This window comes from Lutra lutra, chromosome 8, assembly GCF_902655055.1.
Source record: "Lutra lutra chromosome 8, mLutLut1.2, whole genome shotgun sequence".
Lineage (NCBI taxonomy): Eukaryota > Metazoa > Chordata > Mammalia > Carnivora > Mustelidae > Lutra > Lutra lutra.
In genome coordinates, this window is record NC_062285.1 from 59,008,000 (window position 1) to 59,080,088 (window position 72,089).

The 72,089-nt window shown below is 40.9% G+C and overlaps 1 protein-coding gene and 1 long non-coding RNA gene across 2 annotated transcripts; one reads left to right on the forward strand and one right to left on the reverse strand.

The window, feature by feature from the left end:
* Window positions 1–12,147: 12,147 nt before the first annotated feature.
* On the reverse strand, window positions 12,148–55,265 carry LOC125106194 (uncharacterized). Its single transcript, XR_007129264.1, has 5 exons — window positions 55,153–55,265; window positions 26,754–26,847; window positions 22,008–22,180; window positions 13,771–13,842; window positions 12,148–12,202 (listed from the first exon to the last, which is right to left on the reverse strand). It is a non-coding gene; the product is annotated as an uncharacterized LOC125106194 (long non-coding RNA).
* LOC125106192 (tubulin alpha-1A chain) lies at window positions 55,261–59,511 on the forward strand. The gene is made up of 4 exons (XM_047739912.1): window positions 55,261–55,402; window positions 57,478–57,700; window positions 57,843–57,991; window positions 58,319–59,511. Exons 1-4 carry the CDS (start codon window positions 55,400–55,402, stop codon window positions 59,297–59,299), a joined length of 1,356 nt encoding a protein of 451 aa, XP_047595868.1. The 5' UTR covers window positions 55,261–55,399; the 3' UTR covers window positions 59,300–59,511.
* Window positions 59,512–72,089: the final 12,578 nt, after the last annotated feature.

Here is a 72,089-nt window from a genome sequence, read left to right on the forward strand (position 1 = left end):
CTATTGCTTATTTTCTCTTCTAGAAATTACATTAAAAAATTCTTAATAGTGTCCTTATTATGCATCTTTATTGATTCATTATTGTCCTACTTCTTTTTTTAAGATTTTATTTATTTGACAGTGAGAGAGGGAACACAAACAGGGGGAGTGGAGTAGGAGAGGGAGAAGCAGGTTTCCCACTGAGCAGGGAGCCTGATGTGGGCCTCAATCCCAGGACGCAGGATCATGACCTGAGCCAAAGGCAGGTGCTTACTGACTGAGCCACCCAGGCGCTCCTATTGTTCTACTTCTTTTGATTCTTTAAACATGATTTCTTTTAGTTCTTTGAACATACTTATAATAACTGCTGTGACGTCTTTGCCTGTTAAATCTAACTTCTGGGGACACTTAGAAATAGATTCTATTAACTTCTGCCTTTCCTGAGAATGAGTCATACTTTCCTATCTCTTTGCATATTTTACTGAAAACTGGATTTTTAAAATAATATATTGCAGCAATTCGATCCTGATTTTCTCTCTTAAGGCTGTCTTTTGTGTCATGCATTTAGTAATTTGCCTAGGTTAAACCTATAAAATATGTCTCTTGGAAATGTGTAGCTGCTCCTATCTCTGCTTTTTTCTTGTTTTCATTTTTGTCTGGCTTCATAGGGGGTCACCTCTGTGTCTAATTAACCCCATGGTCAGCCAATCATGGGATGGAAATTATGCTCAAACACCTCAAACCAAAAGGCTTCCGTCCTCTGATAATGAATTTGTGTGGGGGTAGGGGAGCACATTCAAAGTTCAGGTTTTTACTTTTTACTTTCCATTGGGCCCTTTCACAGTTCCTCTATGCATTAATCTTCAAGGTCAGCTAGGAGCATGTGGTGATCTTGGTCCCTCTGTTCTCAGCTGTAAATGTGTACAATATCATCCAAGAACACGCTCACTCCACCACAACTATAACCTCAGGATAGTAGAACCATTGGCCTGCTCCTGCTCCAAGTCAAGCGAGTCCTCTTTGGCTGTGGCAGCAAAGCTGCCAGTCCTATGGCATCTCCCCACCTCGGGAAAATCTCCAGGTAACTGGGCTGACTGCAGGGCTGGAAAATGGGAGCATCCCCAGGCAAGGGTGCCACAGATTCCCACTGTTAGTACTGAGTTTTAGCAGTTCTTCAAGCAAAAACACTCCTCATATTGTTACATACCTTTGATCTACCTCTACAGTGCTAAAAATGGTTGTTTTCATCCATTTTTTCCAGCTTTGTAATGGCTTTTTAAGGGAGAGGATTTGCCAGAGCCAGAAGCCCCACCTTCCTCAACAAATATTTGATGAGTAATAAGTGACTAAATACTGTGTAATCTGTCTGCTACCTCTACCACCCTACTGCAACTGTCCCAGCAAAAACCATCAGTTGCCTCCCAGGCACTGAAACAGGTTCTGAGTAAGGCAAACCTGGGTTGAATTCCAGTTCTGCCACTTAGTAATTGTGCACTTGGCAAGTGTACTTATATTCTCCAAGTTTTGTTTTTTCTTTTGCTCAGTGGCTAAAATCATGCCTAAGGTGTTATTGTGAGGACAGTGGGATCTGAGTAAGCATTGAGGTGGACACTCCAGGGTTCTTTCCAACAGTGTTTGTCAGGAGGCCTGAGGTCCTGTGCAGCCTGAGTCTGGGAATGCCTCTTGAACTTTATTATAGCCCTTACACTCAATGGACATATAGCTGGTGGGAATGCAAGGATAAGATCACGAAAATCCTTTGAGATGGAATCTGTTGTACACAGCTGAAAGGTATTATTATGCCTTATTATGCTGTTCTTTGGGAACTTTTTAAAATCCCTCCCTCTGGGAATTTTGGGGTATAGTAGAAATAGGGAAGCTATGGAAATTACTTCTCTGACTTCTTTTATCCTGGACATTTTAACCATGATACTGTTGATAGTTTCCGAAAGATCAGGACTATAGATGTAAATCCTTCTTAATAAGAAACTCTTACATTTTTAGGTATTTGTTCTTCTACGAAATGAAGGATGTGGCCCCCCAAATCAGAAAAAAAACATAAACTTGGTGGTTAAGGATGGAGAAGAGGGAACATGACCAAACAGAATGCTTGGAATTTGAAATAAAAATAGTGTGGGGAGGCCATCACCATTTAGGGCCTTGCTGAAAGTTCAGTTCTTTCTGCAGGAAATGCATGTTTAAAAACAGAATAAAAACAATTGTTCGGGGGCGCCTGGGTGGTTCAGTCGGTTAAAGCCTCTGCCTTCGGCTGGGGTCATGGTCCCAGGGTCCTGGGATCAAGCCCCGCATTGGGCTCTCTGCTCAGCGGGGAGCCTGCTTCCTCCCTCTCCCTCTGCCTGCCTCTCTGCCTACTTGTGATCTCTGTCAAATAAATAAAATCTTAAAAAAAAATTGCTCTCTCCATATTCTTTAAAATTTCTTCCTTATTGGCCTTCCTTTAATTAGTGATACACTATTTACTGCTATTATTCACTACTGTGATTTGATTTTCCTGTCTGCCAGCTCTCCAACGGCAGGGGTGGTACTTTTGTGGATCCACCTCTATGCTTGGTATGGTCCCTTCCTATGACCTACAGTCAATGACTATGCTCACTTTCACCCCCTTACTCAAAAACCTTCAGTGCTTCTCCACGGAACTTAAAAGTGGTCCTCAGATTTTTTTTTGATTGAATGCACTTATCAGTAAACTAATGCTTACATATCCTCTTATAGACACACATATAATTTATTTTAAAACTATATTTCTACCTTAGAGCATAAGCATCTACCAATATAGAAAGTTTAAGAGGAAGGCATAAAAAAAAGTATAAACAGAATCTGTAATATTTTCTCTCTGTACCTTGCATACTCCACTCTTGAGACCACAGGTCTGTAGGATAAAATCCAGGTTCTTTAAAACCAGAGCTTTCAACCTAGGGTTTGTTGATCCTTGAATAACATGGGTTTGAACTGCACAGGTCCACTGATCTGTGAATTTTGTCTCAGTACAGTACTGTAAATGTATTTGCCCTTTCTTATGTTTTCTTTTTTTTTTTTAAAGATTTTATTTATTTATTTGACAGAGAGAGATCACAAGCAGGCAGAGAGGCAGGTAGAGAGAGAGGAGGAAGCAGGCTCCCTGCTGAGCAGAGAGCCCGATGCGGGGCTCGATCCCAGGACCCCGAGATCATGACCTGAGCCGAAGGCAGCGGCTTAACCCACTGAGCCATCCAGGCGCCCCTCTTATGTTTTCTTAATAATACTTTTTTCTCTAGCTACCTATACCATAAGAATACAGTACCTAGTACATATAGCATACAAAATGTATATGTTATCATATATCAAATATAGTCAATGCCCTATGTTATCAGTGAGGCTTCTGGTCAACAGCAGGCTATTAGTTCAGTTTTGGGGGAGTTTAAAAATTATAAAGGGATTTTCAATAGCATGGGGGAGTTGGTGCTCCTAACCCTGCCTTGTTCAAGAGCCAACTGTATGTACTGTAGATAGTATAGTATTAAGGTCGATTTCCAGATTCTGAACTACAAAATGTACCCTCTCCTGAGAGTGATCTGCCTGGGAATGGCTGGCATTGAGCTGATTTCTTTTTTCTACCTCCCCTTTCCCAATTGCTCGGGCCCTTCTCAACAGAAAGCCACCCCTGAGCCATCTGAATTGTGCTTTGTCCCCTAAAGAAGGCACCATCTGAGAATGCACTATACTTGAGGGAGAATTTCTTGAGAGCCACATAAGAAACACTGATAGGGCAGCACACCCTGGACAAATACTGGCAAACCTCTGGGCTGCGAACAATGGCTACTTTTGAATTAGAAGTCACAAATGAGGTGGTGGAAGACCTTGTAGGAATATAGTGTTTAAAATTTTTTTGTACGATTTATTTATGTATTTTAGAGTTGCGCAGGGGGAGGAATAGAGGGAGAGAAATCTCAAGCAGACTCTGTGCTGAGCATAGAGCCTGATGCAGGGCTCGATCCCACAACCCTGAGATCATAACCTGAGCCAAAACCAATAGTTGGCTGCTCAACTAACTATACCACCCAGGCGCCCTGGAATATAGTGTTTTAAATTAGAAAATGAAGCTAAACTTTTTCTGACAGAAAATGAGTGTTTAACTGAGTGGTTTAGCCACGGAGGTTAGTTTTGCCAGTTAAGTGATATTTCACAAGTGGACTGGGCTAGATCCAAGTCTCCATGTTTTTGATGAAAATATGCAAAGCACTCACCTGATACACAATACACCAGAAATTTCAACATCTGCAGCTATTTCATCTTCCCATGACCACTGCCTTAAATTAAAATTCACAATATTCACAACCATGCTTTCTGTCTCTCCTGTCAGTCCCTCTTAAGCTTCAGCCGAACCACAGTTATGCTCCTGGCACTCTTCCAGGTCTATATCTATGTATGTGTTCATGTCAGTTCTTCCCTCAGAAATACCCTTCCCGGGGCACCTGGGTGGCTCAGTGGGTTAAGCCGCTGCCTTCGGCTCAGGTCATGATCTCAGAGTCCTGGGATCGAGCCCCGCATCGGGCTCTCTGCTCAGCAGGGAGCCTGCTTCCTCCTCTCTCTCTGCCTGCCTCTCTGCCTGCTTGTGATCTCTCTGTCAAATAAATAAATAAAATCTTTAAAAAAAAAAAAATACCCTTCCCTCCCACCTCCGTGTGTTGAGTTCCTACCTAACAGCTGCTTGATCTGAGCACTAATTAGGTACTGAGGATGGAAAATGAACAGAATGATAACCGTGGCCCTGTTTTTATAGGATGTCAGAGTCTAGTATGGGAGACAGACAGATAAGCAGTGACAATATAATATTTCAGAGCTATGATGGGGGAACCGTGAGGTTCTGGGAACTCATCAGGGCCACCCTCTCTTCCCCTGGGGGTCAAGGAAGTCTCAGAGGAAGTGACCAGAAAGCCAAGACCCACTTATAAGGTGTTAGCCTGACATTTTGCAGGATGGGCAAAGAAGAGGACTGATCTATTCTTTTTTTTTTTTTTAAAGATTTTATTTATTTATTTGACAGAGAGAGATCACAAGTAGACGGAGAGGCAGGCAGAGAGAGAGAGGGAAGCAGGCTTCCTGCTGAGCAGAGAGCCCGATGTGGGACTTTATCCCAGGACCCTGAGATCATGACCTGAGCCGAAGGCAGCGGCTTAACCCACTGAGCCACCCAGGCGCCCCAGGACTGATCTATTCTGAGAGAACAAAAAATGAGCTTAATTGACAGTGTCAAGGCAGTTCCTCTGTGAAGTTAGGATTCTGAACAGGAGAGACACACTTACCTAAATGTAGGGTCCAGACAGAAATTTCTACCAAGTTCAATCTGTTTCATATTCTTGAGAGATTGGTCACATTCTCTCAAAAGCCCAATTTAGAATAGACTGAAAGTCAAGGGAGAGGTCATCTCTGTAAAAATTTTCCCTTGCTTTTTTTCCAAAAACAAAATATTTGAACCCCGGGCCCAACTGCTCAGGGAATGGGCAGGCTTTTTATATTAGGTTCACCAGAAATAGTGCTAAATGAGTACTCTTGGGAGGATCTGGTAAGAAAGTGACAGGTGGTTTATATATGTGACTCTAAGTGTGAGGCACCCTCCAAACAAAATGGAAATAAGGAGAAACACAGAAGAGAAAACATTCAGTTTTCAGGGACTGCCTTGTGCCACAACAGAGGAGAGACTGTGAGGGCTTAAGGTATCTGGTTCCTCACTGCTCCACCTCTGATCCTCTCCCTCACTGTCCTGAGCTGGAGGCCATGACAGCAGCTTCACTAAGGGACATTCAACTCTCTGCTTCATACCCCCACTCACAGTGCTGATGTGTCAGCAAGCAATTTAAGTCTATGAAAGACTCTCCTCTACAAATACATTAGTAGAGGAAAGGTATGATGGATGTAGCCATTAGCCATCAGATCCTTTCCATACTGGTCACAGTCTGGTACCCAGTAACTATTCGTTCATTCAAAACAGAAAATATACTCAGTTTGCTAGTTCTCTGATATAGTCCACCCACGCATCGTTGCAATGGATTTTTATTTTCTTTCTAGTTTTCTTAATTGTGTATCTTCTTCAAGTACCCATGTGAAGGGTAAACATTTTCTCCATGTAACTATTCACTGTGGCAGTAGAATCAGGTAAGTTTCAGCCACTAGGGCTTAGTTATCGAAGCACCAAAGGATATCATTAAAAAACAGACTGTCTGTGGAAGTTACATTACATTCACCCCAAGGACTACATAACCAGTGACGTTCCTATAGATGATATTGTTGGTAAAGCTACTTCATCTTTCAGGAAAACCATTATAAACTTATCCCAGAACACAAAAATTCCATTTTTGCTACAAAGTTATTATCCATCTCAGGAGGGTCACAAGTATATGTGCTAACATTTTTCTATTAGAACTATGTTTCCTATCAGTGATACCATATTTTTCCAGATGAGTGGGTCAACAGTAATTCTGCTCTAAAACTGCTTTCTATCAGACTTCCAAGCAGTTTCTGATTATGGCCTTTAACAAAGTTCGCAAAATGGTGAATGCGGGTTTGTGCAGAAGTGGGTATACAAATGCATTTGCAAATGGGTTTAGACTTTTGGGTGAAAGGGGCCTGAAGTCTTCTAAATAGGAAAATCTTCAAGTAAATCAGAACTGACTCAAGAGTTTGGAAAATGGTATGGGGCTCAGTGACCTTATATGAAACCACAGCCAGGACACATTTTAACACGTCCCCACTCCCAGATTAATTTTATGTCTGTCACCCTCTTCACCTTTGAAATTTTTTCCATTCAGCAAAATTCAGGAGAACAAATACATTTTGACTTCTGTTCCTGATACTTCCCTGTGTGCCTTGATGAAAAATACAGTTTTAGTTTTCAGCCCTGCTCCTGAAAGAGATGGGGGTGTAATGAAATGAATTATGCCTCCTCTTTTCCCCGAAGCCCCAGGTTTTCCTAAGAGAACGCCCAAATACCCCACGCCAATACATTGAGGCCCGAGGGCTCCTCAAAACGGATGTAGTTGTCTGGCTTCTTGCAGAGGATCAGTTTAGTCTCTTTTTAGATAAGCAGATCTGCATGTGAACGCTACCTTGGTGCGGGAGCCTGTACTGGCCTTCTTCGCCGGCGACGCCTCTCCTCCCCGGGCAGGGCCTTGCAGTGGCGCGGCGCGTCCAGCAGATGGAGCCGCAGCTGAATTTTCGTGAGCCGCTCTCTACACGGAAGAAGAGTCTGGAATAAACAGGAAGGGGATTTTTTTTTTTAAGCATTCTAATTTTTAACATATATTGCCTTCTTCGTCAGGTCAGAGGCTCTTTTTATTTGACTAAGTTGACATGCATTTGAAGTTTAAAAAAATCAGTGATTTTTTAATACAGGTTTCTTTTCCTTTCTTTCTTTTTTTTTTTTTTTTAGGATTTCCATTCTTTCGAGGGACCCCAAAAGCACATTTTTAGTAGTATCAACTATCACAAGGTCATGGTGGTTCAGAAACGTCAGCAGGCAGCGGTGGGTAGAGAAACGCTACCGCAAGAAGGCATGACAAAGGAGAGGGCCCGGACGGCTGCGGCGGAAGTGAGCTCCGCGAGGGGCGGGGCGGGGCGGTGGCCGCGGGCGCCGCGAAAGACAGCGCCGCCTGCCGGTGAAAAGTGGGAGAGCGCGGATCTCGCCAGAGGCTGTGGCGTCGCTACCCAGTCGGCTTAGACCGAGCCTACATTCCGAAGTCCGTTGCACTCAGGATGCCGCGCATATACCCCCTACCCAGCGAGACCGAAAGTGATGGGCAAAACCCGAGCAGCCTTTCTGTCGAGAAGAGAAACGTGCAGGCCTGTTATGGTTTGGGGAAACAATGTTTCGAAGGGCTTGGCTGTTTTTAACGCTTCCTAAAGCCAGAAAGGATAATTGTTATTTAAGATAATCCCAAAGAAGAGGGAAAATAGAAACCCTATTGGAGCTCACTTTGATTTTTTCCCATCCTGCTTTCAGTTATTTACAAAATATTATAAGTGGTTATCAGAATCAAATTGGAAAAAAAACAGGCAAGACCCTGGGTTTCAAGGTGAATGCACTTATCATTTCCCATAACGGTCCCTCATTTTTATTCCAGGATTGTTGCAGTGGTGTTTCTTGAGTCCCTCCTCCTCTCCCCACTTCCCTTTTCTCTTCACTCATTTGACAGGAGCCTCCGCAATCATCTGCTTAGAACACGTCAGCATCATCCACTGGGAGAGAGTCGTGGCACCACCTTTCTCCCCCTATGGCTGAAGCCCAGAGAAAGATGACAAGGCTGCGCTTCTGTTCTCAAGCCAGCGCGATTGCTGGGAACTGTAACCTGCAAGATGATGCCAAAGGGCAGCTTCCCCTTTTTTTATGCTTCAAGGAACTTTATGTTGCTCTTCATTAGCTGATGCTTTCTCCCCTAGAGCCCTGTCCTTCAATTGCCCAAATGATGCGCTAAGTCCCTTCCACTCGCAAAAATTCCATGCATTAAGTGTAAAAATCACCCATTTCTGTTTTTCTTCCAGTAAGGGAGTAAAGACCCATAGGTGGATGGTGTCCTTTGGATTAGCCATGCTGTTTATCGGGTCCCTGTTCTCTGACATGAAAATTCACACCTCTCATCCGGGTATAGCTGTACGCATAAATTACAGGCTCTGGTTCAAAACAGGACACTCTCCTTCTCCCAGTAGCATCAGAAACATACTAATTAGGGACCTAATTAGAACACAAGGCTTCTTGAGGGTCCTGGAGAAGGAAGGTTGGGCCCCCAAGTCCTGTACTGATGACTTGGGCTGCAGTCACAACCGGCTAGGTTCGCAGCTTGGATCCAACCAGGTGAGCACTGAGAGCTCAGTGTTTGGAACACAAAGGAGAGCAATGAATATATAGTAACTTTGTGAATCAGGGACAAAATCCAAGAGGAAGCCCGGCATTTTGTTTATCAGCAGAGAAAGGGAAGTAAAGGAGGGAATGTCTCCTTAAATGTTACTGTGTTATGAAAGTGTCCTCCGGGGAGAGGATCCATGAACAGGGCAGCTGATAACACTAATACTGTGCAGGTAGGTCTCCCCACATCTCCAGGACTGCTGAACCAAGTGTAATGGGGAGGGATATAGCCCTGAGCCTTTCCGGCTGCAGTAGAGGGAGTTGGCTCAGACAAAGCAAAGCAGCTTCTCCCTCGGTTCTCTTTGTTCTTCCATGGGCTCTCTCTCAAGTCTCATACACCAGCTGCTTTCGCCTCTGGTACAAGGGCAAAATAAAGTAATTGCTACTAATTATTTGGACAGCATATTTCTGGAGCCCTGAACTCTGTGGAAATGCAGGACCAAATTATTTTTAGAATTCTAATGTGCTATAAATTGCTGTAAATTTTTATTCTGCATTTCTAGGCAAAAATTTCAGAGAGGGGCCCCTCTTCATCAAATAAAAATAAAAATACCACCTTCAAAAGGGGTAATGGAGGCAGAGTGCATTTAACCTAATAACTACATGTCCTGCACCTTATGCTTCAGAATCTCTTTCTCACAGGGCTTATGATTTAACGTGCAAATTCTTTGTCTGCTAAGAAATCGCTTCAGCAGGAAAAGGGCTCTCTGACAAACCACACCTTTTTATACCATAAATGACTTCTTTCTAGTAAGAATGATTTAACATAGCTCTTTTCAAAGTAAAAACATTCAGAATTTTCTATCCCAGATATAAGTGTGGAATTAAGACAAAGAGTGCTTGTCTTAGAAACAGGCAGGCCACTCCCCAAGCCCTCAGAGCCCTCAGAGCATCTGCTGCCTGGACTGATTCTTAAATCAAAAGCCACACATGGCTTCTGTGCTTGACAGCTGAGGCGGCCTTCGATGTCCAGTGTGGGCTGGCTGGAATGGGTTCACATGCACAACAGAAAATGGGCTCTGTGCGTCGAGAGAAAGCTTACTGGGCTGAGAAGGGCTAGGGTGATGTTTGGAAATACTGTCAGTTTACTTCTTGGGAATCCCCCCACCCCAAAGTAAGTCCTTTCAGCCCTTTTATGTGGCATCCTCAGGCTCTTTACTACAGTTCCTGCTTTGGGGGGGACTTTATCTGCTCACTAAATATTGGCTATTTGGTCCAGACTAACAGAAAATCTGCATGTTTTTACTCAGTCAAGACCGGCTGAGGAGAGAGCAGCTCCTCTCTGCCAGTTCCTGGTGATTTCCTTCTTTCTAGCACTCTCAAGAGCAAGTGAGAGCAACCCCCAGGCAGGAAACCGCCCTGCATTAGCTGCTAATTTAAGGGGTTCGGGTTCTATAGGTGAGGTCCAGATGAGCTTCTAAAATAATTCTGAAGCTAGATAAGGAACAAATAAGCAGGTGTTATAGAGTATATATACCTTTGTAATTAACAGAAAATTTTGATAAAGTAGTCACTGGGCATGTATATTCATACTACTATCCTGTATTTATATTATTATCTGTTACCGAGAGAGCATATTACAGAATGCCTTTCATCTGACAGGTCCCTTCCTGTGTTAAGCTGGCATATTAAGGTACTCCAACTTTATAGCCAGAAGCATCTGGAGGTCAAGAGCCCTGTCATGCCCGCGCCCCTTCTTTACGTTTCACACAGTACCCAGCAGAGTATCTGACACGCACTAGGTGCTCAGGAAAGAGCTGCTTTAAGGAAAAAACAGCAGGGTGGCCTGGGTGGCTCAGTCGTTAAATGTCTGCCTTCCACTCAGGTCATGATCTCAGGGCCTGGTATCGAGCCCTGCATTGGGGTCCCTGCTCATCAGGAAGTCTGCTTCTCCCTCTCCCACTCCCCCTTGCCTGTGTTACCTCTCTCTCTGTGTCTCTCTCTGTCAAATAAATAAAGTCTTTAAAAAAAAAAAAAGAAAAGAAAAAAACAGACTATGGACTAAAGGAACGATGAATGGCTGTGCTTTAATCCTGAGATTAGTCCTGCCTTTGTTGTCAGGACTGGAGAGACTGGAGAGTGCTACTGCATCCAAAGAAAACAGAAGTGGAGACAGATATCTGCAGCTTCTCTAGCTGATATGCCGTAGATGTACTTTACATACATTATCTCATTTACACTTCACCATGGGCTAAGTTTACTATTACTACTGCCCTTATTTTACATATCACAAAACATTACCTGAGACACACAACTAGCAAACAGCCTCCTGGGGACTTGAGTCCAGAGAGAAGTCAGCATTCAGAAGCCACACCTTTAGGCGCAGTCATGCTTCAGAATATCTAATCACACCATTTATAGCTCCATTCTCTAACTAACTACCCTTCTTGGGAGAATTGCCTCGCGACATAATATCTGAGGTGGGAGGGAAAGAGGAAGAGGGTAATAAACACAATTCATAACTGACATGTCTCCATCTTCATGGTTTTAATGTTCTTTTCTGTGTGTTAACTCATTTAATCCTCACAGCTCTCTGTCAAGTATGTTACTATTCTCTCTTCTAGATAAGGAAAGTATCTCTGGAGAACAGTTGGGTTTAAAACAACAACAGGGGCACCTGGGTGGCTCAGTCATTAAGCGTCTGCCTTCGGCTAGGGCCATGATCCCAGAGCCCTGGGATCCAGCCCCACATTGGGCTTCCTGCTTGTTGGGGAGTCTGCTTCTCCCTCTCGCATTCCCCTTGCTTGTGTTCCCTCTCTCGCTGTGACTCTGTCAAATAAATAAAATCTTCAAACAACAACAACAACATGCTTAAATTCCAAGGCTGAGAAGTAGCAAATGTACTGATAGGTAGTACCGGGCCTGCCTTGGCCTCTCACCTCAGCCCAGAGTGAGAGTATAGGTGCTTCCTATGCTCCCTTCCTTTCTTCCTTATTAATGCTCCGTGAGCCATAAAGCTTATGTCTGTCTCTACCTGCGCCGTAAATCCAAATATGGTTGACATGATGTGCCACTAAGTCATTTCAAAAGCAGAAGCAAGGTAGAGAGGAAACAGAGTGACAATGCATGGAATGCTACATAACAAAAAGAATGAATTACATTGAAACATACCGCCATGAAGTGATCTCCATAGGCATAGTAAGCTGACAAAAATAGTAAGAGCAGGGGCGTCTGGGTGGCTCAGTTGTTAAGAGTCTGCCTTCGGCTCAGGTCATGATCCCGGGGTACTGGGATTGAGTCCCGCATCGGGATTACTGCTGGGTGGGAAGGCTGCTTCTCCCTCTCCCACTCCCCCTGTTCATGTTCCCTTTCTCTCAGTGTCTCTGTCTGTCAAATAAATAAACAAAATCTTAAAAAAAAAAAAAAGCCTGCTTTAAAATAATAAGAGCAAACTGCAGAATAAAAAAATACAGCATGGTACTGTGTATATTTTTAAAAAGACACAAAACAATATGTTACACACACTCACACACACACATCTACGCAAACACACACCGCAAACAGTTGGTTATACCCCAAACTGATAGCTGATTTCCCTGGGGAAAGGACAAGGCCTGGGGTGAGGTGGGTAGCCCCGGCAGACTTTATCTTTTTACCAGATTATTTATTCAAATAATGTGTATATAAAGGTGAAAGAGGAAAAAAAAAAAAAGGAAAGCAGAAAAGAAACAAGTGTCACTGCTGGAAAAGAAAGGATAGCAACACACAGTAAAGTACTGTAAGCGGTAGGAAACCTTCCAGACAAAAATCCACTGCCTTGCTCATGTGCATAAGAAACCAGAAGACGAGCAGAGATTTCTCATGTTGGCATTATTATTATGAATTCGGTGAGTTTTAAGATGCAATATCTCCGGGGTGCCTGGGTGGCTCAGTGGGTTAAAGCCTCTGCCTTCGGCTCAGGTCATGATCTCAGGGTCCTGGGATCGAGCCCCGAGTCGGGCTCTGCTCAGCGGGGAGCCTGCTTTCTCCTCTCTCTCTCTGCCTGCCTCTCTGCCTACTTGTGATCTCTGTCTGTCAAATAAATCAATAAAATCTAAAAAAAAAAAAAAAAAAAAGATGCAATATCTCCTAACTCTACCAGAAACACAGTGTTGAGAAGTACATTAGACCTGGAGCCAGACAGCCGAAAGTCAAGGCCTAACTCTGCGTTTCTCTGTAAACTTGGGCTAATTTCTCAAGGCCTTAGTGTCCTTATCTGCAGAGTGAAGACAACAGTAATATACTTCACAGGATGCTTGGAGGATTGAGATAATACCCAGGAAAGAATAGTAAAATCATGCAGACTGAGACTTAGAACTTATAAATTACGTTTGTGTGGACTGTCTTCCCATCCTTTCCCTCCCACTTCAGAGAATTATGTTTTCTCACACCTTTAAGTATGCCCCATGCTGAGACAAAATTAAATGAACAAGCCATCAGTCTTCAATATAATATTTGCTGATCACAGGCTTCCATTATTTGAGGCTTTAGATTATGAACATGCCTAGCTTTTAAACTTCAATAGCCTGCATTCATGTACTTATTTGAAGGAATATATTCATTTGATTCGTGTATACAATATACCCTTCTCCTGTGAAACCTACTTTTGATGCAAGAACTAAAATACCCAAATCAGACCATTTAAAGTACAAGCCAAAAATATAAAAAAATTTTTTTTGCACCTTAAATGTGCTTATCTATGGTCCTACTAAAATTCCAAGCTGTTCCGAAATTTCCAGAATCCCAACTACAAGCCTTATAAGAAAAGGGGTTTCAAAAACAATCAAAGAAACACTGGTACCACCAATATAATCAGACACAAAAGAGAAACATGAGCAGATGAGTAAATATCAGTCGCACACACACAGCACCATGCCGACCACGCAGGATGGAACTAGGTTCAATCACAGCCTCACCTTGGAAACAGACCAGGTTCTCGACTTTTGCCGGATGTGCCTGTGTTAAACAGTGCAGGGACCTGCAGATTTCTGGTGAAGCAAAGAAGAATCCAGATTAAGTTGTTTCGCAGTTTGAGTTCGGAAAGGATCCATTTGAAGGAACCAATTCCACACAAAGCACACATCCCTCCCGGGCTCCTCCACCCCATTCAACCGGGCTGTCAGTTTCGAGCTGGGCGCCCTTTGTTCACTCTGTTCTACTCTAATTAGACTTGACAGATTGCTCTTTCTGGCTAGACTGGCTATTGCCAAGATCGGAGAGAAGAGGTGAGGCTGACCTTGTCACTGTTCCCTTGGGATCAGGGCCCCACCCCCCACTCTACTCTACCAACACTGAAATGTATGAAATGTACCACCCCCCACCCCAACTCCCCCCACCGCCAAGCTCGGATCTGGTCCCCTTCTCCTCCAACCGCCTAGCAGTCCCGTCGCCACGGACTTGTGAGATTAAAACCCTCATTGTCTGCAGAAGGGGAATACGTGTGCTCTAATATTTTTCATATTAATACTCTGACCCTTAGTTGTTGTTTTCTTTTTTTTCTTCAGATCTGGTGGGGAAAAACCAGACCAACTTTTCTGAAGGGAAAGATACTGCATTTCTGCCCTGGAGCCCAGAAATATTGGTTGCTTAATGAAACAGAGCTCTGGAAGGATTCAGGCCCTGACACGACCTGCATGTGTCTGAAGCAAATCCCTGGCCTGGCGGCCCTCAGTGTCCATATCTGTAAAATGCCATCAATACTTCTTGAACCTCTGTTGTATCAAAAACAGGTTAGGCTGGTGTTAAATAAAAATTAGACCATAAAATGGTAGAGCTGGAAATGATCTTAGACATCATCTAGTCCAGTATCTTCATCTGGAAGATTATTATAAAAAACAGAGGACAAAGAGGGAGGGGCTGTGCACAGGGTCATGAAATTAGTTCTTAAATTTTAAACACCTGGCACTGAACAACAGCTTGCTAATTAGCTTTGTCTCTAACCTGCCATTTCCTGGTTTATCCTATGCTTGATAACAAATCATATTGGCCAGGAAGGCAACTTGCTTTCTCTGAGGAAGGAATTCTCCTCACCCAAGGACTATGTTTTCAGAAAGCCTTCCTTTACTGAGAATCCAACGGTCCTGTAATAAATAGATCTTGACTCACCACATAGCTCTTACTGGGGTGTAGGATGGAACTCGACAGAATTGGGGTCGGGGCTCTACTCTCAAATAGGAGTGACCCCCTCCTTGACCTAAGTCTGGCTGTGCCTGTTGCCTCAAGGGCTGTGAGCAGGAGAGACTGTTAGAAATTCCTCCTTGGGGGCACCTGGGTGGCTCAGTGGGTTGGGGCCTCTGCCTTTGGTCGTGGTCCCGGGGTCCCGAAATCGAGCCCCACGTCGGGCTCTCTGCTCGGCAGGAAGCCTGCTTCCTCCACTCTCTCTGCCTGCTTCTCTGCCTACTTGTGGTCTCTGTCTGTCAAATAAATAAATAAAATCTTAAAAAAAAAACCCAAAACTTCTCCTTGGAACAAATCTAGTATTTCCTAGTTGGCAATGTAAACCCACTCTTTATGGTTCACTCACCTATCCCCAAGTATTTATTAAAACCCATTTTTGTGTTAAGCCCCTGAAAGCCAGCAAGACTGGTACAATGACTAGGATCCAGCCTCTAGGAGTCTCAGAAGGAGCCAGCAGTGTAAACGCTGATGTGTGTGGGAGCCCTGAGGGACGAGGGTGGAAGGAGGAGACAGTCAATTCTCCTTGACCGGGGTTTAAGGAATTCAAACACTTAATAGAGAAAAAAATGAATTAAAAAAATTTTTAAAAAGTCATAAAGGAGATGATAACTAGAGCTAAAACTTTAGGAAATGAAGGCTATTTTCCAGGTGGAAGCAAGCAAAGTACGTGGCATTCAGACAGAGTGAGCCCATTGTTTGGAGGGCGGGGGGATGTTATTGGTCTGCATAGTATGAGAAAGCATCAACCAAAGATGAGACTGGGCACTTAGGTAGAGATCAGTGAAAACACTATATCACAGAGGAAGAAGTTTGGATTTTATTGTAGCAGTTCAGGAGAACCACTGAAAAGTTCCAAGCAGAGAAATAACACCGTTCTGATTGCATTTTATAAAGATGGTGTTGATGGCAGTGGGGGAGACAGATTGGGGGAGGACTGGGAAGGAGCAAGACCCAAGGCAAAGAGACTTAACACAACTGCAACAGTTTAGGTGACATGAGACAGTTGACTCAGTCAGCGGGAAGAATCAAGGGAGGGCAATGTTTTAGTTTTTGTTTCCAAGAGACTTCAATCACTTTGGATCCTGACTTGACTAGATCAACTGTAAAGAGAAAATGTGGAAGACAAATAGAGTATTAAATAATATTAAGGTATTCTTGTGCATTTTATTAGGTGTGATAATGTTACCTCGAACAAAGCAGCATACTGAAGGGTTTAATGGGTGAGATAGCACGATGTCTGGATTTGCACTAAAACACTGTAGAAATAATAGATGAAGTAACTCTGAAGAAAAATTAATAATTATTAAATCCACACGATGGATATGTTGGGGTCCATTATGCTCTATGTATATTTGAAAATTGTCAAAATGAAGGGCGCCTGCGTGGCTCAATCATGAGGCATCTGCCTTTGGCTCAGGTCATGATCCCAGAGTCCTGGGATAGAGTCCTGCATTGGGCTCCCTTTTCGGTGAGAGAGGCCAGCTTCTCCCTCTCCTACTCTCCCTGCTTGTGTTCCTTTTCTCACTGTCACTCTCTCTGCCAAATAAATAAATAAAATCTTTTTTAAAAATTATCAAAATGAAAACCTAATATATTAGGCAAAGGAAAATGAGATCCCAAATTAAAGAAATTAGAGTAAAAATGGAGAGGAGATAGCTTAAAGATAGAATTAACAATGCTCAGTGACTGGTTAAAAGTGGTTACTGAGGGTTTTTGTTGTTGTCGTTGTTTTGAGAGAGAGCGAACACTGAGCTGGGAGGAGAGAGAGAAGCAGGCTCCCCACGAGCAAGAAGCCCAATGATGGGCTCAATCCCGTGATCCTGGGAACATGACCTGAGCCGAAGGCAGAGAATCAACTCACTGAGCCACCCAGGCACCCCCAAAAGTGGTTATTGAAACTGAAGAGTTGGCATGACTTCCAGGCTTTTGCTTGGGAGCCTGGGGAGACAGTAAAGAACCTACTCTTTCAGGCATGAGGAATTGGATTTTCAGAGAAACACTGAGTTAGTGCTGTCCAGTAGGCAGTTGGACACATAGATCTAAATATCAGGAGAGAAGCTACGGCTGGGGGTGTGAATTTGTGAGCTGTCACTTCACCAACACTTGGGTAGTGATTCAAACAACTGGGAGAGCATGGCGGACAAGAAGGTAAGATGGCTGAGGAAAAAGCCCAAGGCACACTTACATTTAAGAAGTGGGGAGAGGAAGAACTTTGAGAAAAGTAGAATGGCCAGAGGATAAGTATGAGAAGAAACAGGAAAAACATAATTTCTGGAGAATCTGTCAAGAAATAAGGGGTCAACAGAATCAAATACCCCAAGTTAAAATGTGAAACCTATTGGATTTAGCATCAAGGTGACAACGGCCAAAGAACTTTCAAGAGAAAGTAACGTGTTGAAAAGTGAATCGGGAGAGTAAATGAAGTCTGAAGGATGGGGGAGGGCTGGATTGCATGGTCCTCACAGGAGGAGAGGGTTGCCTAGAAATGGTTTGCAAATAGGCAAGCTCTAGGCCCAATCAAACCTTTGCTCAATGGGGTTCAGTAGAAGTGGATTCCTGAGAGGAGAATAAGAACAAGTCTTAATTAAAGGGAGGAGGAGGAGGGCACATTCTATAAAGAGATTAAACATTAAAAAAAGAAAAAAGAATATAGGGGACAGTTCAATGAAACAAAGATCCCGGAGGGCACGTGGAGAGAGTTTACGAGGTCGGCAGTGTCTGAGAGTCATGAGGGCAGAAGGGGATTCTTTTGACCTCTGGCTGGCGAGTCTTAGCAACCTCTTCAGTGATTCCCCAAATTCAATGCTCTCCACTCCACACCATCTTGCTGGTAGCAAATCTGGAAAATGCTTATAGAGCATGACCTTGATCATGTCAAACCCTTGCCACAGAACTTTTATTAGCCCCAATACCTATTGCATTAGGTATTAGGTATAATATAGCTCTTCCATAATCTGACCCCAACCTGCTTTCTTCAGCCTGATCTTTTTGGGTTTGTTTGTTTTTATTTGTTTTGTCTTCCTTTTCATGAACCTTCCTTCCAAAATGCCAGGCTACTCACTATTCTCTGAATATATTAATTACTTAAAATATTATAGAAAAAGGGCTGAGAAGGGTCTAACATGTGACAGCATTCAACAGATGTTCGTTTTTGGATACTAACCGATTTATCATTCTCCAGTTCTCTTTTCCCCAAAGTGTATTTCCACCTTCCTTTATGTTACAAGGCAAGATTCAGATCAGCTGTCATCTCTTCTGGGAAGCCTTTCCTGGGTCTGCAGCACACCACCTCTCCACCTCTCTTGACACTCAGCCTATTTGGATCTGCTTAAATGTGTTTCTCTCATTAGAATATAAGTTTCCAGAAGGCCGAAGCCATATATGTATATTTTACATATTTAGAGCATCAATACATCGCACAGTGCATGGCATTCTACATACAAAAAAAAGTGTTGAAAGAACTTTGCTCCCTTTCCTCTGTTTCCTCTGTTTTTCTTTTCTTTTTTTTCCTTTTCTCTTTTTTAAAACCGCCTTTTTACATGCCGTATGGTATGGTTTCTTATATGATAGCCTCACTCTGTTTTTGCATGGCAGTGGACATGTTTTTGTCACTCCAGGGTCCCTTCCTGTTCTTCTTGCAACAGGATGGGAATTCTCTGCTCTTAGTCTTTGTGACTCAGATGCCCACCCCCCAACTCTGGGATCAGGGTGGAGGACAAGTCACAGGTGTCTAAATTAGCCAGTTATTGTCCCGTTCCTATGGCCTTCCTGACTGGTTTGAGTGAGCATATGCTCTAAGACTTCCAATTAAAGTAGATCTCAGGACTTGAATCTTCAGAGTTAGTGGAAGAAGGGTGTGCTCTCTCTCTCTCCCTCTCTCTGTTGGACATGGAGTCAATAGGGTGCAAGACTGCTGTTTGAGAATGAACATAATATTTGGAAAGAAGACAACCAAGAGAAAGAGAGAAACAATCTTGGTGAAGGAAGCAGAACTGAATTCAGCTATGCTTTGAAAGGAAACTATTGCTTGTCCATTTGTGTTGGGTTTTCTGTTATTTGCAACAAAACCATCTATTTTTTTTTAAATATTTTATTTATTTACTTGTGAGAAAATGAGCACAAACAGGGGGAGGGGCAGAGGGTGAAGCAGGCCCCTGCTGAGCAGGGAGCCCAACACTGGTCTCCATCCCAGGACCCTGGGATCATGACTCGGGCCCAAGGCAGACACTTAACCTACTGAGCCACCCAGATGCCCCATCAATAAAACCATCTTAACTGATACAATATTTACATATAACTGATTTATGTAACTGATATAATAATTATTTATATTCTGAATCTAGTACATTGTTTGACACATGAGACTCTTAACAAATGTGTGTTTAGTTGATAAGTAAGTCATTGTGAGGTACAGCAGTTACTGATTTCAATAGGGCAACTTGGCAATATGTATTTACAACCTTAAAAAAGATCATTCTTCTGGGTGCGCCTGGGTGGCTCAGTGGGTTAAAGCCTCTGCCTTCGGCTCAGATCATGATCCCGGGGTCCTGGGATTGAACCCCACATCAGGCTCTCTGCTTGGCGGGGAGCCTGCTTCCTCCTCTCTCTCTCTGCCTACTTGTGATCTCTGTCAAATAAATAAATAAAATCTTGGGGAAAAAAAGGTCATTCTTCTGGAGATGGATGGTGGTGGCAGCGACACACGTGAATATACTTAATGGCACTGAAAGATGGTAAACTTTATGTTACATATTTTACCACAATAAAAAAGAATAAAAGACAAAAAAAACCATTAGACTAGAAATAAAGCCTAACAGACCAGTTAACAAATGAAAACATAGGGACAGGAAGGCTTGTTGTACTGTACCAGTAAAGTGAGTAATCATTCTCTACTTCTGGAAAATGCATCATAGGGAGATAGATAAATATATAAAGTTGGTTTATCTGAGCATTATTGGTAACCTCAGTAGAAACTGGGTGCTAAAATCATGATATATTCAAAGAATGGGATATTATACAGTCATTAAATTGATAAAGTTAGATTCACATACTACTTTGGAACATATATATCAGAATGCTAGAAATATTAGAATTATATTAATGTCAAATAGTTTCACAAAAATAAGGCAAGACTTCTTATAAGATTTATGAATTGGAGCCAAATGATTGGATGGAAGAACATTATTCAGTAAGTGGTGGGAAGTAAACTGCTCACTCAGAAAGAAGTCACTGTACATCACTGAATATCAGATACCACTGGTTGTAAGACACTTGCTGAGTTCAGAGATGTTAAAATGTGAAAAAGTATATATCTAGAATTGACCAAATATAATATGTTTAGGGGCAGAAATTTATACATGTTGGTGACTGGAATGAAGGAAAGGGGACATGAAAATCATTAGATAAAGTGAACCTAAGAAGGGAAGTGTTGGGGCACCTGGGTGGCTCAGTTGGTTAAGCATCTGCCTCAGGCACGGATCATGATCCTGGGGTCCTGGGATCGAGCCCTGCATCGTCTCCCTCTCACTCTACTGTTCCCCCTGCTTGTGCTCTCTCACTCTCTCTGTCAAAAAAATAAATAAAATCTTAAAAAAAAGAGAGAGAGGGGAACTGTTTTCAGGTCAATAGAATAAAATTATTTTATACTAAGTTAAAAAGAAGTGAATTGAAAGGCTTTGAGGAGAGGTATAAGATGGCCACAAAAGCATGCACTGAAGGTTAATTTTGTAACTAAACTAAAGGAAACAAGCAACTATCCCTGCTAATTTGGACGCTGTACAATAGGTTATAATAAGTATTAGCTCATTTACATTTGTGAGGTTTCTTTCTCTACTTTGTTTCAGGTAGAAGCCAGGCTTTGATTTTTTTTTTTTTTTTTTTTTTTTGTAGATTTTATTTTTGAGGTGCCTAGTTGAGGTGGTTCAGTCTGTTAAAGTTCCGACCCTTGGTTTTGCCTCAGGTCATGATCTCCTGGGATTGAGCCCTGAGACAGGCTCCATGCTCAGTGGGGAGTCTGCCGGAACTTTCTCTCCCTCTTCCCCTCCCCCAGCTCACTGGGGTGCCTGTGCGATCTCGCACTCTCTCTCTGTCTCTCTCCGTCCAAAATAAATGAATCAATCTTAAAAAATATATATTTTATTTTTAAGTAGTCCCTACACCCAACATGGGGCTTGAACTTACAACCCCAAGATCAAGTCACATGTTCCACCTACTGAGCCAGCCACGCACCCCTGCCAAGCTTGTAATTTTAGCTTCCCCTTCCCCTGTTTTAAGAAGGGGTTTGGCAGCTGAAGAGAGATAAAAAGGCACGGAAGTAACAAATTGCTAGTACTTGAGAAGAAGGCTCAAAAGTCTACATTTTTCATTAACAGAATACAGGGAAACCAAGACTTCCCCTAGAGTGTTCTGTATCTCCTCCCATGTTGTTAAAAACTTTCACTAAGCATTACTCTGTCGTTAAACTCAACTACTTCTATCCAAGCAGTCTTGCAAGTTCGGAATTTGACCAGCTGTCCATGGGGAAGTGGACTAAAAAAATGTCAAGCATCTTCTCTATCTCTCTCTCTCACATACACACCCTACACATTCACAGATTTCAGTGCTTAGCAATACACCACATATATGCTATTTATTCACATGGCTTGTTCCTTATTTTCGGTTATTTCTGTCCTCCGTAAAGTGGGAAGCATTGGGGAAGGCCAATTACTCTTAGTTATTGCTGACTCACAGTAAGTTCAAGTCAGGCACCCAGGATCACAGCCATCAGCAGCTGCTGCATGCATAGCCTCATCGGAGTTGCCCCATTTGAAGTAATGACTGATCACAGACAAAAGACCTTGACCAAGAGCCACAGGTATGGCTCTAGGCAAAAATGCCTTGGTAAACAATTTTACCTCATAGAATGTCAGATTTACTAGGAAAACTAAAATACACGTCAGCCCTGTAGTTCCTAACCTTTGAGAAACAATACACTTACCTTAGGAGTTTTGAAATATCACAGGGTAAGGTCCCAGGGTTGTATATTTTTCAAAAAAGCTTCAAAGGCAATTGTGGGGCATTCAAAGCTGAGAATCACTGCTCAAATCCCATTCCTTTCATTTTACAGGCCTGGGGCCCAGGGAGGTTGCTGGCTTGCCACAGATCACACACCTGGTTAAAAACAGAATCGAGACTAGAACTCAAACTTCCTGATTTCTGGCCTAGGGTCTTTCTTCTTACACCAGCATCCTGCCCCATTGATCATTTCTAAATTTTTCCTATTATTCCTTCCTAATACATTTGAAAATGTATAATCCAACTACTGCCATTTTAATAACAAAATCATGCAGTTGCAAAATCTAGCATTTAGGAAAGAAGCCAGTCACAAAAGACTATATATGATATGATTTCACTTACATGAAATGTCCAGAACAGGCAACCCCACAGAGATGGCAGTAGGTTAATAGATCACCAGGAGCTGTGGGGATAGGGTGCAAATAGGGGCAGGATTTCTTTCTGCGGTGATGAAAATGTTCTACACTTAATTGTGGTGATGGTTGCCCAACTCTGTGAATATACTAAAAGCTACTGAATCATACTACTTTCAAAAGGGGAGTTGTATGGTATGTGAATTATATCTCAATAAAGCTGTTAAAAACCTAGCACTAACTTCTCACTGGATTCTGAAAGATAATTACATTTTTTTTACTTATTTCATTCACCAACATTTCTCTAAAATTATAAGCAGTCTCCAGATGGGTTTTTTCCTTAAATTTATGTTATCCCTATTTAGGTCCATTTCCCAGTGTGCTGTACCCCCAACAGCAGATTAATCTTCCTAGAGCTTGTATGGTATTCGGGATCCTTGTCCTTCAAAGTGTCAGACTCCGTGCCTTTGCCAAGATCATTTCCTCCACTGAGAAGGCTGATCTGTGTGTTCAAGGCCTACCTAGGTCAGATGCCCCCTCCTCAAGGGTCTTCCTTCCACCACAGTGGGGCTGTTCTGCCTTCCAGGATATAAAATTCTGACCCAATGTTTTGATAACATGTAACAAAACTCAACAGCCTTCTAGCCTGGGCTCTGGGCCGTTACCACCCGTGAGTGGTCCTTCACTAATTTCATTTTCCTTCCTTTAGCACCCTTGTCTAGCACAAAATTCCGTGTCATTTGTTTTGTTTGTTGCTTTCTTCTGCCCATTATGCTATCCTTCCCCTGCTCTTTTTCCCACCTCCTCACTCCTACTTACCCCCCTCCCCGACCTTTTTATAAAGGGCCTTGGTCCCAGGACCCTGGGATCATGACCTGAGCCAAAGGCAGAGGCTCAATAGGCTGAGCCACCCAGGTGCCCCTCCCACAACCCTTTCTACCTCTGCCCTTCATTCCTGCCTAACTCTTGTTAAATATTCAGGACTCTGGAAACATACCATCTCTTCCAGAAAGGCCTCTGACACCTCCCCTCATCATTAGGATGATGGCCAAACTAAAGTAATGGCAAGGAAGTGTAGAAAAACAGACAAATTTGAAAAGTCTTAAGGAGGCAGAATTGGTAGAACTTGCCAATGTGAAATAAATGCAAACATAAATCTTAAGGAACAAATAGAATTAACACTGAATGGGAGAATAAGAACTGGTAATAATTTAGAGCAATTTCATATGTTTTTCCAAGCTTTATATCATCTGCAGTTTTAATAAGATGATTCTCTCTGTCCTGCTGAGCACGTCTTCCTTTTAAATGTCTCTTTTCTAATATTGCTTTATTGATCCAGAGTCTTTAATGACTCTCTCCTCGCTAATGCACCAAGACTAAACTCTGCTTGCTTTAAAGGCTCTTACAGCTGGATCAGCCCTTCCCATCAGCTCCATCTGGCTGTGGTCCAGCCCGCTGCCTCATCCTCCCCACACAGATCTTGCTCACTCCTCCTTCTAGCACTCTGGCCACCTTCTTGCCCCAGGCAGTCCTATCCCCATGCACATCTCAGGGACCATTCAATGCTCAGCTTCATGAAATCCTGCCTCCCTGGTCCATGCCTCCCTGTGCCCTCTGATCTCCTGAAGCATTCATAGTTAACAGCATCCAATTTAGCATTTAATTATATATGCGTATCTAACATAATTTACTATTGTTTTAATGTGTGTTGGTCATGTTTCCCCCAACTAGATTATAAATTTATTGGGGGGTAGGAACCATCATTTATCCTTCTTTATAAGTTCTGGAAGCAGATTGTGCTCAAATCCTGGCTCTCCTGCTTGCCAGCTATGGGACACCAGGCAGATGGCTTACCTTCTCTATACCTTAGTTACTAACATTTAAAATGGAGCTAATAAAAATACCTATCTCATAGGAGTGGCTATACAGCTAGATGCAACAATTCATACACAGTGCTCAGCAGATACCTGGCACGTTATAAGAACTCAGTAAACATTAGCTAATACTGTTACCCCCACATTGCTTAGCATATCATTGAACACTGAATACATGCCCCCAAATTAAGTTTTGCTGATTTAGTGGGTTAGACACAAATCTCTTTAATATGTCTAGGAGATTCAGAATCTCTTGAGACTAGAATGTGTGTATTTGTATGGACAATAATTATTTTTAAACATTTATCAACATAATGTTACCTCCCAAATTTGGGAAAGCATCTTATCATTGTCCTGCGTGTATTCCCTTGCCTGGGTCCTGGTGTCCAGATGAAGAAATCAAGAGGCTAATCTCCCTCATCTCCCAAGGAAACAGGGAATGAACATTCGATGTCAAGATTGACCTCAGATGCCTGGAGTATTCTGGGGACCAAATACCCATCACCTCAAGGAAACAAGCATATAAATGTCTGTATTGGCCTGTTGGTAGTTGAGGCGACAGCATGTCTAGTGGAGGGCAAGACAATGATAAAGGTGAGAAGGTAATTAAAGACCTGAGGCTGAGCTCTAGACACACACTGTTATTATATTTTATATTATACCAATTACGAGGCATGGCCCTCCCCCCAAATATTCCACAAACTAAACAGCTTCAACCAGCTTATTTGGAAGACCCAAAGGCCCATGGGCTGCACCCTGGTGAAATCCTTGGGTCTCATGGTACTGGGGAGAAAAAAGCACTGCTGGAGGGGAGGAATGGGAGAATACAGCAGCTGATACTACGGGATGGTTGTGGGCCACGTGTAGGATCCATACCATAAAAGATCATAGAACGTGAATTGCATTATAAAGCAATTCTTTGGGGTTTTCTGCCTCTTTTACATGTAAGTTTCATATTTTCCAAATGAAAGATCTGAGACCTTTCGAATGGAAGATCTTTCAAATGAAAAATGAACTGGTTGAAAAACATAGTTGATTTGCTTTACATTGTAAAGATACAAGACACAGAGGCTAGAAGGAAGTTGCACTGAATCACAATCCCAACAGCTAACTATTCCCTTTGTCCAAAGCTCTTAAAGTGATGAATGAGAGGTCAAAGCTATCCGGTGGGAATCAGATGCAGACATGGTGGGAAGCCAAAGGTGTCGTGAGAACAGTGAGTACACCTAGTTTCCAGCCTGTTTCTGCCATCACCTGGCTCTGCCTCTTTGGATAAGTCACTTTTCTGGTCCAAGGTTTCTCATCAGTAAGATGACCAGTGAGAGATAGGAAGATCATCTCTAAAGCTCCTTCCAGCCCTGACAGTCTATGGTTTGGCTGAATCTAAGAAAATCTATGAATTATTCTCCATTTTGGATTACTATTTCCCTACAAGATCCATCTTTTCCTCTCCCCTGATCTTTCCCTCTTCCTTCCATCCCAGTCATCCCAGCATGCACACCCTGTCCCTTTCTCCTTCGGACCTTAATTTTGGAATCTGAAAAACACTCCCAAACTTAAAACTATTGGTTACAATGATGTGTTCCTTAGAATTCCCATCCCCCACCCCCGCCGGAGGTGTTTAGGAGGCATTTGCTGAAAACTTGAATTTGAATTTGTAGTTGCAAAGGAAGAGGAAGGAGGCTGATACTGAACCCCTGGCCATGTAAAGCCATCTCGAGGCAGTTTTCCTATACGAGCTGAACACTAGTTCCATGTAAAGCTAATGAATATATGGCTTCTTCATGTCCCTTCAAATGGTTCTTAGAATTAGGATGGCTCTAAAGTCTCCAAGATTGTTCCAGATCACACTGGGTCTTTCACTACGGTCCTCTGATATAATTTCTGAGCAAGCAGTCAGCATAAAAAAGGACTAGGTCAGCTCTCTTTGTGTCAGTCCTTGGCAGCACAGCTCCTCCGGGATGTGTCTCCTGGCATCCACCCAGCCTAGCTATCAACAATAAAAGCTTTTCTTTGTGCTTCCAGTAAGTCATAAATAAATCTCCTCAATCCCACCTGTTTTCTGAGAAGAGCTTCAAAAGCATCCTTTATCTGAGGTTAAAAAAGAGAGAGAGAGAGAAAGAGAGGCACGATTGCTGCTTTGGGCAAATAGTTTTTACATGTCCACTGAAGCCATTGCCCATTTTCATAGTACCTTACTCCCAAACATTTAGATGTGTCATTTGGGTTCCAGTCCCTTTAGCTGCCAGGTTCTGAGACTGGGCTGCTCTCCCAACTTAGGCTAACTGCCTTTTCTGAAGCAGCTCAGCCCTAAGCCATCCTCCTGCTACCCTCCTGAGGATGGCACGTGTGAGTTGCGGAGGGCTGGCTACCTGAGCAGCAGGGAAGGCATGTCCTCCGAGATGGCAACAGCACCCAACAAGCAGCAGGGCAATGGCTTACCTAGCTGTGGCTTCAGACATCCTAATAACTTTCCCCGAAAGTTGAGAGGCTAGGTCTGTCGGCTTCTGAGGGAGTACCAGGCACCAGGCCGATGCTAAAGGAAGAAGAAAATAGAATTTCTGTTTAGTGAAACAAGAAAACAGCCAATCTCACTTACAGCCCAAACAGGTTGGATTCCTTGAACACCTCTCGTCCAAAAACCTCCTCCGAAACATTAAGCCTCATACTGCTGTTCTGAGGTAAACATTAATCCTATTTTCCGGCAAGATGTAGAATGAGGTCAAGTACATTATTTCCTACCGCAGTCAATGTTGGAATTAAAGAAATCTGCTGACTCCATTCTCAAAACTACAGAAATTAGTCACTTCAGCTGATCCATTGTTGAGTTCAAATGAACAACATGTTTCCTGGGCATGAAAAATGGAACTATGGATTTCTTTTTCCCTTCTGTCACATTTCACTGACCATATCTAATAAATTAACAACAATTCCTTGGTCCATATTCAGATTTCCCTGATTATCTCAAAAATTTTATTTTATTTTATTTTTTCAAAAATTTTATTTTTATAATTGGTTTGTTTTAATTAGGATCCAGACAAAGGGAACACATTATTTTGGTTATGTCTCTTATCTTTTTTAATCCAAAACCGTTCCCTTTCTCTTTTATCCCCAGACCACTGTCTTGCTAAATAATTAAAAGAAAAATAAATTAAGAGAATGAGCCATTCTTTTTTTTGTTCTTTTTTTTTTTTTTTTTTAGCTAGAGAGTGAGCCCTCACAAGTGGGCAGGGAGGAGCAGAGAGAAAGAAAAAAAATTTTTTAAATTTTGTTTATTTATTTGACAGACAAAGATCACAAGTAGGCAGAGAGGCAGGCAGAAAGAGAGAGGAAGAAGCAGGTTCCCTGCTAAGCAGAGAGCCCAATGCGGGGCTTGATCCCGATCCCAGGACCCTGGGATCATGACCTGAGCTGAAGGCAGAGGCTTTAACCCACTGAGCCACCCAGGCGCCCCAAGAGAAAGAAAATCTTAAGCAGCCTCCAAACTCAGCACTTAGCCCCATGTGGGGCTAGATGTCACAAAACTGAGGTCATGACCTGAGCCAAAATCAAGAGTCAGATGTTTAACCAACTGAGCCACCCAGGCACCCCTTAGCCTTTCTTTATTTGCCTCTTAGTGGTTTATTTAACTTACTCCTCTATTCCCCACATTTCCTGTAAATTAGAAGTTAGCTCTAATGCTTGATTAGATTCAGGTTCAAGGATCTATCATAGGTAGCACTGTATGCTTCACACTGCATCACATTAGAGGGTACAACTGCTGGTTATCCAAGGTTATCTTAGTGATGCTAAAACTCATGGGTAGGTTAGGGTTGTGACAGCTTAACTTTATTTTTTTGTCACAAAAGTCCACGATCAAATGGTTTCACAGGTGAATTCTACCAAATGTTTAAAGAAGAGTTAATATCTATTCGTCTCTAACTATTCTAAATAATACAAGAGGAAGGAAAACTTTGAAATTCATACTATGAGCCCACTATCACCTTGATACCAAAGCCAGATAAAAACACCACAAAGAGAGAACTACAGGCCAATATCTCTAATGAACATAGATGCAAAAATCCTCAACAAAATACTAGCAATCTAAATCCAGTAATATATTTTTTAAAAAATCATTAATTAAAAAAAAAAAAAACTGAGCCACCTGGGTGGCTTAGTCAGTTAAGCATCTGACTCTTCATTTTGGCTCAGATCATGATCTCATGGGTTGTGAGATTCAGTCCCATGCTGGGCCCTGCACTGGGTGTGGAGCCTGCTTACGATTCTCTCTTTCTCCTCCCGCTCTGCCTCTTACTCCCCTTCTCCCTCTCGCCCGTTCTAAAAAAAAAAAAAAAAAAAAAAATCATCATGATCAAATGGGATTTATTCCTAGGATGCAAGGTGGTTCTATTTTCACAAATCAATCAATGTGGTATATCACATCACTATGAGAAAGGACAAAAATCATATGATCATTTCAATATATGTTAAAAAAATTAGACAAAGCACAATATCCATTCGTGATAAAAATCCTCAATGAAGCAGGTCTAGAGGGAATGTATCTCAACATAATAAAGGCCATATATGAAAGACCCACAGCGAACATCATACTCAATTGGGAAAAACCGAGAGCTTTCCCCTTAAGGTCAGGAACAAGACAAGGATGTCCACTCTCATCACTTTTATTCAACATAGTACTAGAAGTCCTAGCCCTGGATATCCAAGAACAAAAAGAAATAAAAAGACAGGGCGCCTGGGTGGCTCAGTGGGTTAAGCCTCTGTCCTTGGATCAAGCCCCGCATTGGGCTCTCTGCTTAGTGGGGAACCTGCTTCCCCCCTCTCTCTGCCTGCCTCTCTGCCTCTTATGATCTCCCTCTGTCAAATAAATAAATAAAATCTTCAAAAAAAAAAGTAATAAAAAGACATTCCAAATTGGTTAGGAAGAAGTAACACTTCCACTATTTGCAGATGGCATGATACTATATATAGAAAACCCTAAAGACTCCACCAAAAAACTACTAGAACTGATAAATGAGTTCAGTAAAGTCGAAAGATATAAAATCAATGTACAGAAATCTGTTGGATTTTTATACAGTAACATTAAGCAACAGAAAGAGAAATTAAGAAAACAATCCCATTTACAATTATACCAAAAGTAGTAAAGTACCTAGGAAAAAACTTAACCAAAGAGGTGAAAGACCTATACTCTGAAAACTATAAAACATAAATGAAAGAAGTTGAAGATGACACAAAGAAATGGAAAAACATTCTATGCTCTTGGGTTGGAAGAAAAAAAAAATGTTGTTAAAATGTCTATACTACCCAAAGCAACCTACAGATTTAATGCAATCTCTACCAAAACACCAAAAGCATTTTTCATAGAACTAGAACAAGCAATTCTAAAATTTGTGTGAAACCAGAAAAGACCCTGGAGAGCCAAAGCAATCTGGAAAAAGAAAAACAAAACTGGAGGTACCACAAATTAGGACTTCCAGTTATATTACATAAAGCTGTAGTAATTAAAAAAAAAACTGTGGTACTCCAAAAATAGACACATAGATCAATGGAATGAAATAGAAAACCCAGAAATGAACCTCTAATTATATGGCCAAGTAATTTGACAAAGGAGGAAAGACTATCCAGTGGGAAAAAGACAGTGTCTTCAACAAATGGTGTTGAGAAAACTGGATAGCCACATGCAAAAGAATGAAACTGGACCACTTTCTTACATCATACAAAAGAAGCAACTCAAAATGGATTAAAGACCTAAATGTGAGACTTGACACCTTAAAAATCCTAGAAGAGAGGACAAGCAGTAATTTCTCTGACATCAGCCATTGCAACATTTTTCTAGATGCCTCCCAAGGCAAGAAGAATAGAAGCAAAACCAAACTATTGGAACTACATCAAAATAAAAAGCTTCTGCACAGCAAAAGGAACAATCAACAAAATTAAAAGATAACATACTGAATGGGAGAAGTATTTGCAAATGACATCTGATAAAGGGTTCATATCTAAAATATATATGAAAAAATCAAAACTCAAACCCTCAAGACAAATAATCTAAATAAAAAATGGGCAGAAGACATGAACACACATTTCTCAAAGACATCCAGATGGCTGACAGACACATGGAAAGATGCTCAACATCACCCATATCAGGGAAATGCAAATCAAAACCACAATGAGACACTACCTCACACCTGTCTGAATGGCTGAAATAAAAAACACAAAAAACAAAATTGTGTTGGTGAGGATGTGGAGAAAAAGGAACACTTCTGCACTGTTGGTGGTAACAATGCAAACTGGTACAGCCACTGTGGAAAAGAGTATGGAGGTTCCTCAAAAAGTTAAAAATAGGGGCGTCTGGGTGGCTCAGTCATTGAGTGTCTTCCTTTGGTTCAGGTCATGATTCCAGCATCCTGGGATCAAGCCCTGCATCAGGCTCCCTGATCAGCAGGGAGCCTGCTTCTCCCTCTCCAGCTCCCCCTGCTTGTGGTCTCTCTCTCACTATCTCTCCCTGTCATAAATAAATAAAATTTAACAACAACAACAACAAAAGTTAAAAATAGAACTACCACACAATCCAGTAATCACACTACTGGATATATAACCCCAAAATACAAAAACACTAATTCAAAGAGATACATGCACCCCTATGTTTATAGCAGCATTATTTGCAATAGCCAAATTATGGAAACAACCCAAGTGTTCATCAGTAGATGAATGGATAAAGATGTGGTATATATACATAATGGAACACTATTCAGCCATGAAAAGGAAGGAAATCTTGCCATTTGCAACAACAATGGATGGAGCTCGAGAGTATTATGCTAAGTGAAGTAAGTCAGTCAGAGAAAGACAAATACCATATGATTCACTCACATGTGGAATTTAAGAAATAAAACAAATGAGCAAAAGAAAAAAGAGAGACATACAGACAAATCAAGAAACAGACTTCCATTTTTAAAAGATTTTATCTAGGTATTTGTCAGAGAGAGAGCACACAAGCAGGGACAGCAGCAGGCAGAGGGAGAAGCAGGCTCCCCGCTGAGCAAGGAGCTGATGTGGAACTGGGATCATAACCCAAGCCGAAAGCAGATGACTAACCAACTGAGCCACCCAGGCATCCCAAAACACACTCTTAACTATAGAGAACAAACTGATGGTTACCAGAAGGGAGGTGGATGGGGGGGGGGGATGGGTGAACTATGGGATGGAGATTAAAGAGAACACTTGTCATCATGAGGACTGAGACTTAGCATGTATAGAGTTGCTGAATTACTATATTGTACACCGGACACTAATATAACACTTTATGTTAACTATACTGGAATCAAAATTAAAAATATAATTTTTTAAAAGTTATTCTCCTCCCCTTCATATTGTATTCCTTGGAAGGAAGCTATTATGCACAGCCCACACTTAAGGAGTGGCAAATTACACTCTATCTCGTTAAGGCTGTGTATCTACATAAATTATTTGAAATTCTTCTGCATGAGAGCTTTGTCGATTCACCTCCACAAATTAATTAATTAACTGATATCAGTATGTACTCATAAATATTTTATATTCCAGCTTTTAATTTAGTACTACTTCATTTATTTGTTGCTGAAACTGCTCCAGCTTTGACCATTGGCTCTTTTCAATTGGCTCCTGGGTCCCTTTGACATACCTCATCATTCTGGGGTTTTTTGAGCACTTCATTATTTTCTGGCACTATAAGCTGCTCCAGGAACATCTTGCATATTTCTTGCCTTACTTCTAGAGTCAGTCACTTCTCCAAGGAGCTCCGGTTCCTTTTATTGGAAAATTTTTATTAGAAACATAAGGTAGGTCAGGGGGCCCGGCTGGCTCAGTTGGTGGAGTATGTGACTCTTGATCTTGAGGTTGTGAGTTCGAGTTCCACACTGGGTGTAGAGATTACTTAAGAATAAAATCTTAGGGGTGCCTGGGTGGCTCAGTGGGTTAAGGCCTCTGCCTTCGGCTCGGGTCGTGATCCTGGGGTACTGGGATTGAGCCCCGTATTGGGGGGGGTCACTGCTCAGCGGCGGGCCTGCTTCCTCCTCTCTCTGCCTGCCTCTCTGCCCACTTGTGATCTCTGTCTGTCAAATAAATAAATAAAATCTTAAAAAAAAAGAATAAAATCTTTAAAAAAAGGAAGATAAAGAAAGAAAAGAAGGAAGGAAGGAAGGGGAAAGGAAAAAGAAAAGAGAAAAGAGAAAAAAGAAGACAAAAGAAAAGGGAAAAAAGAAAAGAAAGGAGAAGAAAAGAAGAAGTTTAGATTAGGGGGCACTTGTATGGCTCAGTCAGCAGAGCATGTGACTCTCCATCTCAGAGTCATGAGATCAAGCCCCATACTGGAGGTAGAGTTTACTAGAAAGAAAGAAAAAAAGAAAGAAAGAAAGAAAGAAAGATTGGGGTGCTGTTGCTGTTGGGATGTCATTGGTTCTACACATTTTCAGCCGGCAGAGAAAAGAAACATATGGTACGTATACTAGTTTGTGCATATACACACATATTTATTAGTATTTTATATGTAACTATTAAATGTATATTAAGCTAAAGAGGGTTTCTTACTGATGCCTCCAACTTGAATCCATTATCACCTTCTAACTTGCTTCTCTTGCTTGTATGTAACCTGCAACTCCAACAGTAAGAAGGAAACTTGGCTTCCACCACCCACCATCCATTATACTTAATGGTTCAGTTCCAGTACAGATAGATAGTGGTTTCAGAACTGTTAACTTGTACCTTCGGGGGGGAACAACTTTATTGCCTAGAGTACAGCACTTATCTACAGTTCTTTTTACCATTAGTCTTACAGATTCCATTCATTTCCAAAGTTAGTTGGATGAGCACTGTTTCTCCCTATCCTCTTCAGTGAGGTTTTTCATACATTTGTAATGCAGTTAGGTTTTTTTTTATTACATTCTATTCTGAGATGCCCTAACCTTCTAAATGATTTGAGAATAGTTTGTTTATTTTTTGAGAATAGTTTTTAAAACTCAATATCTTGGGGCTAAAGGAGCTCTTTGCTACTGGGATATTATTATTTCTATTCAGTGAACAGAACCAGGCAATAATTTTTTTTTCAGGGCTATAATCTTTTTTTTTTTTTTAAGATTTTATTTATTTATTTGACAGAGAGAGATCACAAGCAGGCAGAGAGGCAGGCAGAGAGACAGGAGGAAGCAGGCTCCCTGCTGAGCAGAGAGCCCGATGCGGGACTCGATCCCAGGACTCCGAGATCATGACCTGAGCCGAAGGCAGCGGCTTAACCCACTGAGCCACCCAGGCGCCCTAATCTTTTTTTTTTAAAGAAGCTTTATTTACATGTAATTAATGTACCATACACTTCACCCAGTTAAAAATGCACAATTTAATGGTTATGAGTGGGTTCATAGAGTTGTGCAACCATCACCATAATCAATTTTAGATTACTTTCATCACCCAACTAAGACATCCTGTACACATTAGCAGTCACTCTCCATTTTCTCCAACTTCTTCCCACAAACCTTCTCTCTGCCAGCCCCAGGCAACCACTAATTTACTTTATGTCTCCATGAATTTGCCTATTCTGGACATGTTACGTAAACGAAATAATACAATATGTCGTTTTTATGTCCAGCTTCTTTCACTTAGCAACATGATTTCAATGTTCATCTCTAGAGGCAAACGAAGAAACAGACTCTTAAATATGGAGAACTGATGGTTACCAGACGGGAGGTGGATAAGGGAATGAGTGAAATAGGAGAGGAGAATTAAGAGTAAACTTATCATGATGAGCCCTGACAAATGCACAGAACCATGAATCACTATATTACACACCTAAAACCAATATAACACTGTATGTTAACTATACTGGAATTAAAATTAAAAACAATAAAAAATCTTTATGCTTGTGGAGTCACAAACTACCTGTAGGTAGATAGATAACCTTCAGGTAGCTATAAATGCTATATAGGAATATGCTTAAGGGGTGCCTGGGTGGCTCAGTCAGTTAAGCCTCTGGTTTTGGCTCATTTCATGATTTCAGGGCCCAGAGTTGGGTTCCACACTCAACACAGAGTCGGCTTAAGACTCTCTCTTCCTCCAGGGTGCCTGGGTGGCTCAGTGGGTTAAAGCCTCTGCCTTTGGCTCAGGTCATGGTCTCAGGGTCCTGGGATCGAGCCCCGCATCGGGCTCTCTGCTCGGTGGGGAGCCTGCTTCCCCCCCACCCCTCTGCCTGCCTCTCTGCCTGCTTGTGATCTCTGTCTGTAAATAAATAAATAAAATCTTAAAAAAAAAAAGACTCTCTCTACCTCTGGCCCTCTCCCCCTCAAACTCACACGTGCACACACTCAAATAAATAAATCTTTTTTAAAAAAGAATATGAATAAGGCCGAGAGGAGGGTAATGTGTGGAAATGGCTCAAGATGCTTCTTGAATAAGTAAGTGTTGACAGACTCAAAAAAAAAAAGTTCACCTCTATTGTAACATACACACCATTCCTTTTTCTTGTTCAGTAATATTCCTCTATAAGGATAGACTGTAATTTATTTGTTCATTCATCAGTTGATGAACATTTGGGTTGTTTCTATTTTTTGGCTATTATGAACATTTGTCTACAGGATTTTACGTGGACATACATTTCTTTTCTTGGGTATATAACTAGTGGAATTGCTGAGTCCTATGCTAACTTTGTGTTTAACATTGTGAGGAATGGTCAAACTGTTTTCCAAAGTGGTTGTGCCATTTAACAGTCCCATGAGCAGTGTACAAGGATTCCAATTTCTCCACATCCTCATCAACACTTGTTATCATTTGCGTTTTTATTATAGCCATCCCAGCAGGGGTGATAGAATTTCAGGTGTTTTTTTTTTTTAAGGTTTTATTCATTTATTTGAGAGAGAGAGCATGAAAGGAAAGAGGTTAGCAGGAGAAGCAGACTCCCTGCCAAGCAGGAAGCCCAAATGTGGGACTCAATCCTGGGACTCCAGGATCATGACCTGAGCCAAACGCAGTTGCTCAACCAACTGAGCCACCCAGGCATCCCTGTTTTTGTTTTTTTAAAGATTTTATTTATTTATTTATTTGACAGAGAGAGAGAGAGAGAGAGCGTACAAGCAGGAGCAGCAGGAGAAGGAGAAGCAGGCTCCCCACAGAGCAGGGAGCGCAATGCAGGGCTCCATCCTAGGACGATGGGATCATAACCTGAGCGGAAGGCAGACGCTTAACAACTGAGCCACCCAGGAGCACCCAGGCATTTGTTTTTAATTGTTGATTCTTCTTATTTTTATGCTCTTTTCCCAGAACATCTTCTACAGTAGGTAAATTTCACTTGATGATGACAGTTAATTATTGATAAAGAGCTCTGAAATGGTGGAAAGAGAATGAAACCTAAATGTAGATCTACTTGGCAAGGCAGGGGGGAGGCGAGGCGTGCGGCTGGCTCAGTCAGAAGAGCATGCAACTCTTGATCTTGGAGTCATGATTTCAAGCCCCATGTTGAGTGTATAGATTATTTTTAAAAATCAAATTAAAAAGGGGGGCTACGGCTTTTGATCTTGGGGTTGTGAGTTTGAGCCTCACGTTGGGTGTAGAGATTACCTCAGTAAATAAACTTAAAAAAATACATAAATCTAGATATGTTTAAGCTCAAGACCTCAGTTTTTCTCTTATTACGTGTATAAAGTGAAAACAGTATCTGTCCCACATGGTTGATGAGCAGATTAAATGAGATATCAGATGTGAAAGTTCTCTGTAAACTCTAATGCACTATACAAACATCATCATTGCTAGCTGTGCAGGGTGGTGAGAACAAGCTTGTCTTTAATGATGCTCCTTCATATGATGCTGCATAGATTTTCAGCTCCTAAAGGAATGAAGCCATATATTAATCTTTGAGTTCCCAGTAGTATGCAGCACATGCTTGTGCCTACCACCATCTCCTTTACTTAAACTCTCAAGGAACACTCAGAACCATGGACAGGAATCATTTGCTGGACTTTTCCTCAAGATTCACTTTATTACTGCCTTCTCAGATCATTAGAATGTCTGTAGGCAGGAACTCTCCTGGGTCTCTAACTTGCTTGCTTCATGTCTTCTCTTCTTGTTTCAACCATTTGGATTTAGCAATTCAGCTTTAGAATGTGGTAACCTGAGCACCACTAGCCTGGAAACTTGATACACCATTACATCTGGCTTTTGACCCATGACTCTCCATACTCTTCATCTCACCTCTGCCCAGCCTGGACATATAGGACGTTCTAATTGTATCATCTGAGGAGGAACACTAGTCACTCATGTCCTGTCAAATCCTGAAAGTCTTCCTCTAAAACTCTCCCATTACATTTTTCCTTTCCATTTTCACTGCCATCAGCCCAGCCCAGACTTCCATGGCTTCTTCCATCTTTTTAAATCATATGTCCCTTGAAAGTGACTTTGCCACTAGACCATAGGGTAATTGGAAAGGAAATAGAATACTGTGACTTCTAAAGTAGAATACCAGGGGGCACCTTGGTGGTACAGTTGGTTAAGAGTCTGACTCTTGGTTTCGGCTCAAGTCACAATCTCAGAGTCATGAGATCAAGCCCCATGGGCTCCCCACTCAGCACGGAGTCCGCTTGGGATTCTCTCTCCCTCTGCCCTTCCCCTCTGCTTTCTCTCTCTCTCTCTCTTTCAAATTAATTAATAAATCTTAAAAAAATAAAATAAACTAGGACACCAGTAGTAAACCAAACCGGAATGGGGCCACATTTATAAAAATTTACTACAGTGAATTTCAAGCAGTAGGTTTACCATTCATTAGTATGTCAAGAAATCAATTTAGTGAATTGCGACCAGTATTTTAAAAATGAAATAGAATAAGATAGAAAATATCAGAGAATATTATTAATAGTAAGAATATTATTTTGTTTGAGGCATATAATATGAACACAAATGTATTTTTTACAATGGGTCAATGGTCAAAGGTTGGAAAAATACTGATTAGTATTGTATATGTTCTGTTAAAAAATTATTAGAAATAACCTAAGTGTTGGGGTGCCTGGATGGCTCAGTCAGTTAAGGATCTGCCTTCGGCTCAGATCATGATCCTAGGGTCCTGGGATTGAGTCACACATCAGGCTCCCTGCTCAGCATGGAGTCTGCTTCTCCCTCTCTCTGCCACTCCCTCTCTCTTTCTCTGAAATAAATAAATCTTAAGGGCCACCTGGGTGGCTCAGTCATTAAGCATCTACCTTTGGCTCAGGTCATGATCCCAGGGTCCTGGAATGGAGCCCTGCATCAGGCTCCCTGCTCTGTGGGAAGCCTGCTTCTCCCTCTCCCATTCCCCTTGCTTGTGTTCCCTCTCTCACTGTCTCTCTCTCTTTCAAATAAATAAATAAAATCTTAAATAAATAAATAAATAAAATCTTTTTAAAAAAAATAAAAAGAAGGAAGAAAGAAAGTACCTAAGCGTTAAGCTTGATCTATGGTTAGTATCAAAAATATACTGGAGGGGCACCCGGGTGGCTCAGACAGTTAAGCATCTGCCTTTGACTCAGGTCCTGATCTCTGGGTTCTGGGATCTAGCCTCTCATTAGGCTCCCTGCTCAGTGGGAAGCCTGTTTCTTCCTCTCTCTTTGCCCCTCTCTCCACTTATGTGCACTCTCTCTCTCTCTCTCAAATAAATAAAATCTTTTTTTTTAAAGATTTTATTTATTTGAGAGAGAGAGATCACAAGTAGGCAGAGAGGCAGGAAGAGAGAGGGGGAAAAGCAGACTCCCCGCTGAGCAGAGAGCCCGATGCGGGGCTCGATGCGGGGTTCAATCCCAGGACCTTGAGAACATGACCTGAGCCAAAGGCAGAGGCTTTAATCCACTGAGCCACCCAGGAGTCCCTAAAATCTTTTTTTTTTTTTTTTAAAGTATACTGGAGGAGGCTACAAAGGATTAGAACTCAGACTTTTGGGTTTGAACTCTGGCTCTGTTACTTACTTGGTGACCTTCAGCAACTTTCTTAAATATTTTGTGCCTTGATTTTATCATCTATAAAATGGGGATAATTACAGTACCTATCTCTGAGAATTATAATGAGGAATAAATGAGTTAACACAAGTAAACCCAAGTACAATGCCTAGAACAGATCACAGTAGTAAACTAAGAAATGCTAGCTATAATTATAAATATTCTCAAATCTCTTGACAATAGAAATTATATTTTTAAATCCCATTTTTCAAAAATTATCATTCCAAGTTAGCCTTCTCACACGTACAGACAAGGTCTATCATCTATAGATTTCATTAAAGACTCTTTGGGTAACCACCTCAGAATCCAAAAGCCCCCAATAGGTGCTATGATGAGAAAACTATGCTGTCCTTGCAACCTGTTTTATACTTCTATCTATGACGCTGCCAGATGTACCCCATGTGCTGAAAAGTTGTGGGTCATACAAGAGGATGTCCTGTGTCAAATGGTAAACATAATTTCTACCAAGTCTTGTGTTTGAGGGCACTCATTTAATAAAACTTGTACTAGTCTACATCACTGAGCAGATGACTTCCTTCATTTATACAACATGAGAATCCAGCAACATGTTGCCCACTGCCACAAGGATGGACTATGTTTCCCTGAAGTTATACTGCTGGTACATTGGTCCTTGAGAACTCCTCTCCTAGTGGTTTAACTGGCTCTGAGAGAGAGAGGTTTAAAAAAAAAAAAAAGAAAGAAAAAAGCCCTGATTTGTAGCATTGGCCAATTTCCATGGTGTAAATGCTCCTACCATGACCAGTTTCAAGCCACCAATGTGATGCCACTGAATACAGAGTTGGAAAGAGGGGCCTACAGTCTGTGTGTTAGAGCAGGCCCCAGCACACCACCCACATGGGACTATTTCAGGTTTTCTGTCCAGTGTGTATGTAAGAATGAAAGCGTTTTTTTTTTTTAAAGATTTTATTTATTTATTTGACAGAGAGAGATCACAAGTAGACAGAGAGGGAGGCAGAGAGAGAGAGAGAGAGGGAAGCAGGCTCCCTGCTGAGCAGAGAGCCTGATGCAGGACTCGATCCCAGGACCCTGAGATCATGACCTGAGCCGAAGGCAGCGGCTCAACCCACTGAGCCACCCAGGCGCCCCTGAAAGCGTTTTTTAACTAAATCAGTGGACTTTTTGGTGATGCAAAGGAAAAGAAAATATTTTACTTTAAAATGAAGATTTTGAGACAATGTGACTCCAAGGCACTGATCAAAGCTCTGGGTAATGTAAACTGTGACAGTTTTCCAACCCGGTTCTTTTGAAAAAGCATTCTTTTCCAAATTAGAATTCAGATCACACAGTCCCTAAAAATGATCTCTTGTTCTTATTAGATAAGGAAATGAGAAGAGGAGATCAGATAAATGCAGAAAGGCTGTAGGGACAAGTCTTTGCCTCAGACTGGGCTGATATTGCAGAACCCAATCTGAAGCATTCATCTAAAGACCCCATGGAATGTTATTATACACTGGATAACCTAGATTTGGGGAAATGCAAGGATGGGGCAATGAAGGGTTCTGGCAGATGGGTTGAGGCCTTTGTGGAAAAGTCAACCCCAGAAGAAGCAGACATTCTGAGTCTCAACTACCCCATAAGGGGACAGAGAGACCCCGGGACCCATATTCTTCACCTTGACACATAGGTGATGTCCTACACAATTTATTCCTATAAAAAAATTCTCTATTAAACTGTATGCATAGAGCAGTGGTTCAAAGTCAAACGCCAGAGACAGATTGGTCTAGGTTTGAATTTTCGTTTTGTAACTCATTAACTGTGAGAGAACTTGGGCATATTATGTAACTTCTCTGGACCTCAGTTTCCTCAATGGAGGAATAAAGCAAATATAATTGTACCTACCCCCAAGAATTATTTTGAGGATTAGATTAGATAATATAGCAGTTAGCCTTGAACAGGTGCTCAAAAATTAGTAATAATCACAATAATTATCTCTTCAAACCTGCTTTTGGCAGCTAGATGCCTGATGGAAGGAGATAATTTATGTCATCTCAGTATCAATCTTTTCTAAATCTCAGCCCAGATTTTCAACTGTTTCCAGGTAAGTTCAAAGTTCTGTCTACACCTGGGTAGGAAATACACAGGAAACAAAATTTTAAGGTGTGTGTTTGTACAAGATGGCATGAGTAGTGGGTTGTACAGGTCAGTGAAGCTCACCTAAAAGCCAGTATTTAATGTCAAGAGATGATGTAGGTTATTTCTGGGAGTGATCCTGTCACGGATCTTTATCAGAGTCTCTGGAGTCCTATTGGAAATGGTGCCATCATTTGCACCATGACTTCTGTGGTCACTAAGGTGATCTCAAGCTGTCAAATAAACATGATGGGACCTCAGAACTGGAAGTCATCTAAATCTGATGAAATCTTTCTTGTCTGTGTCCCTCTTTCAGACTGTTAGGCATTTAGTTAAAGCTGGTGACACTAGAATATAACTTTTACTTTAATTAAACCATTCTTCAGTGTTCTCTCAGTGCCCTGTGCTGAAAGAACAGGCATTCATGGAGAGGATATTGAGGATGACCTATTGGTGTGAAGTCTCCATTTGACACTGATTTTCACTGAACACAAGACAGACTGTTTGCGGCAGGACCATTGGGGATAATGGGTGCTGGGTTTTGTGCAATGATTTTTATCTCTGGTGTTTCTGGCACTGATTAAGGTTTCAAGCAAACAGAGGCACTGAGGACCTAGCAACAATTGCTAGGGAGCTTCCTGGTTGCCAGCAACAGTAAATGCCACAGAGACACAAAGACTCAACTTTTCACATGCACACAATGAAACCTAGAGCCTGGTGTCTTATTTCAGATCCAACAGTCTTCTAGGTAGAGCACAACAGCTTCTTCTTTCCCCCTTTTATATTTGATTTTTAAACTTTTGTACAGAAACACACTGCCCAGGAGCATTAATTTGTTCAAGAACACTTATATTCTAACCTCTCTCTTAGTGCTGTCCATTTTTACTCCCCCATTTACTCCCTTGTCCATTTACTGTAATGGACATTTACAGTAATGCTATCCATTTACTCCCCATTTTGGGGGAGAAATGGAATGGAACAGTATTGCAGATCTGATATGGCATTTTAAATAAGGTGTGGCTTATTTAATGTGTTTGTAATAGGCAATCTTCTACAAAGTTACAATCAATTTTTATCCTTCTGATAATATTCAGTAATACTATCTGAAAGATCCTCTTCTCCAAGTATAGTCTCTAATTGTTTCTAGAAAAGGTAGAAGCATACAGAATATGAAATAGAGCACTGGCAATTTAAGGTTTTTCCATGACTCATTCAAGGAAATTGCGTAATAGCCTTTCTCTGCCAAGCTCACACACTCTTCTCAAATACCTTGCTCTTTTCCTTATTCTATTTCCCTGCCCCTGTCACTTTTTCTAACCTTTCTATATGCCATTAACTTTTCTCTCTTTTCTCCAAGGCTGTAAAACTCTCTAGGGTATAGTCATGTGTTATGCAAGGTGATAAGGGAACTGAAGTGCCCCCAAGCTTGCTAGTCTGTTTCCTAGCGACTGTATGACATGTTGCTTAGTAACATGAGGGGTAAGAGTGAAGTCTATCTCACATATCTAAAAATACTGAAATCATTTAAAAAAAATAGTGGGCTTATTGCATATACTAAATCCAGAGACAACCTTCCACGGAGGGAACTTATTTCAGGCCATGCTATCTTGAGTAAACCTCTATATCTCTTATAATCTGTATACTAAAATAACAGGTAGCTTTTCTTATAAACAGGTAAAGAAAAAAAAAAAAAAAACCCCCACAGCTTTTTCTAATCCTTTCTTTTCTATACATGCATCATCAGTGTTGAAGCAGAATGAAGTGTTTCCTAAACGATCTTATAGGCTGGGCAGATGAAGAAAAACACAACCTTTCTTCTTTTCTGCCCATGCATAATTGATTTTTTTTTTAAGATTTATTTACTTATTTGAGAAAGAGAAAGAGTAGGGGGTGGTCAGAGGGAGAGGGAGAGAGAGAATCCTCAAGCAGACTCCCTGCTGAGCGAGGAGCCTGACCCCTGGCTCAATCCCAGGACCCTGAGATCATGACCTGATCCAAAAGCAAGAGTCAGGTGTTAAACCAACTGAGTCACCCAGGTGCCCCCATAATTGATTCTTAAATCTAAATGGAGACTGAGAATGTTTCCCAAAACACCTGTTTTGGGGAGTTGTGTCTTTTAAGATTACAACAGTCTAGAGAGTAATTCTCTGTCAACTTGTCCAGTGGTTTTCAGAATTCAGAAATAACTGAATCATACCACCCAAAACCATTAAAACTTGTAAGTTCCAAAATGGTAAATATTAATTCTAAGAGAATACCATTTACTGATTTAGACCTACTAAATTAGATTTTCTGGTGAGGGGACTGGGAATCAGTATTTTTAACTAGTACCCTCGTTATTTCAGCACAGTTAGGAAACACCAGTATAGAGGATGATCCTAATATGTTATAAAGGGCTATCCTCTACTATTTTGGCTCTTAGATTTATATATGTAATACTTAAAGAGGAAGCTTCAAAGACTAAGTCCTATGTACTCTACCACTAATAAAGTTGGTCAAGCTTTAGATAATTAGTCATTTGCTCATTCTGGAAATATTTATTAAGATAATTTGAAATATAATTGATAGAATTTAGTGATCAGTTGGGATTAACTTAAAACAGTTGATATACATAAAGTGCTAAGAATAGCATCTGGCATATAGGAAATATTATGTAAAAGTTATATAAGGTTATATTATTATATAAGGTTATTATTATTTTAATCTATCTTGGTAGACTAGAAAGATGATAATGAACTGACCTTGAGAACACAGAGTAATTGAGAATATAGAATACTAAGGAGGGTAATGGAGAAAAATAACTAATTCCATTTATATATGTTGAACTTGAGATAACTGCAGGTCATCCAAGGGGATAAAGCCAGAAAGAAATACAAGTCCTGAAGATGGAAGCATGTTGTATAAGTCATTTTAAAAGTGAATTCTGACTTTTTGTGTGGCTAGTGACACATAAAAATGGACATTACCATTCCTCAGTATTTTACTTCTTACAACATCAATGCATCTATTCTGTTGTTTACTAGTCTATCAATCTCACCCTGATTTATCTATACTGTGGAATAGGTTAAAACAAGAATTTGAAAGAAAAAGAGAAGCCCACGTTGGATGGTTGGGGGAGGGGACTCTGGAGCTTCTCTTGACTACTATCAAATCCTTGTAGCCAGGGCACCATGGCAACCTTCCCAGTCTGCCACCTAATTTCCATCTGCTTTAAGGGGGAAGGTGGGGGGGGGAATGGAAGCAAAGCTGGTCAGTGTGCATTCTTGTGAGTGTGTGTAATTTGGGTTAATGAAATGCAACCAAATTATAAATTGCATTTTATGGAAAACTGAGATTATCTACTGTCTCCCCTAATTCCTTCTCTTTCTTCTCTTCTCAGGATGCCTTTGAGCCTCTTCAAATTGTCCCTTTTCCCACATGTCAATAGGCTTAGGTAAACCACCTCCCCAATATGTCAGAGCAAAATTAAAAATTAAAATGTGTATCTCAGGGCATAAATACGATGTTCAAAAGAGTGCTTCAGTAAGTGACTGAACATCCATGTTTGACCTCAAAGCTTATATTACAACGCCAGAGATTTGTTTTTAACAGAGTACAGGTGTTTGTATTATTTCATAAGTCTTACTTCTGGAATAGAAATTCATTAATATTTCTCTCTGCTATACACACCAAAGTCCTTCCCAAAACAGATGAAACTCAGTTACCAGAATCACTGATAATTCTTACCATTGTTATCCAGAAAAAAACCCGATTATTTAGTAATGTTGCGTTGTGTTGAGAAACACAGAGTTTTCTCAGAGTTTGAGAAAGATAATGTTAATAAGCTCTAAACAAAATTCTGAATTCAGATGTGGGTCATAATCTTACCTAAACTGTTAATGGTAGAATTTGGCCAAGGATAGTTTTTAAAGGCCATACATAGTGAGAACTAAATCACTCAATACATTGATCAGTACTGAACAATAAAGTAAAGATAAGTGCAAATTCATCATGTTAGCATAATCATGTCCATATCCTTGTTTAAATTTAGAGTTTGAAATATGTTTTGGTCAGAGAATTGAAGAGAAACCTACTTGCTTGAATTTACTCTGACTCGCATGAGGAAGGGCAGTGTGCATTCCACGAAGGAGGTAGGGGCAACGGGTGGTGTGAGACAGTGAACACTATACTGGGATGAAGTTGGGAAATTTAACACACTTCTTTGAGTTGGCAGCTCCTGCACTGTCCTCTCTCTCACAGCACTTGACACAATGTATTGTAGTAACAGTTTTAATGATAGGACCTTGAACTCCTCTGGGCCATGAAACATGTTTTAGGTGTTCGTGTCAAGCCTTACTATATACTATTTCCTTGTTGCTAAATCCAATGAACATTCCCCTGCCCTTATTAACACCCCCTCTGCCGTATTCACTATTATTCCGCACTCTACTTGATACTGCCCTTCCTTTGTTTCTGTAACATCAGTATCTTCTGCTTTTCCTCCCTTTTTGGCCAGTTCTTTTTTATTCATTTCCTTACACCACCACCACTACTACTTCTCCTCCTCCCCCCACACTTCCACTCCTGCTTCTGCTGCTGCTGCTGCTGCTACTGCTTCTTCAGTCCTCTACTGTTTGTTTTTTTTTAAGATTTTATTTTTAATTATTCTCTACACCCAAGGTGGAGCTCAAACTTACAACCCTGAGATGAAGAGTCACATACTCAGGGTGCCTGGGTGGCTCATTTGGTTAAGCAACTCACTCTTGGTTTCAGCTCAGGTCATGATTGCAGGATCCAGGGATCCAGCCCAGCATGGGGCTCCCCACTCAGCATGGAGTCTGCTGGAGATTCTTACCCCCTCTTTCTCCTTCCCCCACTGCTCCTCCCCCACTCTTTGTGTCAGGTGCATGTCCTCTCTTTCTCAAATAAATAAAAAGTTTTAAAAAAAAAGAGTCACATGCTCTAACCACTGAGCTAGCCAGGCACCCCTCTTTGCTGTCTTTAATGTATTAGGTATGTTCTCAAATCGATAAGTCAACCTTCTATATATTCCTCAATCCATTTCTCTCCTTTCAATCCATCTCTTTCCTTCTGTCCCTATAGCTAAATTTATCCTCAATCAGGCTCTCATCACAAAGCCTAGATGATTGTAGTAGCCTCCTAACTAGTCTCCTTGCTTTCAGTCTCAAACTCTTCCAATACATTCTTTGAAGACAGAATGGTTTTTCTAACTTGGCTAAATTGTGACAGAAAGGAGAACTGAACCCAGGTCTGCCTGATTCTGGAGCCAGCTGCCCCATCCTTCACTGCTCATTGCACCTCATTCCTAGACATCACCAGCTCTAGACCCTTCCATATATTTCCCAAGTAGGTCTACTTCTTTTTACTTCTTTGAGTCAGTCTTACTATCTACTAATCACCAATCTTCTAACCAGTCTTCCTACATTATGTTTCCTTATCCCCAACTCTGTTCTATCTATTCTTCCTACGTGTAGCAGTCAGAAGTAGCTTTCTGAAATGCAAAGTTCATTAGTCCTCTTTCCTTTAATGGTTCTCATTGAGTTTGAAATAAGGTCCTTTCTTTTTTTTTTTTTTTTTTTTTTTTTTTTTAAAGATTTTATTCATTTCATTTGACAGACAGAGATCACAAGTAGGCAGAGAGGTAGGCAGAGAGAGAGAGGAGGAAGCAGGCTCCCTGCCAAGCAGAGAGCCCGATGCGGGGCTCGATCCCAGGACCCTGGGATCATGACCTGAGCTGAAAGCAGAGGCTTTAACCCACTGAGCCACCCAGGCGCCCCTTTTTTTTTTTTTTTTTTTTTTTTTTTTTTTTAAAGATTTTATTCATTTCATTTGACAGACAGAGATCACAAGTAGGCAGAGAGGTAGGCAGAGAGAGGAAATAAGGTCCTTTCATAATCAATTCTTTGTCTAACCCTCCAGTCTCATGGCTCCCCAATTCCCTTTCCTTATATTTTATGTAACAAACCTTAACAAACCACTTCCAGTTTCTGAAACTAACCCAGTTGTCTGTGTATTTGCATGTGCACTCTCTTCTCCATTTGTACTTGCTACTCCTATTTATTTTTCAAGACAATCCCAAGAATTGCCTCTTCCAGGAAGCCTTCCTGCATTCTCTATACTACCCCATCCCCCAAAGATCTAGAGGTTATAGGTAATATATATCTCCTTGCATGGATCAAGCCATGCCTCTTTCTTGGGACTTATCAGAATGCATTATATCTAATTAAATCTTAGCCAAATTAACGTCTATTTACCCTACACTATGCCTGGCCCAATATACGCAACTTAGTAGGCAATCAATATGCGTTAGCAAAAAGAAGAAACAAGTGAATTAATATAGGGCAAAAAGAAGAAACTAATGAATTAATTGAAACATATAGGGCTGATTATCCATATGAGTTAATTACTTGGGTTAAAAACGATTATAATAATTTAAAAAATAATAAAGTTGAAATACGTATGAGCTAGTGAGAGGAGGCTTCCCATATATACATCTGGTTCCTTAATTCATAACAAAAGTGTCACTGCAGTCAGTGGGGAAAGGATGGTCTTATAAATAAATAGTTCAGGACCAACTGGATATCCATATGAGGGAAAAAAATGGGTCTGATCTCTACTTCATACCAAATACACACGAAGATATCAGTTCCCATGTATATTGTGGAACTGAATGTAAAAGCTTACAAGTCCTTTAGAATAAATAAATCCTTTAGAAGAATATATTCTATCTCAATCATGACCCTGTGCATAGGCAAAGATTTCTTAAACGCAACTCAAAAAATGCTACCAATAGGAACACCTGGCTGGCTTAGTCGGTAGGGCTTGCAACTCTTTATCTCAGGGTGATAAGTTCAAGCCCTGTGTTGAGTGTAGAGATTATTGAAAAATAAAATCTTTTAAAAAAATGCTAACAATAAAGAAAAAATGATAAATTGAACTACTTAAAATAAAAAACTTCTGTTCATAGAGTGACACCATTAGGAGAGTGAAAAGGCAAGCTGCAGAGTAGGGGAAAAACTTTTTTTTGTAATCTTTAAATCCAACAAAGGGCTCTTCTTTTTTTTTTTTTTTTTTCATTTTATTTTATTTTAATTTTTTTTAATTTCAGCATAACAGTATTCATTGTTTTTGCACCACACCCAGTGCTCCATGCAATCCGTGCCCTCTCTAATACCCACCACCTGGTTCCCCCAACCTCCCACCCCCTGCCCCTTCAAAACCAAAGGGCTCTTCTTCATAATATATAATGAACCAAACACTGAGATAAAGACAGGCAATTCACGAGAAAATACGAGAGAGCCTTGAACAGGCATTTCACCATAGAGGCTATTAAATGGACAATAAACACATGAAAAGGTGTCAACCTCATGAGTTAGTCACAATGTGATAGGTACTATACTATAAACTCTCCTGAATGGCTACAATGAGGGAGAATGAGAAGCAGAACTCTCTTACACTACTAGTGGGAGTATACATTACAACTTCAGGAAAATCTTCAGTCCAATGCAGGCCTCTATCCCAGGACCCTGAGATCATGACCTGAGTATAAATCAAGACCTGGCTGCTTTACCTAATGAGCCAACCAGGCGCCCAGTGGGTAACAGCTTTGAGAGCAGATTATGACTGGGTAGAGGTACAAGGGGGAGGCTTCTCAGATAGTGATAATGCTCTGTTTCTTGATCTACTTGCTGGTTACACTATTAATAATGTTAAGTTTGCAAAAATTCACCGAAGTGTAAATTTATGATTGGTAAAAATTTATGCATGTATGATATCCTTTGATAAAAAGTTTTCAAAATAAAGAAGAAAAAAGACAGAAAGGCTTTTCACATGGTGAACATAACTGCATGCACAGGAATTGTGTTTCCCATTGAAATTCTGGGTTATACTTGTGGAGAATTCTATTCTCATACCATACTGCCAGCAGCATACAATGCTGTTTTCATTAGGTTTTAAATATGCATCTCCACCCCTCCACTCCTTACCTTTCTCAAATTCCCAGCAGCTTCCAAGACTTCTGCCCTCAATCCCTCTATCACCGCAAACCATGTAACATTCAACTGTAAGACAACATCAACTGATTGACAGCGCCCCCACACAAATGCATTTCCTGCTTAGACTTGTATCCCTTTTCAACTTCCCTATTTCCTTCCTTCCTTCCTCTCTTTCTCTCTTTTTCTTTATTTTTTTCAATAAGCTCTATACCCAACGTGAGGCTTGAACTCACAACCCTTGGACCAAGAGCTGCATGCTTTACAGACTGAGCCAGCCAGGTGTCCCCAGTAACGTCCCCATTTTTATAAAGAGCACCACTATCAACCATTTCATGTTCTAATCCACCAAGTTCAAAACTTTAAGGGTTTTTACTCTTTCCTTTTTGCCTCATGTTCCGCCAGTCACCACTTGGGATTCTTCCTTTGGATGGTATCTTTTCTTACCCCTTTCTAACCATTCCTTCTGTAATTCTGTAATTATGAAGGTCTGAGACCTTCTGCTTAGATTATTGCAATAACCTCCTTATTAGTGCCATTATCCAGCCTCTTTCCCTACTCCACTTAGCTGGCAGATTAATTTTATAAATTATAAAATTTGTAAATACTAAAAATATAGAATTATATTTATAAATTATAAATATAATATGCTGATATTAATCTTATTAAAGTGTTGTTCACTCTTTTCTATAAGAATACAAAAGCTTCACGCTGCCTATGGACTCAAGCCCAAACTCCTTCTTCAGACTGGAGTTCAAAATGTTTCATTAACTAGCTCCGCTTCTCACATATAACACTTCATCCATCATTCTTTTGCATGCCCAAAGTGAGACAACATTTTTGCTCTCCCTGGTACACCTGATCAACATCATACTATGTCTTTGTTAACATAATGTTCCCTGTTAAAAGTACTCACTCTACTCCTGTAGCATTTGGTTATGAGCCACCATTCGGAGTGAAGACTTCCATGATGAACCATAGCTCTTAATACAAGGACTTTTTCCTTCTCTTCAAATTTCTATAACTTTCTCTTCAAGGTAGTACAGAATAAATTGTGAAGCAGATACAAATTGTCTTCAACATCCACAATTTCCTCTTTTTAGTACTTATTTTCTAAAGATTTATTTATTTATTTGACAGAGAGAGACAGAGAGAGAGGGAACACAAGCAGGGGGAGTGGGAGAGGGAGAAGCAGGCTTCCTGCCAAGCAGGGAGCCTGATGTGAGGCTTCATCCCAGGACCCTAGGATCATGACCTGAGCTGAAGGCAGATGCCCAACGGCTGAGCCACCCAGGTGCCCCTTTTTAGTACTTATTTTACTAAGAAATTTTTAATTTACTAAGAAATTTTCAAACAGGCGCCTGAGTGGCTCGGTGGATTAAGCCTCTGCCTTCGACTCAGGTCATGATCTCAGGATGGTGGGATCGAGTCCCACATCGGGCTCTCTGCTCAGCTGGGAGCCTGCTTCCCCTCTCTCTCTCTCTGCCTGCCTCTCTGCCTACTTGTGATCTCTCTCTCTGTCAAATACATAAATAAAATTTTAAAATCCTTTAAAAAAAAGGAAATTTTCAAACAGGGACACCCCTTTTTAGTACTTATTGAGAAATTCTTAATTTATTAAGAAATTTTCAAACAGAGACGCCTGGGTGGCTCCTGGGAGCGTTCAGCTCAGGTCACCTGAGCTGGGGTCCTGGGATCAAGTTCCACATCAAGCTCCCTGCTCAGCAGGGAGCCTCCTTCTCCCTCTCCCTGCCACTCCCCCACTCCCCCGTTTGCACTTTCTCTCTCTGACAAACAAATCTTTAAAAAATTTTTTTTCAAACATACCCCAAAATAGAGAAAACAGTATAATGAACTCCATATACACATCATTAACATTTAACAATTATCAAGCGTTTTGCCACAATTTCTATCATTTTTCCCCTTTTTCTTTCCTGAAGTACTTTAATTTAAAAATTTTTTTTAGAGGGGCAGGGTGAGAGGGACAGAGGGAGAGGGAAAGAGAGAATCTTAAGCAGGCATGCAGCCCAACTCAGGGCTCAATCTCATGGTGCTGAGATCATGACCTGAGCAGAAATCAAGAGTCAGACTCTCAAATGACTGAGCCACGCAGACAACCCTCAGATCTTCATTTATGGAGTAGAGTATGGAGTTGGTGTCCTAGTTACTTCCAGTGGTGCAATGGTATCAGATGATTATTTTTAATTTACTTTTTTCTATTTTTATTTTTCCTTTGTGGTATCTTTATGATCTCATGGGTTTATATTGTTAAATTTTTTATTATAAAAATTGCATAAATACAAAAATGAATAAAACAGAATTTTATAGCATAATAATTATAAAGTGACTAGCTAGCTTTTATAACTCCTTTGCCTCCCTACCAAAATCAACTTTCAGGAAATTATCTCAATTTTAATGCAATTTTAAATCAATATGTCCTTTCACCGGTTTTTAAGTATAAGATTTACTTCCATTATAGAATTGAAGCAGCCATATTTAGGATTTGGGATCTTCATTTTAAAACTAAGAGCCACCCATTGATCTGGTTTAAGCAGTGGAGTGACATGATATGTATTATGTGACATGATCTCGGAGATGTATTTTTTTTTATATTTTATTTATTTATTTTACAGAGATCACAAGTAGGCAGAGAGGCAGGCAGAGAGAGAGGAGGGGAAGCAGGCTCCCTGCTGAGCAGAGAACCCGATGCGGGGCTCGATCCCAGGACCCTGAGATCACGACCTGAGCTGAAGGCAGAGGCTTTAACCCACTGAGCCACCCAGGTGCCCCTCTGAGATGTATTATAATAAGATCACTTCGGCTGTTGTGTGAAGACTGAACTGGGTCGGGTAGAGCAAGTATATAGAAAATCTAGGAGGGTACTAACGTTGTCCAGGCAAAAGATGATGTACTTACTAGAATGGAGGTGGTTGAGATGGAGAGAAAAGCACAAGATTTGAGAGTGATTTAGGAGGTAAACTTCACAGGACTTAGTGACTGATTCTATGGTGGTTAGAAAAGGAGAGGGAGATATCAAGAGTAATTCTCGGGGCACCTGGGTGGCTCAGTGGGTTAAGCCGCTGCCTTCGGCTCAGGTCGTGATCTCAGGGTCCTGGGATCTAGTCCCGCATCGGGCTCTCTGCTCAGCAGGGAGCCTGCTTCCCTCTCTCTCTCTCTCTCTGCCTGCCTCTCTGTCTACTTGTGATCTCTCTCTGTCAAATAAACAAATAAAATCTTTAAAAAAAAAAAAAAGAGTAATTCTCATTTCTGTATGAGAATCCAGATGGATGCTTCTGCATTTACTGAGCAAGAGAACCTTATAAGGAGGAGGTATGTATTTATGAGAAGATACCTAGTTCAATTTGGGATACCTGTAGGAAACCCAGCCAGAGACTAGAAGTTTATAACACAATCTGGAACTAAGAGGAGTTGTTAAGAAGTGATGGGCATATAAAAAGGATTTGAAGCCTTGGGAATGAATGCACTTACCATCCTCTAGGAGTGACTAAGATCATATAGAATAAAATGAGTAAAGAGTCTAGGACTGAACCTTGAGAAACTCCAACATTTAAAGATTGGTAAAGGAGGAGGAACCAGCAGAGACAGAGAAGAAACAAAAAAATGTAAGAGGGAAACCCAGAAAATGTAGAGTTTCTGAGGACAAGGGAAGAAAGTGTTCCAAGAAAGAGATAAAATATCAACTATGACAAAGCTTATCACAGGTCAACAAGGACTAAAAAGTGTCCAGTGGATTTAGCAACAACCATGGAGGGCATTTGGTTTCAGGGAGTGGTAAGAGCAGAATCCAGATTGAATGGATTTAGGGATAAATAGGAAATGAAGAAGAAAGAAGAAAAAAGTGTTAGACAACTTTCTTGTTTCCTACATAAATTATAACACATGGGATTGTGCAATGGATTCTACAAAGCTCCTCTCCATATACTTACAAACACATGCTGTTCTTCTATATAAGTGTACTTGTTTTATTACTTCAGTTAGATTGGAAGACTCTAGGGGTGCCTGAGTGGCTCAGTTGGTTAGGTGTCTGTCTTTGGTGTGGGTCTTGATCTCCAGACCCTGGGATGGAGCCCTGCACTGGGCTTCCTGCTCAGAGGTAAGCCTGCTTCTCTCTCTCTGTCTCTCCCCTCTGCTTGTTTTCTCTCTCAAATAAATAAATAAAATCCTAAAAAAAAAAAAAAAAGATTGGAAGACTCTAGAGAAAAGAGACCATGTTACTACCTCTGAATTACTCACACTATCTAGGATGGTCAAGGACTCACTGTAAAAACCCAGTAAATGCTTATTGAATAAAAAAGGCAAAATACTTATTCAATACCTTTAAGTTAGTCATTATAGTAGTTAATGAAAATATGCACAGAGAGAAACTATTCATTTAATTTAACAAACGTGTGTATAATGTCTAATAGATGCTTGGCACTTTGCCAGGGATTGGGATTCACATTTTAATGTAGAAGAGATGTAGATACACAAATAAATAATTTAAATTCTACAAATATTATAAAAGAAAAGATGTTTTATGCTAATCTTACCGTGGACATGAACAAATTTATTAGAATACTTACACTTTGTAAGTAAAAGAAATTGGCAGAAAAAAAAAGAGGTGAACTAGTAAAAAATCTTTTTAATAGTTTGCATGCTATTAAGTCAGATAACGAGGGAAGAAAGGACAGATTAATTATTTCCCTCTGCTCTCCCATTTATATATTTAAGATTATCAGTGCTCAAATAATCTATTTCTGACCTAGATCTTATTGTTACTTATACCCAAGGGGAGGAAAAAAATCCTCATTTGCATAAGGAACAGAATAGTTCTGAGATAGAATTACAAAGAATCAATTGCATGAACATGCCTCTCTTTTATTTAATCCTCTGTAAACTGCATAAGGAACTGAGACTATTGGGAAAATGACATATTTCTTTTATAATGTAAAGAAAATAAAATTCAAGACTGTGCCTCTCATTCTATAAGGAAAGATTTGTACACTTTACCATGGTCCAGCAGCATTTCTTTTATTTGACTATTAATATTTCACAAGAAGTATTTTCAATGAGTGACTTATAAATCCTTATACTCCCCAATGTCATTTAATTCTTATTTTTATTAAATGTACATTTAGGTGCAGAAAGAAACATTCAAACTGTCCTTAATTCTCCTGTCTTTTTACTGAAATATAATTTTATTTGCTAAAGGGATGGAGATAAGATGGATGTTGAAGATTATTTTTCCTACGCAATGTGCGAGAAGTAGATAAAATGAGTTGTGTGTTGGGTTTTATTTTTTTTCTAGGGAGACTACTGCAGCAAACTTGAACAAGTAAAGCAGAGCTATGGAGAGCAGGCTAGAAAAATCCATGGCAGCCATTGTCACACCACAACCTGCAGCAGCTGTCTCAAGTCCCTCCCTCCCACGCCTGCTCTGCCTGTCTGCCAGCCCAGCAGGAATGAATGGGCTCTGCAGAGCACTGTAAATGGTGCCGCAGACCCTGAAAAGCTGTTGCTGAAAACCGAACATAAAAAAATCATCTGCGAGAATATATATTTTCAACCTTGGTGGTCATAGCAAACCTCTTTTACCTCTGAAATTTCATTAGCAATATCAGGTAGTGATCAGTCCAGAGTCTTATTTTTCATAGCCCATCCTTGCTGATAATAGAGCCTTTCTAAATAGCAAAAGAATGTTACTGCAATCCATTTCCTAGGGGTGAAAGCAAAGCCTTTTTGTCCCAAGAGGCAATTGAGCAACCACCAGAGTCTCTAGTTGAATAGCAACGGTGTGAGGCTGGCCACAATTCCCACAGTTAGAAGCCCAATCTCTGAGAAGATTTACCAAATTCACACAAGAACTACACAAAAAAGAAATGCAATTATTAAGCTGACATAGTTGTCCATGGATGGAGACAAAATCGCAAATGGTTTTCTTTCTTACATTATACAGCTCTCCTTTTTAATTTGATGTTTTAGTTATTCTTCTCTTTCCAGAAAAAAAAAAAAAAAGAACAATGCAAAATATAACTGCATGGCACAGGTAACAGCACTAGCTTCTGAACTCCTTGTATTTTCTCCATTTTATACCAGGAAAGACAATTCATTTTAAGGAACAATACACTACATAAAATACATTACACAGACTTCTGGTAAAGGAATATTTCTAATAGTCTATTTAAGTATGATATGTTTCTTGGATCTTAATTATCACCATGTTAGAACTACTTGTGTACTTCCATATTTAGTATGGTTTTCTTCCATCTTCCCTTTTTGTTTAGCTATTTGGGGGAGGGGTGCAAAAGAAGGTCTGAAGATAAATTACTTGAACTTGAAAAACCATTTTGGGTGGCTCTATTATTAAACCTCTTTTTTATATTAAAAAAAAATCACATTTACCCAAGCCATTTTAAGCATCATTCCCATCTTCTCTCCTACTTTATTTGTAAAGCAATTAGAGATGTTGAAACTTCCTTGAATGTGGCAGAATTTAATATTCTTTGAGAGAGGGCTGGGGGTAATTTTCCATTAAATATTTCATCTCAACACAAAATCCGCGATATAAGTGTTGGAGAAAACCTACATTGGTGATTTTAACTGTAGTATGAGGTTTAAGCAATATAAAAATCATCCAATTCAAGTTCTTTTTCTTGCCTTCTCCCGCCCCCTCCCCCCCAACCCCACCCCATAATGGATGCTCGGCTGACTGTTTCTGCACAGTCTCTTTGTCTGAAGGATGCAAACAGTCTATGGATGCTAGGGAAAAGGGGGTGGGGGAGAGATTACCTCATCCCATGTTGCTTGCACCAATCACCACTCTCCTATCGTGGCTTCTCCGGGCAGATCGAGGGGTCTGGACCAACAGGAAAAGGCCCCAGCCCATCCCCATGGTGACCGAGTTGTATATAGGGAGCCGCATCCGCCCATGTGCCGCAGGTTCTCTTACATCGACCGCCTAAGAGTCGCGCTGTAAGAAGCAACAACCTCTCCTCTTCCTCTCCGCCATCTGCTCGGCAGACGCAAAGCAGCAACCATGGTAAGAATCTTCTTTCTCTGGCTCTTTGTGGCCATTGGGTGGGGTCAGTCCCCCAAGATCTACTTGGAAAAACTTAATCCCTTTTTCCTTTACAATTTCTTTGGCTAAGGGTAGCCTTTATGCTTTGTGTGCGAGGTTTAGCTGTGCTGCCCCACATCCTGGAGCCCGGCCGCCGCCGCAGTGCGGGGTGCAGGAGCCCAGCCAGTACTGCGCCCGGGCGCAGCACGACGGTGGGGAAGAACAAAGGCGGCACAGAGCGAGTAGTTATCTGAGACCTTCCGAGCCGCCAGCAGCCCATCTGTCGGTGACGAAAGGGTCTGGGGCAGGGAAAGGCGGTCGTGGCGTTGTCTGCCCGGCCCCAGCGTCTGTGCGCACGGTATTCGTGTGACTCGGAGAGGCTTTTCTTCCTGGCGTTGTTCCCAGGGGAGGGAGAGAAAAACTCGTCCAAAAGGACCCGAGCTCAGTGGGTGTAGCTGGGAAGGGGGGAGGGGGGCGGGAAAGCACAGGGAGAAAGCGGAACCTTGGGTTAGTATAAAAAGATCCCTCCCCGGTTCTTTGGCATTTTAGAATGATACCCGTATATTAGCGGGGACAAAATGGTTAGTTTCTGCTGGAGCCCCTGGCAGCCCGCGTCAGGGCGGCGCAGGGGCGGAGTTGTTTGTTTCTGGCTTCTCGGGCCTTAGAGCCACTGGGCGGGGTTCGCTCTCACTAAAACTTCCCCTGTCAGAAGACTTAACTAAAAGCCTTTCATCATTGTGGAAATGTAGGCGTTAAAAGGTTTTTCATTCACTGTTAAAACTTAGATGACATATTTTTTTCTTGAGATGCAAAATCACAGTTCTCTTGACAAGCCCTTTAAAGTCTGGTCTGTGGCCACTCCGCCCTGACTGACTGGAGTGTGTGTGTCTTTATTGTCTGTCCGTCTGTCCCGTCTCAGTGTGCTAGGCGCACGTTCAGCAAGAGAAAAAGCCCACTTTGGAGAGCCAGGGTACCCTAACGCCCAGAACCCAGGGAAACGCCCTTCCCCACCCCCACCCCCGCCCATATGTCAGTGACTAGACAATGGGTAGACAATGGAACTTGTAGCCATAAAGACCATAGAGAAGAAAATCTCTTATTGAACGTGATAAGTATGAATATTCTGTGGTGAGTACACAATCTCAGAATGAAAATACTATTTTGTTGTTTCAAATAAATATTTCATTATCCTTTCACCCGGGCTTTTATTCTTAAGTAGATCCTCTGATATTTTTCTGATTTAGGAACAGTTGTTTTAAAGATACTAATAATTTTTCAGTCTTTTGCAGTGGAGAAGATTCTGGAAAGACTTCTTTTTAAGTAAGGAAAATGCTGCAGACAAAGAACTATCCTCTGTCCAGCTGTCCTTTGTTCTAGTGCATCTACATTAATTCATCTTAATGTAGGCATATGGTCCCAGCCGGGTTCAGAGAAGGAAAACTGGCAGAATAGCACAATGAGATCATGTAGGCAGTTTCTGGAAATAGAACTTACTCTGTTAAATAATGTAGCAGACAGAACAGGCTAGTACCAGGCACAGCAAATGCAGCAATGCAGGAGGCAGACCTTGTTTAGCTTCCAATCCCCTAGTACTAATGGATTCTGCAGATAGACTGCAGAGGGGTGTGGTATCTAGCCTCAGCTGCAGCGCAGATGTCCATGTTAAAATTCCAAGTCAAATGTAGAAGAAATTCCTCATTTAAAGGAAAGCAGTAGTAATACTGATTCCAATTAATTAATGATTAAATTTAACTTACTTCATTTTACAAAATCTGTGCTTTAAATATATTTTAAATATAAAAAATTTCTGTTCAGGCATGACTGGAAACAATGGGCTTGGACATGGGTTAAATAGAGCCACATTATTATTCAGACCACACCCATCTGCAGCATTTGTAGCAGGTGCTTTTCCTTAATAATTTCTATTGAGTTAGGGATAATCTCAAATACACTTGAAGAATACCTGTATATAATTAGAATTATTTTCAAAAATTTACTGAAAATTCAAAATGCTAACATAACCTAATTTTACAATTTTCTTTTTATCCTTCCCACAGCGTGAGTGTATCTCCATCCACGTTGGCCAGGCTGGTGTCCAGATCGGCAATGCCTGCTGGGAGCTCTATTGCCTGGAGCACGGCATTCAGCCCGATGGCCAGATGCCAAGTGACAAGACCATCGGGGGAGGAGACGACTCCTTCAACACCTTCTTCAGTGAGACGGGCGCTGGCAAGCATGTGCCCCGGGCCGTGTTTGTAGACCTGGAACCCACAGTCATTGGTGAGTTGGCCTCCGTAACCCGGTGAGCTCCCCCGGGGGTCTGGAACAGGAGGTCTGTCTTGAGGCTCCAGGGACCCTGTGAGGTTGAGCAGGCTTGTGCAGGTGGTGAGTGATGGGGGACTGCTGTGTTTGCCTTTTCCAGATGAAGTTCGCACTGGCACCTACCGCCAGCTCTTCCACCCTGAGCAGCTCATCACAGGCAAGGAAGATGCTGCCAACAACTACGCCCGAGGGCACTACACCATTGGCAAGGAGATCATTGACCTTGTCTTGGACCGAATTCGGAAGCTGGTATGTTTATTCTCAAGAAGTAAATAACGATCCTAAGGAAGACACTTGAAATAGGTTCTTTTCATCTCAGACACAGAATTAAAGTGTAATGGAGTGAGGTAACTATTCCTTTATAGTTCTTCTTTAAAAATCCAATTAAAGCATGAACTATTTGGTGTCATTTAAGTAAGAAATGCTTAGTAATTCTAGGAAGGTCTCCATGTAAGTGTTTCTTGTCAAAATAAGATCTGTATTCTTGGACTTGTATGAAAAGTGACAATATATTTACTTGGGATATATTGCAAAGAGCAGTAATCATAAGTTTTCTCTATTTCTTTTTTCTACCAGGCTGACCAGTGCACAGGTCTTCAGGGCTTCTTGGTATTCCACAGCTTTGGAGGGGGAACTGGTTCCGGGTTCACCCTCCTGCTGATGGAACGTCTCTCTGTCGATTACGGCAAGAAGTCCAAGCTGGAGTTCTCCATCTACCCAGCCCCTCAGGTTTCCACAGCTGTAGTTGAGCCCTACAACTCCATCCTCACTACCCACACCACCCTGGAGCACTCTGATTGTGCCTTCATGGTAGACAATGAGGCCATCTATGACATCTGTCGTAGAAACCTCGATATTGAACGCCCAACCTACACTAATCTAAATAGGTTGATAGGCCAGATTGTGTCCTCCATCACTGCTTCCCTCAGATTTGATGGAGCCCTGAACGTTGATCTGACAGAATTCCAGACCAACCTGGTGCCCTATCCCCGTATCCACTTCCCTCTGGCCACCTATGCCCCTGTCATCTCTGCTGAGAAAGCCTACCATGAACAGCTTTCTGTAGCAGAGATCACCAACGCGTGCTTTGAGCCAGCCAACCAGATGGTGAAATGTGACCCTCGCCATGGTAAATACATGGCTTGCTGCCTGTTGTACCGTGGCGATGTGGTTCCCAAAGATGTCAATGCCGCCATTGCCACCATCAAGACCAAGCGTACCATCCAGTTTGTGGACTGGTGCCCCACTGGCTTCAAAGTGGGCATTAATTACCAGCCTCCCACTGTGGTGCCCGGTGGAGACCTGGCCAAAGTCCAGCGAGCTGTGTGCATGCTGAGCAACACCACAGCCATCGCTGAGGCCTGGGCTCGCCTGGACCACAAGTTTGACCTGATGTATGCCAAGCGTGCCTTTGTTCACTGGTATGTAGGGGAGGGCATGGAGGAAGGAGAGTTTTCTGAGGCTCGTGAGGACATGGCTGCCCTTGAGAAGGATTATGAGGAGGTTGGTGTTGATTCTGTTGAAGGTGAGGGTGAAGAAGAAGGAGAGGAATACTAAGTTAAAATGTCACAAAGGTGCTGCTTTTACAGGGAAGCTTATTCTGTTTTGAATATTGAAAAGTTGTGCTCTGATCAGTTAATTTGTATGTAGCAGTGTATACTCTCATATATAATTACTGACCTATGCTTTAAAACACAACGCTTTGTTACAGACCCAAGCTGTCCATTTCTCTGATGGGTTTGAATAAAGTATTCCCTGTCTTAAATGGATTCAGTCTTGTGTCTTCTATTTGGGTGTCTGAAATTCATGTATTTAGTTCTGTATTATGAAGTGATTTATTTTAAATTTTAGTATATTATAACATTTAATCATAAAATACCAAATAACAAAATTGCCACTACATAACATCCATGCTCTTAAATTGTAACTCCACTATCTTACTTAAATTGCTAGTACTCCTTTTAGAATTGATATTTACTAATACACAGCCAAAGGTCTGGTTACCTGCCAAGTCTCATATGACAAACATAAAATGGTGAATATTCCAAATGCACTATCATGTCTTAAATTTATTTTCATGCATTCTCGTCTTGGCATGTGTCTAGTGCCATGATGTTTCCTCTGCCCTGGATTCTCTGAACAAGTCTGCTATCCAAGCAATTGCTCCCTAGTTATTTACTTTATTTTTTTTTTTTAAGATTTTATTTATTTGTCAGAAAGAGAGAGGGAGAGGGAGAACACAAGCAGGCAGAGCAGCAGGCAGAGGCAGAGAGAGAAGCAGGCTCCCTGCTGAGCAAGGAGCCCAATGTGGGACTCCATCCTAGGACCCTGGGATCATGACCTGAGCGGAAGGCAGCAGTTTAACCAAGTGAGCCACCCAGGCGTCCCAGTTCTTTACTTCTTTATAAACTTAATTTCAGCTAAATGTCATAGTAGAAAAGCCTGATATATTTACTCACTCTAACGTGTTGTATATCTGAATTTTAACTCTCCAAATACATTATTTCGATATGGGCAAATAACTTCAAATAATAAAACTAATAGTGCAGTTGTAGGCATCAGCACCAAAATAGTGAGAGGAACAGTTCTTGGCCAATGGTTTCTTCAACAATAGAGGTCAGCTGCCATTCCAACTGACCAAAAAGCTGAAGATCCAAGGACAGCAAACTGTCTTGTGTTATCACACCATCTTGTTCTAGGATAATATCCAGTTGGGATGGAAGTCCTTTTTTCGTATTTATAGCCTATTTAATCTGTTTTTCCTTTGACACTGCCAACAAAGGGGTGTAATACTATTATGGTTACTGGAATCTGAGTTTAAGTTAATGGAAATAAGGAAAAATAAGAAATAAGCCAAGATCAACTAGCTTTAAAGCCAATCCAATACTGCTCAGCAGTTTAAGAAGCCAATGTGAATAGATTTTTGGGGGGAAAAAAAAGTAAAAGTCTTCACTTATTCAGATAAAAAACAATGTGGAAATTAGATCAAATATAAGTTTTTTAATGTGCACTCTCAGCACATAGCAAAATATAAGGAATATAGTAGATGTATGTACAATAATTATTGGTTGAATGAGTAAAGTGTAGGATAAAAGAGATTAAGTACCATTTTTTTTCACTTTTAAAGATTTTATTATTTATTTATTTGACAGAGACGAGAGAGAGAGAGAGGCAGCGAGAGAGGGAACAGAAGCAGGGAGAGTGGGAGAGGAAGAAGCAGGCTTCCTGCAGAGCAGGGAGCCCAATGCGGGGCTCAGTCCCAGGACCCTCTGATCATGACCTGAGCTGAAGGCAGATGACCAATGACTGAGCCACCCAGACGCCCCAAGAGATAAGTATTAAGTAAAAAAATAAAAGCCCTACAATCCTAATTTTAATTGTAAATAACAGTATGCATTTGTTGTACATTTTCTATTATGAAAAATTCTATAATTTTTGTCCACTGAAAAGGCCTAGGACCAATGTAGGAATGAGTACTTCTACCACTTAGATGGTGGTCTTTATTTTTTTAAAGATTTTATTTATCAGAGAGAGAGCACAAGCAGGGGGGGGAGCGGCAGGCAGAGGGAAAAAACAAGCTCCCAGGTAAGTGGGGAGCCTGATGCAAGGCTCAATCCCAGGACCCTGGCACCACGACCTGAGCCCAAGGCAGACACCTAACCGACTGAGCCATCCAGGCGCCCCAGTGGTCTTTATTTTTTACTTCTTTAAAGTTTAGGGTGTTTTATTTTTTTCAAAGATTTTATTTATTTATTTGACAGAGAGAGAGAGAGAGAGACAATGGGAGAGGGGAACACAAGTAGGAGAAGTGGGAAAAGGGAGAAAGCAGGCTTCCTGCTGAGCAGAGAACCGATGTTGTAGCTCGATCCCAGAACCCTGGGATCATGACCTGAGCCAAAGGCAGAGGCTTAACCCACTGAGCCACCCAGGTGCCCCAGATGGTGGTCTTTAAATACCATTTTCCACTAAAAGGAATCACAGTGTTTTAGAGATGTTCAAGCTGGGAGCAGGAAATATGCAAATTCAGCCCCAAATATTTTCTCATTCCAGAAAGCAAGGAAGATAATCAAAGACAAAGTTATATCAAAAGGATACAGAAGTCAAGTAGAGGAGGCTCTCATTGATGGTACAAATTGAGCATTGAAAATAAATAGTGCCTGCAGTGGGCTGAACCATATAAAATATGTTAAAACCTGTGAGCTCATATATTTTGGTGTGATAAAAAACAACTGAAAGCAGGATACAGTTCCTCAAAAATACTGAACATAGATCTATGATCTCAGAATTCTACTTCTGGGTATATACCCACAAGAACTGAAAGCAGTGACTCAGACAGGTATTTGTGTACCTGTGTCACCGCAGCTTTATTTACTATAGCTCAAAATCAGAAGCAACCCTAACACTCATTGACAGATGAATGGATAAGCAACATGTAGTATGTCCATACAATATAATATTATTAGCCTTAAGAAGAACTGAAATTCTGACACATATGAAACATGATAAACTCTGAAAATAGTAAGCTAAGTAAAATAAGCCAGACAGGGGTGCCTGGGTGGCTCAGTGGATTAAGCCACTGCCTTCGGCTCCGGTCATGATCTCGGTTGTCCTGGGATCGAGCCCCAAATGGGGCTCTCTGCTCAGCAGGGAGCCTGCTTCCTCCTCTCTCTGCCCTGCCCTCTCTGCCTACTTGTGATCTCTCTCCCTCTGTCAAAAAATAATAAAAATCTTTAAAAAAAATAAGCCAGACATAAAAGGACAAATATTATCTGATTTTATTTACATGAGGTACCTACAATAGTCAAATTCAGAGAGACGGAAAGTATAATAGTGCTTACCAGGGGCTAGGGGGAAGGATGTAATAGGAAGTTATGTTTAACAGATACAGAGTTTCAGTTTCCAATGATGAAAAAGTTCTTGAGGGGTGCCCTAATTGGCTCAGTCAGAAGAGCAAGTGACTACACGTGATCTCCCGGTCATGAGTTCAAGCCCCAGGTTGGGTACAGAGATAACTAAAAAAGATACACTTAAAATTTTCTGGATATGAAAGGTGGTGATTTTATACAACAATGAGAATCTATTTAATGCCACTAAATTGTACTCTAAAAGGGTTAAAATGGGGTGCCTGGCTGGCTCAGCCTGTAAGCATGCAACTCTTGATCTTGGCATTGTAAGTTCAAGCCCCACACTGGGTGTAGAAATTACTTAAAAAAAAAAAAAACAAAACAAAAACCTGGGGTGCCTGGTGGCTCAGTGGTTAAAGCCTCTGCCTTCGCTCAGGTCATGATCCCAAAGCCCTGGGATCGAGCCCTGCATGGGGCTCTCTGCTCAGCAGGGAGCCTGCTTCCCCCTCTCTGCCTACTTGTGATCTGTCTGTCAAATAAATAAATAAAATATTGAAAAAAAAGTTACATTATACATATTCAAGAAAGGGATGAGTTTTAAGTAGAGATATGGGAAAAGAGATGTAAAAATTCTAGAGATGAAAAATATATCTGAAATTAAAAATATACCAAATGGGCTTAACAGTAAATTAGTCACCACAGTAGAAAAGATTAATGAATTGAAGACAAACAATAAAACTTATCCAAAATTAAATACAGAACAAAAATAAACTGGGAAAAAAGAATAAATGGATACTAAATAGGACATAAACAGAAGCAGATTGAAGATGACTCAGCATTTTTAAACAGTTTTTAAGGTTCAGTAATGAGGTCTTAAACTTTTTGTATCATATTTTCTCAATTACAAATTGCTTTCAGAGCACCTAGGTGGTCAGTCTGCCTTCACCTCAGGTCATGATCCCAGGGTCCTGGAATAGAGCCCCAAGTGAGGCTCCCTGCTCACCACAAGTCTGCTTCTCCCTCTCTTTCTGCCCTTCCCTGCTGGCTCAAGCTCGCTCTCTCTCTCTCTCTCATTCTCGCTCTCCCAGATGAACAAATAAAATCTTAAAAAAAAAACCCAAAACCAAATTGCTTTCAACATAGAGTACAGTGCTACAGATAAATTTAAAATAAAAATTTTAGAAGATTTTATTTATGTATTTGACAGAGATCACAAGTAGGCAGAGAGGCAGGCAGAGAGAGAGAGAGAGAGAGAGAGAGGAGGAAGCAAGCTCCCCACAGAGCAGAGAGCCCAATGTGGGGTTCAATCCCAGGACCCTGGGATCATGACCTGAGCCGCAGGCAGAGGCTTTAATTTATTGAGCCACCCAGGAGCCCCTAAAGAGGTCTTTTTAACATTAGAATTACATAATGTAAAACTTTGTTTTGTTTTATTTTATATATATTCATTGTACTTTATTTTTAATTTTGGTAAAATACACATAGCATAAAATTTGTCATCTTAACCATATTTTAAACATTCAAATCAGTATTAAGTGCATTCACATAGTTGTGCAACCAATCTCTAGAACTCTATTCATCTTGCAAAACTAAAACTCTATATGCGTTAAATAACTTCCCTATTCCCCCTCCCCCAGCCTCTGGCAATCACCATCCTACTCTCTGTCTCCATGAATTAGACTATTCCAGGAACTTCAAATAATAGAATCAGATATTTGTCTTTTTGTGACTAGCTCATTTCACTTAACATAACATCCTCAAGTTTCATCCATGTTATAGCATGTGTCAGAATTTCCTTTCTTTTTAAGCCTGAATAATATTCCACATTGTATATACCACATTTTGTTTATCCAATCATTTATCTGTGGACATTAGGGTTGCTTCTACCTTCTGGCTATTGTGAATAATGCTGTTATGAATATGGGTATATAAATATCTCTTTCAGACCCTATTCCTAATTATTTTATTTATATATGCAGAAGTGGTATTGCTGGATCATATGGTAATTCTACATTTAAATTTTTGAGGAACTGCCATACTCTTTTCCATAGAGTCTATATGTGTTACATTCCAACAGTGTACAAGTGTTCCAATTTCTCCAGATCCTTGCCAACACTCGTTGTTTTCTGTTGTTTTGTCTTTTGATGATAGTCATTTAAGTGGGTATGAGGTATTATATCACTGTGGCTTTGATTTACATTTCCCTGATTGGTGATGTTCAGTATCTTTTGTTTATTTTTTTTTAAATTTTATTTATTTATTTGAGAGAGAGAGCATGAGCTGAGAGAGGGAGAAGCAGACTCCCTGCTGAGCAGGGAGCCTGATGCAGGCCTCAATCCCAGCACCTTGGGATCATGACCTGAACCAAAGCCAGACACCTAACCAACTGAGCCACCCAGGCACCCCACTATCTTTTATTTTTTATTTTTTTATTTTTACTTATTTGAGAGAAAAAGAGAAAGAGAGAGAGAGAGTGTGTGTGCAAATGGGAAAAGGGAGAGTGACAAGCAGATTCTGCGCTGAGTACAGAGCCCAACACAGGGCTTAATCCCAGGACCCCAAGATCACAACTCAAGCCAAATCAAAAGTCAGATGCTCAACTGACTGAGCCACCCAGGTGCCTCATGTTCAGTATCTTCTAATGTGCTAACTGGCCATTTGGATATCTTCTTTGGAGAAGTCCTTTGTTTACTTTTTTTAGTGTAATAATTTTTTAATTGGTATATAATTAAAATATAACATTATATTAGTTTCAGGTGTACAACATAATGATTTGATATTCATATATATTGCAGAGAGATCACCACAGTAAGTCTAGTTAATATCTGTCACCATATATATTTAAACATTTTTTTGTGATGAGAACTTTTAAGACCTACTCTCTTAGCAATTTTTACTTTTTTATTTTTTATTTTTTAAAGATTTTATTTATTAATGACAGAGACAGAGATCACAAGTAGGCAGAGAGGCAGGCGGGGTGGGGTGGGAGGAAGCAGGCTCCCCGCTGAGCAGAGAGCCCAATGCAGGGCTCGATCCCAGTACCCTGAGATCATGACCTGAGCCAAAAGCAGAGGCTTAATGCACTGAGCCACCCAGGTGCCCCTCACAGCAATTTTTAAACATTCAATATAGTATCATTAACTACAGTTACTATGCTGCATGCTATACATCCCTATGAGTTATTTACAACTGAAAATTTATACCTTTTGACCACCTTCATCCATTTTGACCACCTATGACCCCACCTCCCCCACCTCTGGCAACCACTAATCTGTTTGCTATGTCTAAGATTTGTTCACCTTTTAATTGGATTGTTTATATTAAAATGTTTTTTTAAAGATTTTATTTATTTATTTGACAGACAGAGATCACAAGTAGGCAGAGAGGCAGGCAGAGAGAGAGAAGAGGGAAAGCAGGCTTCCTGCTGAGCAGAGAGCCCAATGTGGGGCTCAATCCCAGGACCCTGGGATCATGACCCAAGACGAAGGCAGAGGCTTAACCCACTGAGCCACCCAAGCACCCCTAATTAAAATGTTTTTATCTTGCTACTTAATCTATAAGGCTCTAAGAATTTTGAGATAATTAAAATGTAAAAAATTAAAAATTGACAACAAAGTAAATATTTTTCTTGAGACCATTATATAAACTTTATAGTTCTCCCCTACATATTAATTCCTTCATATTAAAAATAAAAAGTAACAGTGGTGACTATGATACCTATCCCATCCTTTTTTCTATCTTTAGCTAGAATGTAGCTTTTGGCCTTAAGACATTATAAACAAAAAAATACATAGGTTTTGGGGTGCCTGGGTGGCTCAGTGGGTTAAGCCTGTGCCTTTGGCTCAGGTCATGGTCTCAGGGTCCTGGGATCGAGCCCCGTGTCAGGCTCTCTGCTCAGCAGGGAGCCTGCTTCCCTTCCTCTCTCTCTCTGCCTGCCTCTCTGCCTACTTGTGATCTCTGTCTCTGTCAAATAAATAAATAAAATATTTTAAATAAATAAATAAATAAAAATACATAAGTTTTTATCAATATATGGAAAAACACATATCAATATAGAAACTTCTGGGGTGCCTGGGTGGCTCAGTCAGTTAAGCGCCTGCCTTTGGTTAAGGTCATGATCCCAGGGTCCCGGGATCAAGTCCTGCTTCACGCTCTCTGCTCAGCAGGGAAGTTGCTTCCTGTTCTACCCCTCCCCCCTGCTTATATACACTCTGTCTCTTATGCTCTTTCGCTCAGACATGGGCATGCTCTCTCTCTCTGTCTCTCTCAAATAAATAAATAAAATCTCTTTAAAAATATAGAACTTCTATATTATTTATATGTTAAGAATTTTTATCAGAAAGGATGTCAAATTTTTTAAAGATTATTTGTTTGTTTATTTGAGAGAGAAAGTGCTTGTGCGTGTATGCACACATGTGAGCAGGGGGCAGAGCAGAGGGGGAGGAAGCAGAACAAGCAGACTCTCCACTGAGTGCGGAACCTGACAGAGGGCTTGATCCCAGGACCCTGAGATCATGACCTGAGTGGAAACCAAGAATTTGTCACTTAACCAACTGAGCCACCCAGGTGCCCTGAAAGTATGTTGAATTTTATTAAATGTCTTCAGTAATATCTGGAGATTGACATCATTTTTCTTCTTCAACATATTATGATGAGTTATTTTATTTTACTTATTATTTTTTTAAGAGAGGGAGGGGGAGTGCAAAGAGAGAGGAGAGAATTTTCAGCAGACTCGATCTCACAACCCTGAAGTCATGAGTTGAGCCAAAATCAAGAGTCAGATCCTTAACCAACTGAGTCACCCAAGCGCTCCTATGATGAATTATTTTAAAATCTTTCCTAATGTTAGATCATCATGGCATTTCCAGTACAAAAAACTAATTTATAGTGATTATTCTTCTAATATGTTGCCAGATTCTATCTAATAATGTGAATTTTCACTCCCACCAGCAGTGTATGTTAGCATACTGCTGAGTTTTATGTTATTTTTTAATATAGACCGTGGCATCACACCACAGCACATATCAGAAAGAAAAAAAGTGCAGTCTGGGCAAGTAGACCTTTGATCATCTAGCTCAATTCAGAGACAGAATTTAGAGTATCAAAATCAGGAGTTCATTCTTGATGGCTAAAGGTGATGAGAACAGATATCTTTGTCTTGTTTCCAATCTTAGGGAGTGTTGAATATTTCACTATTGAGTATAAAGTCGGCTGTCAGTTTTTCATAGATGTTCTTTATTGGATCAAGGACATTTCCTTCTATTTGTAGTTTGCTGAAAGTTTGGAGTTTTTTTAAATTAATGGATGTTGGATTTTGTCAAATTCTTTTTCTGCATGCATCTACTGAGATGATCACATGGGTGGTTTTTAATTCTACTCATATGGTGAATTAGATTCATTGCTTTTTGAGTATGATACCAAAGATAATCTACCATTAGCATTTAAAAATTTCTAACCATTTCTCTCATTCCTGTAGGTACATGGTATTTCTCCTATCAAGAAATAAAGTCGGGATGCCTGGGTGGCTCAGTTGGTTGGGCAGCTGCCTTCGGCTCAGGTCATGATCCCAGCGTCCTGGGATCGAGTCCCACATCGGGCTCCTTGCTCATCAGGGAGCCTGCTTCTCCCTCTGCCTCTGCCTGCCATTCTGTCTGCCTGTGCTTGCTCTCTCTCCCTCTCTCTCTCTGACAAATAAATAAATAAAATCTTTAAAAAAAAAAAAGAAATAAAGTCTATTCCTCTCTCTATAAATCTTCATTGGCTTTATGATTGCTTTGATTAATAGAACATGACAGAAGGAAGCTGTGCCAGATCCAGGTCAATCTCTTAAGAAGCCTGGCAGCTTGTTTTCATTCAGAGAGGTCAGGTGAAAAACAACCAGGGCACCCTACCCAAGAGCCACCAAATAGACCCCAGACCTGCAAATGCCACTATCTAGGCATTCTCACCCCAGCTAAGATCCCAGCTGAATGCAACTATGGGAATGAGCCAGATGACACCCTGTGAAACAGAGAAGCTGTCCATGACCCATGGAATCATGAGAAATAATAGTTGTTTTAAGTCACTAAGTTTTGGGGTGGTATGATAAACAGCAACAGATAACTGAAACAAAGCTTACACATACATCTGGAGAAAATACATACAGTTTTCATCAGATTCTCTAAGATGATTAAAACCACCAGAGAAATTAAATACTAAAGATTATTTGGGAAATACCTCATAAATATCCTTTTTTTCAGTGTTTTTGGTAGATATTAATAGCAGTGTGCTCAAGATTATAATCTTTTGACCTGAGTAAGTAGAGTAAAGGCATTGAATTTGGCCATTAAATGAAAAGTCATATGCTTAGCAATCTAAAGAGACTGACAACCTATGGTAAAAAATGAGAAAACATACTGGACCATCTCTTTTTTACTCTAAAGTAAGTTTAGGTAGTATTTTAGGGCTAGACCAAAATGCTTCACAAAAACATATATGCATGAACATGCTGAAAATACACAACCAAAAATTATACAAAGGGAAATGAACAAAAGCAGACCCAAAATTCTATACCATAAAATATGGTAAAAAGTGTTGCATATATGAACCAGCTGGATGTATTCAACTACCATCAAAACTATCACAGCCATCATGGGAAGTCAATGTGATATAAAACTGAGTTAGAGCCTATCCCCACAGAGTCTAAATGAAAAATGACTGAGACATAGAGCATTGCTTCCATCTGGTGAATGGGGTGGGATAAGGCAGAGGGTTTGAAGGAATATGACAATACTGTAGGCCATTAGTTTTAATCCAGTAAAATATGAAATGGATCAGAAGGGTAGAAGATAATATAGCAAAGAGAAGCTAACCCTGGAAAAAAGAGCTTAAAGAGATCAGGCCAGAAACTCAGAAATATTTCAAAGAGAATGTTTCCAGTACCTGGGCAGAGGCTTGCTAGGCAGAATGTCTGACTTGCATGTTCCCATATTTCGGGAAGCAGCAGTGTTTGTTTGTTTGTTTCTTTCTTTCTTTCTTTCCTTCCTTCTTTCTTTCTTTTTTTTTTTTTTTTAGATATTTATTCATTTATTTGACAGAGAGATAGAGAGATCACAAGTAGGCAGAGAGGCAGGCAGAAAAAGAGGGGGAAGCAGGCTCCCTGATGAGCAGAGAGCCTGACGAGGGGCTCGATTCCAGGGCCCTGAGATCATGACCCCAGCTGAAGGCAGAGGCTTAACCCACTGAGCCACCCAGGTATCCCATAGAAAGCAGCAGATTTTCAAGTGTCCATGTTATTGAAGGTCAAAATATACAAAGGTCTGACCTGGAGAGGAAGGCAAAACCAAGGATTCTGGGTGGCATTAATAGTAATCCTTGCTATAGCATATCATAAAAAGGCCCAGCCCAGTGAGAATTTCCAGGAAAGCAGACCAAATGAGTTAAATGCCAGAACTCATGGAGAAACCCTTGATGATGAAAAAGAGGAAAATGAGATGAGAACTAAAAGAGCTGATCAGTTGGAATGCTACACAGGAGAGATAAGAGCAACAAGCATTTGAAGAGAAACAGTGAGGGTCAGAAATTTGGGTGCACCTAAGCTGAGTCCCTCTGGCTTAAGATCTCTCATAAGGTTTCAGTTGTTGGCCAGGGCTGCAGTCAATCTGAAGGCCCAACTGAGGTCAGATTCGCTTCCCTCCTCATTCCTCTGCTTGTTGGCAGAATTCATTACCTATTTTGAGAGCCTCAGCTCCTTGCTGTTCAACTGAGGGCCTCGGTTCTTTGCTGTCTATTGGCTGGAGCTCTGCAGTTCCTTAACACATGGGCCTCTTCAAAGGGTAGTATATAACATGGCAACTAGATTCCCTCAGAGCAAGTAAGAAAGAAAGCAAAAGAGAGCCCCCAAAACAGGAGCCACAGTCATTTTGTAACCTACCTCAGAAGTGACATCTTTTTATTTTTGCTGTAGTCTATTGGAAAAATACTAGATCCAGCCTACAGTCAAGGAGAAAGCATTACATAAGGACATGAATATGAGGAGAAGGAACAATGGGGACCATCTTAGAGTCATGTATCATAATTACTCAGCTCTAAAAATTCTATCCCTGTTTTTAATTGCTGCAAATGTCAGATTCCTGGGAGTAATGATCTCATTGGCCCAGTGTGGGTCAAGGCTTCTTCTGTGGGTTGATCAGCCTTGACTAGAAGGGGGAACATAATATAAGCCATTTCTAGGGAATAGGAAATTGTTGTAGGCCTGTTAGCCACATGAAAATGTGTTACAAAGACACACTATCAAGCTGTTACTAGAACTGTGTAAAAGGGGCGCCTGGGTGGCTCAGTGGGTTGAAGCCTCTGCCTTCAGCACAGGTCATAATCTCAGGGTCCTGGGATCGAACCCCATGTCGAGCTCTCTGCTCAGCAGGGAGCCTGCTTCCCTTCCTCTCTGCCTGCCTCTCTGCCTACTTGTGATCTCTGTCTATCAAATAAATAAATAAAATCTTAAAAAAAAACTGTGTAAAAACTAAAAAGATTAATTTGAGACTGAGTATTGGGAAATAAAGCTATGGCATGTTTTCAATCAGTTTCATGACTGCCTTATTCTCTAGAGCTAAAGGGAGAGACTAAGCATCATTTTATCACCTGTAGATATAATTTAACGGGATAATTTAGATAAGTCTTGTCTAAGCAAAATTGGAAGACTCTCAGAACTATGAAGGAAGGGGGTGGGGAAAAGAATGAAGAAAATAATGGCTATAGTAGAAATAAGACCAGCAAGAAGAGAAATTTTAAATGAAAAAATCACTTGATGCCCTTGAAACTCAAGGCATCTCAAAGGTAAATAGAAAATCCTCTTTGGGGCATCTGGCTGGCTCAGTCGGCCGGGCATGTGACTCTTGATTTCAGGGTTGTGAGTTCAAGCCCCACACTGGGGGTAGAGATTAGTTAAAAATAAAATCTTTGAGGGGCGCCTGGGTGGCTCAGTGGGTTAAAGTCTCTGCCTTCGGCTCAGGTCATGATCCCAGGGTCCTGGGATCGAGCCCTGCATTGGGCTCTCTGCTCAGCAGGGAGCCTGCATTCCCCCCTCTCTCTGCCTGCCTCTCTGCCTACTTGGGATCTCTCTCTCTCTGTCAAATAAATAAACAAAATCTTAAAATAAAATAAAATCTTTGAAAAAAAGAAAAAGAAAGAAAATCAGCTTTGCTGACATTGATACAATATTTACACAAAGGTAAATAACTTAAGGTAGATTCTGAGTATCACTGCTTTTCTTCAATTGTTTTCATATATATATATATATATATATATATATATATATAATTATTCTTCAGGGCATTCTGTTCTCAGTAATGATAGAATATCTTGTTGCAGGCCAAACCTGCAGTAAAAAACAACTGGAAAATACGGACAAAATTGAAAATTTAAAAATCTAGGAGATTCTGGCTGACTCAGAAGGGCATGTGACTCTTGATCTCAGGTTCATGAGTTCAAGCCCCAATGGGGTATAGAGATTACTGAAATAAATT

Coding starts and splice junctions, on each gene's coding strand:
- LOC125106192 (XM_047739912.1), top strand. Junction 57,701..57,842: donor CCTGGAACCCACAGTCATTG/GTGAGTTGGCCT, acceptor TGCCTTTTCCAG/ATGAAGTTCGCACTGGCACC. Junction 57,992..58,318: donor TGGACCGAATTCGGAAGCTG/GTATGTTTATTC, acceptor TTTTTCTACCAG/GCTGACCAGTGCACAGGTCT.